The 72089-nt window shown below is 45.3% G+C and overlaps 1 protein-coding gene across 2 annotated transcripts; it reads right to left on the bottom strand.

The window, feature by feature from the left end:
- Positions 1 to 26929: 26929 nt before the first annotated feature.
- Positions 26930 to 55828, bottom strand: NAPG (NSF attachment protein gamma). 2 transcript variants are annotated; one of them, XM_019418492.2, is made up of 12 exons: positions 55686 to 55828; positions 46359 to 46426; positions 44271 to 44355; positions 43556 to 43573; positions 42887 to 42917; positions 39617 to 39726; positions 39436 to 39502; positions 39081 to 39151; positions 33077 to 33155; positions 30911 to 30987; positions 30232 to 30361; positions 26930 to 29211 (listed from the first exon to the last, which is right to left on the bottom strand). In XM_019418492.2, exons 1-12 carry the CDS (start codon positions 55739 to 55741, stop codon positions 29071 to 29073), a joined length of 933 nt encoding a protein of 310 aa, XP_019274037.1. In that variant the 5' UTR covers positions 55742 to 55828; the 3' UTR covers positions 26930 to 29070. The 2 variants fall into 2 exon arrangements, with proteins under 2 accessions (XP_019274037.1, XP_019274036.1); XM_019418491.2 differs by having other exon boundaries at positions 30911 to 30990; positions 55686 to 55826.
- Positions 55829 to 72089: the final 16261 nt, after the last annotated feature.

Here is a 72089-nt window from a genome sequence, read left to right on the forward strand (position 1 = left end):
CTGAGGCACAGAACCGTCACCTCTGGGTCTCACCACGGGTGCTCGCCCTGTCCCAGCCCTTCTACATCTGCTTTCCCTAGAAGCCCGCAGCCGAGTTCCTCGCTTCCTTTGCCACAGGGGCTGTAAACAAATCCTGGCACTTAGCGCCCTGGTGGCCATCAGATGAGGCCTTGTGTTAAGACAATGTGAAGGGGGGAGGGAGACAAGGGCTTTCCCCCGCCTTCTTGGCACAGCAGGAGCACTTCTCAGCTCAGTGGTCGTGAGCATTACTTTGCCTCGGTTTCCTCATCTGTCAAAAGAGCAATAACACTTCTTATTTTGCAAATGGTGTTACAGGAGGCAATGTCGTACAGTGATGATCACTTTTCTTTTTCCCTCTTCCTCCCCTTTGCCCCTTCCTGAGGTAAAAAGAGGTGAAAAAGTACGCTGACAGTAGCTGATGTGACTACAGAGGAGGGTATGTGGGAATGTGCCTGCACCAAGTAGCTGTTCACGGGGACGTTTCCTCTCATAGGCTCACCCAGGAATCAAAGACCCGGTGCTGGTCACTGAGCTCCTACAGGGAACCTCCTGTGCATGCCTGCTGACCACATGCCCACCCCCTCTAGGGGGCCTTCCGTGTGTGGTCCCCTATGCCCTGAGTGCACCCCAGTTCCTGTAGCTGCTTTCCACCTGTCCCTGCTCCAGAGTGCCGTTCCAGGAAGAGGCTTAGCTCTATGTCCCCCTATTTCAGCCTTGGCAGCCATGGGCTGGCCAGTCCCTATCCATGGAGACATCCTGGTCCCCAGGGAAGACCCTCCCAGGGATGGCCGCAGGTGTTATTTTATGAATGCAATGTCATGCTCTGCCAGCTCATAAAGGAAAATGAAAAGACTCATCTTTGGGTTGAGAGATAGACCCAGTAGGAAACTTCTGTATCTAGAGGTCTCTGGCCCACCCTCCAAAACAAGTTTGGGAAGATAAGCCTGGAGACGTCTGCCATTTGCAACGTTTGTGGGGAGGGGCCTTCTCGTAGCTGGGTCTGCATTCTCACACTGGCTGACTTCCCTGGAGAAAAGGCCCCAGTCGAGTTCACCATTGCCATCGGCCTTCCTGGGCCACTGCTCTCCAGTGGGCAATAGAACTGGAGAATCAGGACAAAACAGGACAGGGAGGCATGTGGAGGGATTCACGGAAAATCCATGGATTCCTATATGGTCTCCAAACATTGGTGGTTTCCCTCCTCTGGGGCCTGAGGATGCAGTGCGGGATTGAAACGGTGTTCCTGGAGCCAGGGCAGAGAGCAGAGTCCATGCCTCTGGCTCACTCCTGGCCAAGTTCTGGCAAAGCTCTTCTTTGTGCTCATGGGGCAGAGATACTCAGGTAAGCATGTGTTGATCCTGGAGGGCTGAAGGGATAATAATCCTTCCACAAGCTGCCCTTCTGCTCATATCTAGCTGCCCCCAGTTCACTTCTGCACAGCAGGTATCAGAATGAAAGCTGTAAGGAGTGGTCTGGCTGTCCCTTTCCCTAGAGGGGAAGGTGAGAGGCGGGCCTCAAGTTAGCTTTCCTCACTGCCTCCTTACCTCACCCAGCAGTAGCCACATGCTCTTCTGCAAGCTGGCCTTGCCATTTCTCCATCTGAGGGTAGAATCTAACTCCTCCACCACCACCACCCCCACTCCCCCATTCAGGGTGGGCCAGCCTTAGCAATTTGCTTGACCAATAGAATGAGAAGGAAATGGCATGTGGAGACTTCGGAGCTTAGGCCGTAACAAGCCTTATAGCCCCCACTTGGGTCCCTTGGCATGTTTGTTCTTGGGATGCCAGCTGCCATGTTGTAGACAGCCGTGATGGCACACAGCTGCCATGACGTAGACGGCCCAGCCACGCCAGAAGGCCACATGGAGGTGGTCCAGTTGATAACCGCAGCTGAGTTCCAAGCCAATAGCCAGCATCAACTGCCAGCTCCAGAAGGAGAGCGCCATATTTGATAATCAGCCTGCTCAGCCTTTCTCTGACTCCAACCCCCACCTCCTTCTAGCAGCAATCCAGGAGACCCCAGTTAAGACTGCCTTGTGGAATCTAGTCAATCCACACAACCAGGAGAGGTGACAATAAAACGCTGGCTTAAGCCTCTGAGTTTTAGGATGGCTTGCAATGTAGCCATGGATAATCAGAATATAAGTTCACCCCCCAACACTGCAGCCTCATTGAGCATGGCTGGTCCGGAAGGATCACGTTCACTGTGGATCTTTTCCTGCCACAGGGCCCCCTTTCTATTGACTTACAGGTAGGACACTCTTACTTCTTTTCCAATTCTGTTCTGAATTGGAAGTTGCTCAGCCAGCTTACCCTGCCCCGCAGCCAGAGGACCTGCTCAGGGGATAAACCACACCAGGAGTGAATCCCCCCAAGGTCATCTAGGATGACTGAAGCAGCCTTCTGCCGAGGTCACAGAGCTGATCTCTCCTGTAAGCCCTTCTCTGGGTTCCCTTTCTTTGGAAAAGGCCCCACCTGAAGAAGGAGGGGGTGAGGCCCCTAGGCCCCAGGTTCCTGGCAGGTCAGCCAATCCACCACAGCGACACTACTTCCTCTCAATGACATTTGTACGTACGGTACTTTGTGAAATTTTCTCACCCAAGTTCAAGGATGATGAGTCACATCCCCGGGACAGCTCTGGAAATATTGACCGCCAAGTAATACCGAGCCAATGGAATCAATAAATCACCCTCAGTGCTCAAGGATGTGGCTGGCGGCAGAGCTCAGAGAGCAGACGCTGGGCGTTCGCACACCTCGGAGCGTGTAAGAACGCCAGCTTCTCTCCTTCACCTACCACAGGCTTGTGCAGGGGCGCACGATAGGTCTTGCGAGGTGACACCAGCCTCCCCATGTAAGTTTTGAGTAATACTTGAACACGAGTAATGATCAGAAAGGATCGCACGTAGGGTCTATACCTAAATAATGTGAAGTAGGAAATTAATATAAGTGAAAGGCAGAGGACAGAGGTGTATCACAAGAGATGCCGCATAAGGAGGACGGTCCATGGTATTGTAACGGCATCGGATGGGGACCGACGGCAGTGACTCTCGTGGCAAGCCGAGCACAGTCACGATGTACGCCTAAAACGAATGGAACGCTGTGTGTCAACTACATTCGAATACATTTTAACAGAAAGAAACACTACACAATCATAAAAAAGAGAGAGATGCCACATAAGAAAGAGGCAGATTTAGAGAAATAGTTCTCCGTAGTCTTTTTATGAAACGTTTATTTATTTTGAGACACAGAGAGAGAAAGAGAGCACATGGGGAAAAGGCAGAGAGAGAGAGAGAGAGAGAGGATCTCAAGCAGGCAACACGTTGTCAGCACAGAGCGGGACACAGGGCTCCAGCTCACTAACGGTGAGATCACGACCTGAGCTGAAATCAAGAGTCCAACACTTAACCTCCTGACATGCCCAGGTGGCCCTCAGTTCTCCAGAGCCTTCAAGAAACCGTGCATACACATGGCGCGATGTGGAAAGGGGGAGGTATTGGGGTCCACGGCAATCTTCTCAAGGAAGAAAGAGAAGACACAACCAGAATTTTTTAAAGATGAAGATGGCGTTGGAAGCAAACATACCAACAATGGCGTGGTTTAGGACACAGTTGGAGACAAAGGAGGCAGGGGTCCACAAAGACAGTTCTCCAGGTGGTCGTGCAGAAGTTGGCACGAGTGGGCCTGAGGGAAGTCCAACAAGCTTACTTACAAGGGTGTTGCCACGGAAGAAGCAGAGCGAACGGAATGGAAAAGATTCGAAGTTGCAGAAGAGATAATGACTGATCCCAGGCGGCCCAAAGCACACTTCCGGCACTGCCAACCCCTCCCCCTCCCCGCCCACCTCCCTAAAGCGTAAGGAGGGGGAAGGAAGAAAGCAGGGTTCAAACCCCAACAAAGGAGAACCCTCAAGAGCTGGACTTGTGTGGGTTTCAAGCATGAACAGATTGGGCAGATTGCAAGGTAAGAAACAGAAGCACAGAGAAGGCTACACCTTAAGTGCCTGTCGACCCCCGGGGGGGTCTGGAGAGCTGGAGGTGCTGGCAATCAGAGAAGTGAGGTGAAGGGTGGAAACAGGCACATGGGGCCAAATCTGGCCAAGGAGCAGTGAGACCCCAGATCCCCGGGTCTGGTGCGAGGCAGGCAGGATGGCCTGTCTTGGAAGGCCAGGAGTGTCCACGGGCTGCTGCGAGACGGCCGGCCCCTTCTTCCACCTGCTCACGGAAGCTGGAGGTGCCTTCTCCGCAAAAACGGACAGATCTAGAGAAGAGACCTTCAGTTCCCGGCGATCTGGGGATCCTCCCAAGAAACTTCTGAACACCTGTGCACACCAGCCTGTGGCACAGCCCATTCGTCGTAAGGCCCGCCCACAAATAGCTCCTCCTACTGAGCGCTTAGCCCCTCCCCCTCAAACTGAGGGTCTCAGAGTATCACCAGACACGTGGGGAGCGCCTCTGACAGGAAAGGCAGAGGCCAAAACACACACACACACACACACACACACACACACACACACAAATGGAACTGAGGGGCTGAATTTCAAAAGCACAGTAACATCCTCCAAAAGATAATACGGTATACGGTATTGCATTCAAGAAATAACAGTTCATGTTAGGAGGGAGAAGAAGAACAATTGGAAAGCAAGGTAAGAGAAGGGGGCTCGGTGGAAATTAAAAATATGAGAGTTTAAATGAAAAATGCATGCAAAATATTTGAAAGATAAAATTGAGGAAATTCTCCATTATGTAACAATAAGATGAAAACAGGAGAGAAAGGATAATAAAAATCAGAGAACTAAATCAGGATGTGCAACACCCCACTACTAGAGAAAGATCGAAAAGAGAAAATCTAAAAAGGGAAAAACTGAAGAGTGGAAATTATTTTGAAAAATAAAAGAAATGAAGATCTTGGCATTCCCCGTGTAATCTATGCAAAGAATCCCCCAAGGCACATCATCGTGATATTTTAGAATACCAGCTAAAGAGAACATCCCAAATAATTCCAGAGAGAGAGAGAGAGATACAGAGGAAAAGCTGCCGTCATGGCAATGGACTTCTCAAAAGCAACGTGGGATCTAGAAGATAATGGGGCAATGTCTTCAAATGTCTAAGGGTTTCCAACCTGGAATGTTAGTTTCAGCCCGATCACAAATCTTAGAACGAAACAGTTCATTCATACATGCACTAGCTCAAAGCAGTACACAGAGGCATTTTTCAGGGAATTGCTGGAAGATGTGCTCCACTATAATGAAGGAGGAAACCAAGAAGAGGAAGACGGAGAATCAGGAGGCAGGGACCCGGAAGGAGCGCCCTATGTGCGGACGGGGGGTCCCCGGCAGACAGCTATAGCAGTCTGGACACCAGGGAGGCTGGGGGGTAGGGGAGAGATCCCCGGGTCTAGCATCACAACATCAAGAAACAGTGTTCGGGGGTAGGCATGGAGGTTACAATTTCTTTTGGAAATTCTGGAAAGGATTGATTATAATTCCAAACATATAAGGAAGTAAAATGGGAGGCAATGATTAATTCTAGGCAATTATTCATTCAGGGGAAAAAATTAAAAATGCACGAAATAGGATATATAATCACAGTGCTTAATTTTCTCAGCATTTATTTACTTAACAAGGATTTAATGAGGAGCAATTTCATGACAGACTTGGTTCTTAGCCCTGGGGTAAAGCAGGAACAACACAGATTAATCCTTGCATTCTTGAGGGGAGGAAGGACAAGAGAGGGTTATGGAAAAGAAACCTCAGGGTAAGGAACATGAGGACAGCTCTCGGATGTTCAAGGAAAATTTCTGTTAGTCATGGCAACATCAGATAGGCAATAAACATTATTTATACACTTAAAATAATGAAATCATAAGGCATTAATCAATCAAACTATGTTAGCTGAGAAAAGGAGGAAAGAGTAGGAGGAAAAAATCTCAACTTCCACCAAAGGAAGTTATTAAATAACTTCTAAAATCTAAAAAATCAAGAAACAGCATTATAAGTGTGTTATTTAGGGGCGCCTGGGTGGCTCAGTCGGTTAAGCATCCGACTTCGGCTCAGGTCATGTGCAGTCCGTGAGTTCGAGCCCTGCGTCAGGCTCTGGGCTGATGGCTCAGAGCCTGGAGCCTGCTTCCGATTCTGTGTCTCCCTCTCTCTCTGCCCCTCCCCCATTCATGCTCTGTCTCTCTCTGTCCCAAAAATAAAATAAACGTTAAAAAAAAATTAAAAAAAAAATAAGTGTGTATATAAAAAGGTGCATATAAAAAGAAAGGTGCATATAAAAAGAAACAGAAAATTTGAATTCGGTCGGCTCTGGAAAACAGGATTAGGGCTTGGGGAAGTGTGGGGCAGCGTGTCTTTGACTCGTTAAGTTTTGTGTGTATATTACCTTGATGAAAATAATAAATTCATTTAGTAGAATTAAATATTCCTGAGATAATGACATAGTTAACTCTACAGATTAAAAGAACACAACCTGGGGCGCCTGGGTGGCTCAGTGGGTTAAGCGTCCGACTTTGGCTCGGGTCATGATCTCAGGGTTCTCTGCCGTCAGCACAGAGCCCACTTCAAATCCTCTGACTCCCTGTCTCTGCTTTTTCCGCCTCCCTCAAAAATAAATAAACATTTAAATAAATACATGCATACATAAGAGTAGAAAACTGAGGATATTGTCATTAAAGAATCAATGTAGGGGTGCCTGGGTGGCCGAGTTGAAGGGGTAAGTGTGGGACTCTTGATTTCCACTAAGGTCATGATCTCATGACCTAGGGCTCTGTGCTGAGACCTCGGAGCCTGCTTAGGATTCTTTGTCTCTCCCTCTCTCTCTCTCTCTCTCTGCCCCTCCCCCCTTGCACACATTCTTTCCCTCTCTCTCTCTCAAAATAAATATAGATAAACATTTAAAAAAGAACACAATGGAAATATTCTAAACCTTCAAAATGGAAAGTTAATCCTATACATTTAAAAAATCAGGGCATATTTAAAAAAAAAAAAAAAAACAAAACGGTGTGAGGCCCCCAGGAATGCTAATGATCTCATTTCCAAGCAAGAAATCAACAGAAAATGTTTGCAGTTGAGTTAGGCATAAAAGCATAAACAATCTGATCCATTTTAAATGGGGGAGGAATCTTGTAGAAATAAATCTCTCCTGTGAAGAAACATTTATCTGAATTTCTTCCCTTTCACTAAGTTCCATGAAGCTTAAGTATTAACAATTTTATTTCAAAATAGTAAATAAGGTCCTATCCTGTAAAATAATTTATATATTTTTGTATTTTCACCAGTTGTGCAGAGGACTGGCATGATCATCACAAAAGAAACATCAATTTCTGAATAAGATTTGCAAGAATTTGTTTTTGCCTTTTCCATGTACTTTTTTTAAACAGTTTTTTGCTTAGTTATTTTTGAGAGACAGAGAGAGAGCAAGTGGGGAGGGGCAGAGAGAGAGGGAGACACAGAATCCGAAGCAGGCTCCAGGCTCTGAGCTGTCAGCACACAGCCTGATGCGGGGCTCGAACTCATGAACCGCGAGATCATGACCTGAGCCGAAGTCGGAGGCTTAACCGACTGAGCCAAGGCGCCCTTACCTTGTACTTTTATGGTTGTTTGCTGTACTTCTTCTTCTTCTTCCTTTTTTTTTTTAAACAAATAAAAAGTTATCTCATGTCCATAAAACAAAACCTAAAAGGAAATATTTATTGACTGGTACTTATTTTGTGTCTGAGCCCTGGCCACATGTAAGCAGTGTGGAAAATACAAAAGGTTCCTGGGGTCTTTCTGTGCAGTTTAGCTAGAGACAGAGGTGGTGGTGGTGATGGTGATGAGATTAGTATATAGAGATAAATAGATGAGAAATAATACAGACGCACGATGTACATATACATCACTAGTAAGCCCAATAGATTAAGAAATACCTAATAGCACAGCAATGCATAGCCCAAACATCTTACTTTTGCATTTGAGTTTACTTATCATAGATTTGCTCAGTAAGGAAAATAAAAAAGCAAGACGAATTTCTGGATGTTACCATATTGTCTAGCTCAGGGAGAGAGAAACCCCCCTACCTGGGTGCTATGATTTGTTAAGATATTTCTCTAGTTCCTTCATTCATAATCCCACGTTCTATTTGAAAAAAAAAAAATGTTGTGCTAATATTCAAACTGGATATACTGGATGGTTTTGATAAAGATTCTTAAGAGTGTAAGATCTGCAAATTGCAGGGGAAATGGCTATTATTCTTTTTAGCTAAGTTACACATGCGTAAAGGAAGCCTAGTTTTTCAGACAGAGGGGCCTTTACAACCTATCACTACCATTCACCTGTGAAAGAAAGATAGAACCAGGGTTAAAGGGCTGCGAGCAGGTGCTGAGGAGGCAGCCCTTGCTGAGGCCCCAGGCATACACCCAGCTGCTCTAGCAAGTTCCCTCCGCTGTGATGGGCTCCAGAGGCCAAAGAAGTAAAATCGGCATTTGTCTTTTTACACTTGGCATCTTCTGTGTTCATCTTTATCCCTTGAATTCTGAGTTGTTCAAGATAAAGGGTCTTCTCTCTCTCGTGGGAGTCCAGGACCTCATGCTCATTGTATTCCAAAGTCAGAGCTTTAAGCAATAAAGGTCTGGTGCACGTATTTGCCTCTCTGAGGGAGTGGAAGGCCGACGCCTTTAAAGTGCCTTCGTGGGGAGTGTGTTATTAAAGCCTCTTGCACACTGGCCATGTTGTATCACATTACGGACACAAGAAATCACATTAATCTAGACACAGAGCAGTAAATGTTACCCAGTCAGCATGGAATATTGAAGTGGATGAATTATTGAGATGCCAACATACAGGTTCTTCTTTCAGGAATGCTAGTTTGAAAGCCCATGTGTCTTCCCTTTCCAAAGGTGGTAACCCCCATCAATATTTTTATGTGGAAGTTGGGGAAAGACAAAGTGCTTTCCCAGGAGGGCACAGCCACGTGTTTGTGGGGGGGACTTCTCAACAACTCCTAGAGATTTAGGTCAGATTTCTGCCCTTCTCAATAATCCCTAAAGACTTAGATCCACCCTAACACCCCAGAAGAAAGCCCCTTCCTCCTGTCCCACCCCAGGGCCATTGCACTTTCCACGGTACAGGAAAGCGTTCGTGCAGCAGGGCGGCCCAGGTGAGCCGAGAACGCAGTGCGAAGGTGGGTGTCCTTAAGGTAGGCAGGCAGCTTAAGAAGCAGGCAGCTCCTTGGCAGGTCTAATGGTGTGAAGTTTTATTTGGGACCTAGGGAAGAAGGAGAGGCTGAACTGCAGGAAAGATGAGGCCAAACAAGTTCCGTGGTGCCTTAAACAAACTGGTTAGTTTGATTTCTCTGTGTAACAGGGAAGTCTGGGCATAGTGAGAATGGGTTTAAACGGTGGCTTCACAATATCGCGGAGGGTTCAGGCTCCCTCTGCCTATCTGCTCTCACATTCTTCACTTGTTGCCGTGTTGCAGGTCTGAAGCCTGGGTGGGGGTGAAGGATCCGCTTCCAAGGCGGCTCACTCACGTGACTGGAAGGCTCGGGCAGGCTGTGGGCAGAGGCATCCTTTTGATGAGGGAGCCTGAGATGGGTGAGGACAGAATGCACACCACACTCCACCCCACCCCCGCCCCAGGTGGGATATGTGTGATATTCTTCGGGCATTCCTGGCTGTCCAAGAACAAAGGAAAGAAAACAAATGGTTCACCGATAGAGATCACAGGCATACGGGACAGGAGTCTCCATCAATTTGCAAATACCTTAGAAAATTACAAGAAACAGACCTTCTTATCAATAGCCTAATCTCCAGAAACCTATAAACTCGGTTTCCTGGAGCCCTGACATCACCCCTCCATAGTGATAGGAGGAACAAAGGCAAGAAGGAAATGGTGGGTCAAATTAAAGTTCCTCATAACCTGCAGCCCATTGACAAATACTTGAGGCAAATACAGAGTATCCCATTTCTCCAGGAACCCCCTGCCATCAGAATGTTAGTGCCTTACCAGAGGGCAAACAACCTTAGCCTGACAATAGCTAGGCCCCAGGTATCTTAGGAGTCCTCTTTAGCATATCAAAGTCCCTCTGGAGGCCTCTCTTTTGACTTTACCTCCCCAACTGCATAATATATAAGGAGCCACTCTTTTCATCCCCAGCACAGTTCTTCCTCCCCTGGGGTCCTGTCCCCTTGCTTTAATAAAATCACCTTTTGCACCAAAGACATCTTCTAGAATTCCTTCTCGGCCATTGGCTCCAGACCCCAAGAACCCCCCCATCACCCCAACACATGTGGGCCTCCCCACAAAGCCGCCTGAGTGGCCTCTGACCCACTGGGGGAAGCCTCAGTGTCTTTTAAGACCTTGCCTCTAAAGGCAGACAGCATGGCTCCAGGTCAGCCCAGCTTCACTGTGGGAGGACCTTGCCAGGGCGGGAGTACCCACGGGCAAGGGACCCCCCCCTCCCCAACTGACTGAGCCACCCAGGCGCCCCCTGACAAGGACTATTATCGAGCCAGAAGAGAAATGGGCCTGGAGTAGGGCAGGAGGGGAAGGCACATTGCCCCAAAGCTCATACCCGGGGGACAGCACTGACCGGAACAAGAGTGGGGAGCCTCCAGGGACCGCCTCACCGTCACCCGTGCTCTTCCAGCCACCGTGAAAATCGGAGCCCAACGCTACTTCACGTCCACTTCCAGGCCCCTTACACTTGCTGCTGACTTTGACAACCCAGACAGTGAGGAGACAGGAACAAGGCTGCTGCCATGGTGCACGCCATGAGCCATGGTGCCCACGTCTAGTGACGCAGACATGTGAGGCCTGACGCCTCCCTGTTTCGGCTGTGTCACTGCACAACCAGCCTGTGAGTGGGAGGCAGCCACTTGGAGATCACCTGAGACCAGAGAGGACCTGTCAGGGGCGGGGTCCTGCAATACTCCCAGCAAGAAGGGAAATCGGCGTCAAAGCGAGTCTCTGTACCTCCGACTCAGGACAAGAAAGCTCAAGATTATATTTACCTAATCGAGTAGAGCTTGAGGGGGCCCAGGGGGCATCAAGCTCTGTGCTTGGCCCATTGTTTCTTTTCCAAGTCCCCACGCATCTGGAGCTGCACGGGTGGCTTAAAATGCGCAGCCAGCAACACACATCCTGGTCCGCCCCAATGGAAGGACCTCCGCATCCACACCTGCAATCCATTCCCGGCTACAGATGGGGTCACTGGATAATGGCGCTGCCCCTTTGAGGAGCAGGGACTGGTTTGTTGCAGGGACTAATTCTGAGTCTCCCAGAGGCAGGTCAGTGGCTTGGCAAGAGCATGGCCAGCGAGGGCTGAAGAGAGAATTGTGGCACCTCCCTGACCCTGCAGAAGTTTCCCTCCATCCTCAGCTCTGGCTTCTAGGAAACCTGGGTGGAGGGCTGTGTGCTCCCAGGAGTGCTGGGGGGCTCTCTTGCCCCTATTGAGACTCATGTTCTCCCGGATGTGGAGACACGCACTGCTCTTGGGTTCCCACTGCCAGTGTCAACAAAGAGTTTCTATTATACCTTGTTCTCCAAAGGAATCCCTTGGGACCCAAGGAGGCTGAATTCTTAAGCTCATAGGTGAGATGGACCCAGATTTTCCTGGTGATCACATGATATGCTGGGAATACACATTATTCTGGCCTTTTCCCAGCTGGAGGGGATCACAGGTCTGGTTTTTCTTTCCCTGGTGAAGTGATGGGAACAAAATGGCCCCCACATGAGCCAGAGGTCCAGTGTCTGCTGGGAGGTGTGACCCTGCAGACACGCAGCTGCCGTTCTGTGGTGCCTCCGGGGCCTCCATCTTGATGGATATGATCGCAATTTTTCCAAGGAAGTCTTTCGAGAAAAGCTATCCCTTCCCCCTGCTCTTCAGCCACACACCTGCGACCCAAATGCAGCCAAGCCCAGAAGTCAAGTAGTACCTCACCCTCCCAGAGTGGGCTGGGCAGAGTCCTGGAGGGGACAGACCTTGGGGGACCTCGGGGCCATTCCTACAGCTCTGCTCTGGGCCAGAGCCCCAGGTGCTCACGGGCCACCTCACCGGCACGGGCCTCTGTGCTGTAGTGTTCCGGGAGTCCTGAGTTCCCATGGCATAAACATTCACCTCCTGGCCCTTGCTTGCAAGCTGGACAGCCTCCTGGTCCCAACAGCCGGGGCAGATCCAGCCTTTGTGGAACCTGAAGCGCGTACAGTTTAAAGAGACTTCCTTAAGAAAAATTGGAAAACAAAATTAGGTTAGAAGTGCATGTTTATTTAGAAGGAGAAAGAAACCACAGCACTCTAAAAATGTTGAAAGCTGGCAAATACCATAAACATTCCAAAACCCAGGGAAAAAAAAATTGTTAATTACCTTACCCTCTGTCGTAATAATACTTAATTTTCCTAATATTCTGGGATTTCATATTCTCTCATCTTTTATTATATGACAACGGTTTTATATTGTCCTTTTTCTATGAAGAAGCTAATTCCGCTTTCCTCTAATGTGATCGAACAAATGTTGTTTTCTATCGTTGACAATTTAGGGAAGTTTCTTTTGCATTAGCGGCTCACTATTAATATTTCCGTGGGTTGAATTTTTGTCAAATTTGAGGAAACCTCTGTCATGTTTCTTCTACATGTTAACCGTAAGATTTCGGGATAATTCAAATTTCACAAATACATTTTAAAATAACCACGTTCATTAATGTAATTGACGTTCTCACCGTAATGGTGCGTTACAGATTCCATGGATGATGTCAGCGTTTTGACAAGTCAGCAAGAAACCCACATCTTTCTCCAGTGTGTTAACACTCTCCACTCCTCTTCGTGCGCGGCTGCCTCTCTGTTAATTTCTCTCCCCAGCTTCCCTCGTGCCCGGGAAGGTGTTGTTAAGAGCCTCCCCAGCCAAACTCATACACGCAAATCCCCATCCCGGAGTTGGTTTCTGGAGAGCCAACCTATACCGAGTTGAACATGTCCCTCCAGATTCATGTCCGCCAGGAGCCTCAGATGGACCTTATTTGGAAACAGGGTCTTCACAGCTGTGATTAGTTAAGATCAGGCCATGCTGGATCAGGGTGGGTCCCAAATCTGATGACGGACGTCCTTATGAGAAGAGGGGAGGAGGGAGGTTCAGGCGCGGAGAGATGAAGCCCACGTGGGGATGGAGGCAGAAACTGGTGAAGCAGCCACAAGCCCAAGAACACCAAAGATTTCCAGGAGCCACAGAAGTGGGAAGGAGCAATGGCGAAATCTCTTCTAGAATCTTCAGGAAGGGGCGGCCCTGCTGGCACCTGGATCTTGCACTTCTAGCCTCTTGAACTGACAGAATAGATTCCCATGGTTTGTAGCCACCCAGTTGATAGTACCTCATCACAGCAGCCTGCACAAACTAGGAAACAGTCCCCTTATCCGGACTCCATCATTGTTCTGGCCACTCACTCCTCACGTGGGAAGGGGAAGAGAGGCTGGGATTGAAAGACACTGCCCAACACAGCTGTACTTAAAGTATCTTTTTTAAAAGTTTATTTCTTTATTTTGAGAGAGAGAGAGAGAGAGTGAGCGGGAGAGAAGCAGAGAGAGAAAATGTCAGCGCAGAGCCCAATGCGGGGCTCGAACTCATGAACCACAAGATCATGACCTGAGCCGAAATCAAAAGTCAGATGCTTAACTGACTAAGCCACCCAGGCGCCCCTGTATTTGCCCTTCTTTGACTCCTCTAAACCTTCCTCTAAAGGTTCTATCTAAAGGTTTAGATATTTAAAATATCTTACAAAAATTTACATAAGCTCATTGGTTGGCCCCTTTCCCAGTCCTGAGAGACCCCGAGACATAAGCTGCTTCCAGAACCAACCAGTTCCCTCGCCCCGGGAACCCAGCGCCCTTCTCTCAGGAGCATCCAGGTTCACATCACAGGTCAGGCATTGGGGTTGTCAGGACTCACATGACATCCTTCAAATGTAAAATCCTCCACAAACACAGATGCTCAGAGCAAGCGAAGGAATGAGTGAATGAAAAGACAGTTTGCCCGGAAAGCATAGTCCCTGTCCTTAAGTGGCTGGTAGAGGCTTTCGGAGCTCAAGGAAGGACAGGGCAGATGTGGAAAGTAGATGCTGGATGCTTCATGGAAAAAGTGGCAGAAGTCCAGGACCTTAAAAGATCGTAAAGTTTTAACCGAAGGTGTTGAGACCTTTCCTCCAGCCTGACCCAGAACCGAGTGTTTCCACCACTCGGAAGCCCGGTCATACCGCGGGAGCCTGGAGCTTTCCAGGCAGCGAACTTAACAGCAGGCTTCCCATAGCCATCAATGATGAGAAGTTTGGCATGACACCCAATGTCAACCTTACTTGCCCTTCGCAGGGCTTACAGGTGTGGTAAGTGTGTGAGACCTAAGAAATGGAATTTTTATACCTGTGACGAAGAGGAAAATAAATTAAGGCCAACCTGGAGGAAAGAGGGCATTAGGTCATTTTGTCATAAAGCCCGAGTCTTCAACATTTAGGGACCTTGAGTGCACCTGGGCCCAGCCCCTCTTTTCACAGCAGAGGAAATGAAAGCCAGGGGTGTGGTGGCCTGGCCACTGTCACAGCTGGAGTGCGGTGCATTGCCCAAGGCCGTTGCCTTCCTGCCACACCAGGCTGCCCTAAGACACCGAATCATTGCTTGATTAACCAGGAGAGAAATAGTACATTTGGATCCTAATTTACTCTGTACGAAATAGCATGTTTTTCAGTTTATTTATTTATTTTGAGAAAGAGAGAGAGAGTGTGTGAGGGAGGGGCAGAGAGAGAGAAGGAGAGAGAGAATCTCAAGCAGGCTCCACACTGTCAGTGGAGAGCCCAAGGTGGGGCTCGAACTCACGAAAGGTGAGATCATGACCTGGGCCCAAAACAAGAGTTGGATGCTTAACCGACTGAGCCACCCAGGTGCCCCCGAAATAGCTTTAAAGGTGACATCGGAAGCTAGGTCTTCACAATTAAGCAATACGGCAACTGAATCCGCACAAGAACCTTCAAGAGAAAAATAAAATCAATTACACAAAATTAAAGACCACCAGTGTATTTGGACTATCCTCATTTAAAACAATTATTCTGGCACCATGAAAACACAGTTTGAATCCCTTATTCATTTCACTGATTGAGCTGAAGTCTAAGCATTTTCCCTGGGCTGTGCACTTATTTGACTAAACTAATTGGCTTTGTTTTTGATGGCAAGACTGTTCGGCTTCCCTGTCGGGAAGGACAAGGGGGTGTAGGGGTGGGGATGTGGTAATACCTAAAACCGCACCAGCAGGAGGCCAAAACAACTAATTAAGATGGAGAAAATCAGAGGCGCCCGCGTGGCTTAGTTGGTTCAGCATCCCACTTCGGCTCAGGTCATGAACTCGCGGTTCATGGGTTCGAGTCCCATGTCAGGCTCTGTGCTGACAGCTCAGAGCCTGGAGCCTGCTTCGAATTCTGTGTCTCCCTCTCTCTCTGCCCCTCCCCTGCTCACACTCTGTCTCTGTCTCTGTCTCTGTCTCTGTCTCTCTCTCAAAAATAAAGATAAAAAAATAGAGAAAATTAGAAAGTGATGGTCTCTATGCAGTGAGTCTTTGACTGTATTCTTTGTCTAGTGAGACTGGCTGCTCTAGCTTTATGCGCCCATCACTGGCATAGAACTTGCCTTTGTCTTAAGCAAGTGATGCCTGGAGAAGAGAGTGATGGAGAGGAAATATGGAGCCATTGGTGATAAGGGGACAGGACGTCATCTTTAATCTAGATTTTAGTGGCTCACTTTTCCTGGCTCCCTTTGAGCAAACTTAAAAAAGCTCTACTTCTACGGGCATTCGTGTTCAAATGCCCCCTCTCCGTAAAGAGAGATTTCATGCTATTCTTACTTTCTGATCTTATATCCTAATAAACTTTTGTCTGCTGCTCATTAAAAAAAAAAAAAAAAAAAAAAAAAAAAAAAAAGGCTGTACTTCCAGAAGAACAACTAATTGAACTCTTTTCCTATAGGCTTTCATGCATGTGATCAGATGTAAAGTGGAAAAATTTACTCTTAAAACTTCCCTGAGGGGCACTTGGGTAGCTTAGTCAGTTAAGCATCTGACTCTTGATTTCAGCTCGGGTCATGATCTCGAGGCTCGTGAGTTCAAGCCCTGGTCTCTCTCTCTCAAAAATAAATAAACATTAAAAACAACTTCCTTGAAAGGTGAGAATTGCACCTTCTTCTTGGGATAGCCAAATTATAAAGCTTTAAGTCAGAAGACTTAAAAGAAATCCTCCCAGATAAGCTATACCCCTCTATTTGGTGAGATCCACCTTCTTACCAAGAGGCAGACCAGACATTGAAAAAAAACAGACTTTGAAGAAAAAAAAAAGTCACATATTAAAGGGCAATCATGTCAAGAGGCTTAAAAATAATTAAGAAGAGATCTTTTTAAAAAATGCGTTGCATCTAAAATACAAAGCAGCTACATTAATACAGCTACATTAATCCATTAATACAGCAAAGGCCAGGAAAATTTTGTATAAAATAGGAAATCCATTTTTAACACAGTCTCATTCTTGAGCTCATTGCAGGGTCCCAAGTGAAGAGTCCGAGGGGCACATTCTCCGGATTATAAGCCTCACTGGTGTCGATTTCTCACTGCTTTGCATCTGTTACTGTCAGAAGCCTTATGCCGAGAGTCGGGACAGCAAATGCTCTATTTGCCTGGGACCCTTGGGGTTCTAGAACAGACAGTCCCAGGTCCCAGGTAACCTCTAGACCTGAGCAAATCGACTTGCTTGGTCACCCTAACGCTTCAGATAATTTCAGTATTATTTGTTGTTCCCTACTTTTATTTTCTTTTGTCAGGGTGATGGCTAAACTGCTTCCCAGGGATCTATACGAGTAAATGTGTAAATCCAAGAGAAAGCACTGAGAACAGTCGTCAATTACTCCATCCGCTGAATCAAAGTACAGTTTGCTTCCTGGTGGAAATTACAGTGGTAATGAAACTCTGCCACAAACCGCATGGTATCTTCACCCAGGAAAATCAATGAGGTCTTCTTGAACCATATCCTAGGGAAGCTCTTAGCTTGCATTATTTACACATGCAAAGTGGTCCTTTTTACATTTTGGAGGAAGTAGAGGGCGCCTCAAGGTGAGTCAGGTTTTTTTCTAAAACAATAACCAAGCAGTAAGCGATGAATTGGGTAACAGAAACGGTACTGTGAGTCGGTGTCCCCATCAGAAGCTGTGATAGTATCTACTTCATACAGTTGTTCGGAGAGTTAATCGGGGCCATGTTTGTAAACAACTTAGAACAGTGCCCGGCACAGAGCAGGGGCTATATGAGTGTTTGGAAAGTAAATTAATTAATTAAAGCTGCCCTGGTTAAGGGACGCTCAGTCCGTTGAGCGTCCGACTCTTGGTTTCGGCTCAGGTCACGATCTCGTGGTTCGTGAGTTCGAGCCCCACGTCGGGCTCTCTACTGTCAGCGCAGAATCTGCTTCAGATCCTCTGTCCCCCTCTTTCTCTGTCCTTCTCCCACACTCTGTCTGTCTCTCTCTCTCTCAAAAATAAATAAATAGACATTAAAAATAACTGCCCTGGTTAAATTTTGGTACTGTTGCCTTTCAGATACATGCAGATGGGTGTAAATACAGATATATACATAGGTATGTCCGTATATATGCACAGGCACAGGCAGACTCATGTGAGAAAACGTTGACTCGTGTGTGAAAACTTGCGTAAGGGATGAATATAAGAAGATTTGAGCAGATGTCTGGACATCTCTGACCGTGTTTCCCATCCGTGCCTTGGGCACCCCTGTGGGGACGGGTGTCAGCAGAGGTCTCCCTGGACACCAACCGAGCCAGCACCCCCGGGAAGAGGGGAGCCAGAAGCAAGGCTGCCCTTGTGAAAATACGTGAAAGAAGATGCCAGCCAGTGCCAGCCCGACCCCCTCCAGGACCGCCCCCGGGACAGGATAAATCCCCCTACCTGGAAGCGGGAGGCGAGAGAACCTGGACCCCACCTGTAGGTGTCTTACCCCCCCCCCCCCTCCAAGCTACATGGAAGGAGAGGGTTTCCCAAACCGGATGAAGGATGCAAGAGCCCAGGGGAGTCTGGAGTCTGGCCTCGCGTGGCCCGTCCGGACCCCTGGCCTTTGCTGCTTTGCCACAAAGGAATGATCACAGCAAGTGCCTGGTAACAGTCTCCAGTCTGCTGGGAGTGTGAGAATAGGGCCTTGGAGCTGGGAAACCGGCTGTCCTGAAGAAGGGCTAGCCATCAGCCACCCAGAGTGACCTGTGAGCCTGTCTCCAGGGATGGCACCCTAGAGGGCTCCCTGGATGCCACAGGACAGAGGCAAATGCCCCAAGTCCGAGCCAGGGTAACCGTGCACCTTGGGAGGGTGGAAGCGAACCAGGGCACAGAAGAGGGCCAGTGGGAACAAGTCATATCTGGAGCAGCACGAACTGGGCCAAAGAAAACGTTTTACTGGAGTTAATTGCACCTGTTTCCTTTTACTCTTTCACATATATGACTATTAGAACGTTGAAAATTACATACGTGACCCGGATTATATTTTTACCGGACAGCGCCGGCCCAGATTATTTTCCTCATCAGACTTAACAAGGCAGCAAAGTCAGAAAGGAAAATTCTACAAAATATAGAAAGTGTCAGTGCTGCACCCTGGGAATGAGGCCTATAAAATTCAGTCTCACAACACAGGCATTCGTTATTCAGCCCTCCTGGCAAAGCCTTCCCAGATGGACTTGACTCATCCGAGTCCAAATGCACTTGACTTCTGCAAGCAATTGGCACAGAATGAGGTGGGACACATGGACAACCCTCGTAAAGCATCTTAAGAGCCTGCGTTTTCTTCCAAGTGCAGGGAGTGGTTATCAAAAGGCTTTAAGGAAGAGCAAAGCATGGGTCCACTTGTATTTCCAGAGCCCCGTTTTTGCCGCCGGGTAGAAAATGGACGGGAGCGGGGAGCCAGGAGGCCACTGCATTTGCACAGGTAAAAGCTGGTGCCCCCCTCCCCCCCCGGGGTGTGCTGGCACAGTGGTTGACATCAACTCTTTGGAGAAAAGAAAGAGTCGAGAGAGCGGAAAGAGCCCTGATTCTTAGGGCTTTTTGTCAATTTCCATGGTGGCGCTACTCCCACGATGGCTGGTTCCAAGCTACCGAGGTCAAGTTATCGATGACGAAGTTGGGGAGAATTAGCTACGGCTTATGCACCACCACCGCCTGGACCAGAAGATTCTGTGTCTCCCTCTCTCTTGCCCCTCCCCTGCTTGCAGGCGCTCCCTCAAAAATAAATATTTTAAAAAACAAAACTAAAAACAACGAAACCTTTTGTTACTGTAAAATGTGCTATCATTGCTGCTGCTGTCATGCTCATCGGTGACAAGAAGATGTCTTTTTATCACCAGGGCTGTGAGGCTCTAAAATGGCTATTTCTCACTCTGGTGGAATTTGCTTCTGGGGGCAGCGCTCAGGCAGGCTGGCACTCAGCATGGTCCCCCAGAAGGGGAAGCCTGAGCTCAGATGGACATCTGAGTTGCCTTTGTGGGCTGGGGCCGAGCCTGACCACCTGCAGAGAACCTTCCACCTCACAGCTGTGTCTTTGAGGGACCACGTCTGCTGGCTGTGGATGGGGTTTGACAGGAGAAGGTCTTCAGGGTCAAATGCATCAGGAAAACGCGGAGATATACCATTTGTAACTATTTCCTTGCCCAGAACTTCTCTGAATCTTTTTTTTTTTTTTTTTTAACATTTACTTATTTTTGAGAGACAGAGACAGAGCTTGAGATGGGGCGGGGCGGAGAGAGAGGGAGACACAGAACCCGAAGCAGGCTCCAGGCTCTGAGCTGTCAGCACAGAGCCCGACGCGGGGCTCGAACCCATGGACCGTGAGATCGTGACCTGAGCCGGTCAGGCACTCAACCAACCGAGGCACCCAGGAGCCCCAGAACTTCTCCGAATCTTTAATATGCTATAGTGCCTTCCAGAAAATACTATGTAGACTTTCTTAAACATTGAGCTGTTTTCTTAGAACTGTTTTCTCAAGGAGCATCTCACGAGAACATGGTCTGAGACATACCCTGGGAGATGCTACCTGCTGGAAGGGTTTCAGAATCCGCTAGTTGAGATGGAAAAGTGTCGGACGGGCTCATTGCTTCTCCAGGATGCCGCTTAGAGTGTCTCTTCCTCTCTGGGGTGAGGAGATGTTTATTTTACTTAAAGTATGTCTCTCTCTGCTAACAGTTCTTACTTGTTGAGCCAACTTAGAAGCCCACCTAACACGGAGCTGAAGCCCACGCTCACAGGACCTCCCTGGGGAGGGTCCATGCTCCCTGCTCCCAAGCCGCCACCGCCTGGTGCCTGCTGTGGAACTGAGCCCCTGTGTCCTCTGTTGGGGAAGAGGGAATTTCTGTCAGAAACCTTTAAATGTCTCCGGGTTGCTAGCCTGGGAAACCTTCCTCTACTTCAGTCATCCAGTCTGAAAGGAGAAAGAGGAGGGGCCAAGGACTTGGCATTTAGGCAACTTTGTGACTCTGGGGAGAAGGAATAAACCCAGTGGGGTCAGACCGAAAACATTTACTTGGGGGCCTGGATACCAGGTCCCCTGCATCAGGCGTATGTGAAACTCAAGGGGGGTCGGACAGGAGGAGCCAAATACATCCTCTGTTGTGCACACCCGGTCTGGTAGCCACTGGACCCGTGGGGCTATCGAGCATTTGGGGTGTGACTAGCGCGGCCAAAGAGAGGAATTTTACTTGGATCTCCTTTTGATTTCTTTCCATTTGAGCAGCTCCATGTGGGGATTATGTAGGGCAACACCGTCTAGAGCCGTGTTGCTGATGCTCTGACGGTAGGTCTATTTAGAAGGTAGGGCAGAGAGATACTGTATTCTCAAAACGATCTTGGTTCACAACAAGGGACGTTAACCCAACCCTGGGCGGGGCACGTGCACATGTAGGAGGACATTACTGGTTGGTCCCAATGCGTGGGGGACACAGCCAGCATTTAGCGGGCGAGAGTCAAGGAAAGCTAAGTGACCTGCAGTGAGGGGAACAGGTCCATGCAAAGAATTGCCCTGGCCAAAGTTAACGCCTCCTTACTCTCCACCCCCCCCCCCCCCCAACCCTTCCCCTCACCACCACCGGAAGAACTGAAAGTAGCCCAGGACAGAGCCTTCAGGAAGGCCCAGTCCTGTTCACGTCGACTACATAATTTTATGCTAAAAGAGTAACGACATGTAAATAAATATAACCAAGGGTTTGCTTACAGACTGCACGATTCAGAGAGACACAGAGCTGCAAGTTTTCATCTGAGTGGTAACTTTGAATCCTAATCAGCCATCCTATAGTTTGTTCACAGTCTCTGTGAGCAGTAACTTTGGAGTTGGTCTGTGCGAAGCACGGCCCGCCCTGGGCCACAGACCCAGGCGCCCCCCACCGGCAGGCTCCCTTCAGGCCCGCTCTACGCTTGCTCTGCAGCGCCACCTGGTGGCTGGAAACTTCTAACCCTGGAGCCCTGGAACTGTCCTGATAAACCTAAATTATTATGCCCCCCAAAGGGAGGAGAGAAATGAGCAATAAAGGTTCCATTCCAGAAATGTTTTCTGGCGGAAAATGGCATGAGGCGTGTGTCTTCAGAGCTCTGTTCCCAGGTGAAATCTGGGGACGGTTTGAGAGGAGCGTCTTCATGAGAGCACGAACCCTGCAGCAGGCCTTCCCCAGGAGGACGTCCTCACCTCCAACACACCGCCCCCCACCCCCCATCCCCAGGGTCCGGGGAAAAACCGTGGCTCGGTCTGACTTGGGTCTACCGGCTTCTTGCCTCTCACGTGGGTAGGTGGCTTCCCTCAGCCCTGGTTGGAGGTCTTCTTCACTCTCTGCCTCTCCATCCATTTTCCAAGGCTCCTTCCAGATGGACTGGCCATGTGCTGTCCCTGCCCTGCTTCCCCCACTGCATCTCTAAAGTGGGAGGCCTCCGGCTCCTGTGTCAGTTATCAGACAATCGGCGTGCACAGACTGGGTCTGAGGACATTTCTTTTTTTATTTTTTAAAAATGTTTATTTTTGAGAGATACGGAGACAGAATGCGAGCGGGGAAGGGGCAGAGAGAGAGAGGGAGACGCAGAATCCGAAGCAGGCTCCGGGCTGTCAGCACAGAGCCCGATGCGGGGCTCAAACTCACGAACTGTGAGATCACGACCTGAGCCGAAGTCGGACGCTCAACCGACTGAGCCACCCAGGCACTCCGGTCTGAGGACATTTCTAGAGGGCACCCGGAGAGGCCGACGTGTGCCCCGCACTTGAGGAGGCGGAAGAGAAATCACAATGGGAAAACCATGGACACAGGCAAGCCAGAATCACAGCCGGCAGAGAAGCCCCCGAGGGTCTGTTGCTAAAGTACGAGAATCCTGTCCCCAGCAGCCCTTCCCTGGCATTCCCATTGGGTCTAGGGCTTGGCTACGGCAGACTGATAAAGTCTGGGTCCCCTTAGACCTCCCCACTTTTCCCTCACCCCCAGGGGTGTCTCTTAGCTTAATAATTCAAGGAAGATGGATCATGAGAAGGGGTCGGTATTAGCATGAGAAGTGCTATTTGTGTTTATTTACTCTGCACTAGAGAGCCTGGAAGGCCTTGGCCCCCTCCTGCTAATGACAGTGACAACATCTGCACTCCTATGGGTCCATCGTCAGCCCCCTTCTGGAATGAAGATCCGCAGGGCCCCTGAGGAACTCCTCCAGGATGGAATAACATCTGGGATGCCAAGAGCGAGAAATGCGTACCTGACCTGAAGCCCTTGCTTCCCAGCTGCCACGGGTCTGGGCTGGGCTCTGGCACTTTTGGCCTTTGGCAGGCGACCTGTGCGATTGCACAGGGTCCACGCGCAAAGGGCCCCACGCCTGGGGTCATCTTGAATTTCTCAATAATCTTGTCTTTGGAGGTGTCTTTTGTAAGCCAATCTGATGGGATAGTGGGGGATGTGCCAGGGCCTTGGAGCCTTGGCTCATGCGGGGTCCGCCTCCCCATCGTCATGGGAAGGCTTCTCAGCAGCCGGCTCCCTGCCCCTGCCCACCGACCTGGGGCCGCCTCTGCTGGGAGGGCGGCCTGGGTGTGGGAAGGGTCGGCGTCAGGCATGCACCCCTGTGCAGAGGTGCACGGCAGGGCCAAGGCCCCATGAGGGTCTGCTCCGGAAGCACCCACATTGAATAGCAAACGCAAACACTATGATAGGCAGAGAGAGACACACACACACACACGCAAAGAAACAGAACTTTTTTTTTTCCGTTTTTGAACAAAGGGGACTGTTGTTTCATGTGGCACTGGGCCCAGAAAAATCATCCAATTGACCCTGGCTAGAGAAGGCCTCCAAACTCCAGACTCACTGGAGCTGGGTATGGGTCGCCAGCAGCTGTGGGGCAACTCGTGGCAGCCTTGAAGTTCTAGGTCATTTGGGGATCCTTGCATTTCCTCCCTTGTGCCCACAGGCACACCACTGATGCAGGGGGATGCAGGAAAGGGGGGCCAGGGCCACCGCTCACCATCCTGGGTAGCCACACGGTAACGTGCCAACCCATACATCCCGGTTGAGTAAGCACCAGCGGTGGGAGAAGTCGCCAGCGTCACAATGGCAGTCGGGTCCTGATAAATCTTAATGCTTCCATCCCATTCATCTTTCTTCTCGTGCCTTCTGCACCCTTCTTGGATAACACAGCTACAGAAACCCACTGCTTTTGCCAAGAGAATTGGTTAGGATTATTGCATTGCAACGTTTAAGCCAACGTTCAGCTCTGAAGATACAAGTCCGGACATGCCTCTCATACGTCTGCCAGGTGACAGGACGGTCCAGCTTCCGGTGGGGTGTTCATCTGTCTATATGCCCACAGAAGCCACGGGTATGGCCCCGGAGCTAAGCGGCTTCTGTAGAGGTGTGGATGAGACAGCGGAGGATACGAAGAGGAAAACATTCAGAGACCGAGGAAGCCGTGGAAGATGCTGGAAAAATGCAAGACAGCTACAAAGCGACTTCCAAAATACGGGAAGAGATCAAAACGTGTTGCTCATTCTACAACGCTCTACGCATCACAGTTCAATTTTGTGAGTGAGTTCACGTAGCATGCTTGACGTCAGCCCCGAAGTTAGAAATATTCATCTGCACGGTTCTGGGAGGTATCACTCTGCCCCAGACATTTTATAAAGCCTCCCTAATCAAAATCATATTCAATCAAATCTCAAGAAACATTTGCTAACATCACAGTTAAAAGGAGCTATTGGCCAAAGGACTAAACCTAAACACACCAAAAAGGTGAAACACTGGTTTCATTTTGAACAGAAATCTTCTGCAGGGGGACTTCTGCAAGCCGCCCATGCAATAAGCTATCGGAATGTCGCCTGTTCTCACCATCAAGGTCGTAGGTGCAAAGAAGGCAGGATGTTCCGCTCTCTTGAACTGGGAAGCCCAGGTTCTAGAAAGAGCTTCAGAGAGGCTTGAAGAGGAAAGGCAAGGTTTCTGTGTACGAGTTCTAAGATTTGAACAGCACAGCTCGAACCAATTTTGTTTTCAGATTCTCCAATCTCCGCCCCTCTGATGGATCACCCCTGTGAAATCAAAGCCAGACTGGACCTCAGCTTCGAGCAATAAAACAACTTCAGGGTCTGGCTCTGATATCTGGAGAACTTGCAGCCTGAGACTCACCCAACATGGCCTCGCTGGGCTCTGGAAGGCAAATAACCGAACGCATCTCTGTGTGCTCAGGTATTTCTCAGAGCCTCCCTGAGGAGGCTTGTGTCCTACGAGTGCCTTGGCCTAAGATCTAGCAGGGAATGTTCAGTCCCTCTAAATGAGGCATGGAGGGACAGGGAAAACAGAGAAGCTCCTAAGTTAACATTTCATGACCTTAGAAATGCTACGTCTACTGGGTTTGAAAGCACTGGATAAATATTGGCTAATACAAATTAAGAGTGACAAAGAACAGGACCAGAGACTAGCCAATTTTTTTTTTTTAATTTTTTTTAATGTTTATTTATTTTTGAGAGAGACAGAGCATGAGCAGGGGAGGAGCAGACAGAGAGGGAGACACAGAATTAGAAGCAGGCTCCAGGCTCTAAGCTGTCAGCACAGTGCCCGACGCGGGGCGCGAACTCACAGACCGTGAGATCATGACCTGAGCCGAAGCCGGACGCTCAACCGACTGAGACACCCAGGCGCCCTGAGACCAGCCGATTTCAGTAAGAGCAAATGGAATAACATTTGCTGAGTGCTTTTGTTCCCGTATCTATTAATATTTATTCAGTGCCCACTATGTGCCAGAAACTGTTCTGAAAGACTCACAGGTGAGGGAGAGAATGAAGGCCCTGCTCTCATGGCGGCCGTATTTTAACCTAATGGAGTTCACATTTTCTTCACAATTCGTACACAAAAAACATGCACACATGCCGTAATTTCAAGTACTGAGAAGCACTAGGAAGCAAAATAACACAGGATGAAGAAAGGGCAATCTGGATAGTGAGAACAAATCCCACATTCTCTGGGAGGGAACGAACCCTAATTTGCTCAGCTGGAGTCAGAAGCCAAGTCTGGGACCAAACCACTGTGGCCAGGAGGGTGGGGACAGTGTCTGAACCTGACTGCTGAGGGCCCACCACACAGCCTGCAGAGGGAGGAGGGAGATGTGGGGCTGTCCCCCCACTCCGCCCCCAGGTTCAGAGCCACTGGTCCTGGTCTGAAGGCAGGCAGAGGTCAGCCTCCAAGAGATCACGGGGCAGTAGAGGCCGCAAACGGAACTGTGGGAGAGGCCGGCAGGCAGCATCCTGGGTACGCAAAGCCCGAGGGCTGAGGCCCATCAGTCTAACCGGGAGGTGCCAACAGGCACAGAGACACAAGTCTCTAGCAGAGACGTGGCCTCAGTTGTCATCCGGCCACAATGAGAATAAAATGAAGTCTTAGATCAAATGACTTACGCCGGAGTCTGAAATGCAGAAGTTCACAAGGAAGTTTGGCTGTCAAAATCGGAACGACTAACTGACCTTTTCTCTCCCAGAGTTCATGATCTCATTCATCCCTAAGCACCCGCTATTTGTCAATTACTCTGTGAGGTGCTTTGCGTTTGTGAACTCACTTAATCCCCCAAGCCCCTTTAAGTAGACACCATGAGGCTCCTGTGGTTAAGTGAGGAAGCCAGCTTGCCCAAGATCCACAGCAAGTCAGCTGGGAGCACCGCGGGCCGGCTTGTCCAGGAGCCTGGCTCACCAGCGCCGCACAAAAAACACAATATAGCTTCCATCAACTCTTAACAGTAAAGTCATACACGCTTTTCGAAGACCAACTAAAACACTTTACAACAAAACGTGCCTTACTCCAGGTTTATATTCTTACAGAAGTAATAACATTTTTCAAGAAAAATTTCTTGATTAGTCAACTTCTGCACAAATCCTGGGACAGTCTTTACGTACTAAGACGCACTGGAAACCAAGTTCATTCTTGCTTTGTGTGCATCACAGGTCAGCTGAGGGCTCTGCTTACGGCTTCCGCTCTCAGGGCGGGACACGGGAGCATTCCGGATCTGAGTGGCAGGGGAAAGGGAACTCGTGAGTGTCCCTCCAGCCGTAAGTGGTCTGGCCTGGAAATGATGCACTTGACTTCCACCGCCTCCCTTCGTGAAAGAATTACTCTCTTGGAAGAGGTATTAAAGTCTTCCACCTCAACAAGCAGCAGATAGAACAGTATTATACTAACTGGAGGATCAGTATCTTAAAAACTCAAATAGTTTAACTCCTAAAGGTTCTTAACTGACTCCCAAAGAGCAGAATACAGGACCTAACAAAATACTGTTCTTGTATATGTATGGCTGGAAATCACATAAATGAGACTATGTTCTTGGAAGAAAGGAAATAAGTGAAGCGAAATGAGTAACAATAGTCATACTTTCATATCATATATATATATATCATAGTTACAGATTTTATTTTCATAATATCTTCCCACTGAAGCAATAATCTACATTTCCGTAACAACACATTTAATATTTTCTCATCAAAGAACTGGAAAAAATAGGAAGGAAGCACAGATTCCATACACAAATACCATACATACTCTATGTACAAAGAAATTCAATATATTAAATATATTTGTAGATCGACTTCACTTACAATATAATAGAACACTGAGTATTCAATTCTGAGCATACTCATGCAGACTTCCACTTTGGTAAAAGTGATGGTGTGAGCTCTGCAAAAGGTTTTCCTGTTGTTGTAAACACGTTTCCCACTTCGGACCACACTCAGGATACAGACTTCCGTGCGTGGAACACTAAACTGCATGAGGATGGAACGAGGGCTCTTTCCTGGACACCACAGCGTGCGTCCTGCACGTCAGTCCCTGAGCACGGGCAGGGAGGGGGAAGGAGGCTGCACTTGGAAGAAACAGAGCCTTTTACGTTGCTAAGGGTCAGCTGCCCTGCGGATGCAGAATGCACTGAATCACTCCTCGTTTTTAGAATGTAAAAGTTACCGATTTTTCCAAGGCTGCAATGGGTAATATGGTCTTTAAACAAACGGTCTAAAGTATCTTTTAAGTGCTGCCAAATCTGTTTAGACAGATGGTGGCTTAGCTCACAGGAGCGTTAATATGAGGCTCCCGAAGTTTCCGACTAGATCTAAAGGGCACAGCAGCAATGGCGGGATCTTGGCAGCATTCTAGTATGTCCTTCAGTACAAATGTCTAAGTGCAGCTTTACTGAGATTGTTCAAAGTTAATCTCCATAGAGTCAGTGAAAATGGGCTGCTACCAGAACTAGGAGTGCAACTTGGGGAATCCAAACATTGTATTTGTTAGTATTTTAAATAGGGTCTTCAATAAATCTGTCTACCCTCCCACCCACCCCCACCCAAGAGCACCTGCCACATGAAGATAACGTCCTGGCTAAGCCCTCCTCTCCCTTGGCTAAAACCATGGCTAAACACCACACATTGTGATGGATCGGCCCTGGGGTCTTCAGAGAGCAGCGAACAGACACACGCTGCACTCGCATAAGGCCGGGCTCTGTGAAGACAGGACACGCGGACAGGAAACCACCCTGCCCGCAGAAGGCACCCTGCTGCTGACCGGTGCCTCTTTCCGCTTAGCAGACTGGGAGACAGAGGTGAAAAAGGAATGCTTCAAAAATAATCTCTTAGGAATACCCACCAGGACTAAAATGCTGGCAGTCAGTCCTTTAAACAGAAGTGCTTCAGAAACCATTCTTCCCTCTAAGCTAAATGTCTATGGTATACGGCATTCCCACGTCTAGTTACTGTCCGGTTACAGCTCTAAATGAATCAAAAATTATTTTGGAGGGAAGAAATGTTCTAGACTGCTGGGAATTAGAATGCATAAAAACAGTCCTCATTAATTCCCATTTAGTCAAAACCAAGTGGATTTGGGGAGAGCCGCTGTGTTTTTTTAGGTGGAAAAAATGTATTTCAAAGAGGAGCTAAATATGCCTTCAAAGGATTCAATTTACGTGTAAGACTTTAAATGTACCTTTCATTGGGCTAAACAATATTGTAAAGCTCAAAATAGCATCCTGTCCCAGTCTTGCCTCTGAAAAGACTTAGATTTAATAATTTAAATGTATCTGATATCACTAGGGATAAATCTCCTTTTCAAAACAAAAGTTTAAAATACTACTTTGTTTAACCAGTAAACTTTACTTTTAGCAGCAATGATTAAATAAAATGCAAAGAAAATTCTCTAACAATAAATTAAAAAAACCCAAGAGAAAAGAATCTCTATGTCTACTGTCCCTTTTGTTTAGAATATCATTTGTGGCTTGCAAATTTCAAAATCAACTGTATTAAAATGTGACAATACATTTGCCTGTTCATTCTTGCTGGGTGTCTTAGAAAGGCTCTTATGGAAAGAAAAAAAAAGTTCTCAGGTAGTGGGTACAATGGGTGACTTCGCGAAATGATGACTAAAGATGAGTCTTTATTAGCATTTTCAAAACCATGACTGCAGTGAAGTCTGGATCCCCTTAGACAAGGTCCAAGTCCATGAACGGCACGTCAGAAATTTTCTCTTCCTTTCCGCAGAGCCAAGACCCTAGCACAGGCCTCCGGCGTACTCGTCCTCGTCTTCCTCGGTGGCAGGGGCAGTGGCGCCTTCAGACTTAGCCTGCGGTGCGGCAGATTTCTTCTTGATTCCCCCTCCTGGAACCACCAAACTCAGGCCCAGCTTAGCATACTGTCAACGACAAAACATGTTCTCAGGAGCTGGATGACCAGAATCTCAGTGTGCCACGTGTCAACAGTAGTTATCTATACGAGACAGATCTTAGTTCTCTACCAATACTACCATTTAGATGGAAGAACACCCACAGCACAACCCACACTGCTCTGCCAACAGATGGCTCATGACCGTGACGTGACAGGTACGCAACCAGTAAAAACATCAGTTCTCTGCCACACCTAGGAATCTGAGATCATTGGGACCCGCTAAGTAATACTGGCAGGTACCTACAAAATAAAGATCTGTGCAGTAAATGAGAAGTTAAGCTAGAGACAAATTCTTAAAAAATCATCAAACTTACAAAAACCTACAGAAGAATTTATCAAGAAAAAAACCTATATACATCATTACAAAAAACCGAAGGTCTTAAGCTGCTCTAATATCAAATCAAATGAACAGGGGCTCATCAATCTACTGAACAGACACGGCTCGCACTCTGTATACGGCACTGTGCGAGGCTGTTTCCCACATGCAAATCTATTCTTCGAGACAGGTGGGCAAGACAGGGACCTGCTGCTCCATTCTTACAGATGAGTTAAGTGAGGCTTCCAGAGTTCAGGAGTTCAGTAATACCCCGTGTGACACAACCATCTGTCATGGAAGTGGGCCTCCGACAAGGTCCCTGAATTACAAAGGCCACTACCTGAGGAGCCTCTTTCGGTGAAGCCTAAAAGAAAACTCAAACTAAGCGACCTACAGAGGTCTACGGGAGGAAGGCAAAGCTGAGAACTGGAACCGAATTAAAAACTACAGATATGGTCAACAGTTAGAAGGCTCGATAAATGGCTGTGAACCCACATGGCTGACATCTCAACAGTCTAAGACTATGGTGAAATTCAGGGCAAGTGCCGCATTCCTTGTCGGGCAGTAGCCAGAGGTGAAAAATAGAGGGGGAACATCTCACACGCCCACAGGAGAAAAATGTCATCACTAGAAGCCTCCACCTTTGAAGGGGAAAGAAAAGAGGCCACTTACATCATTGTCCATGTACTTGAAAAGGGGCGAGTTGCAGACCTCCGACACTTGGTCTTGGTCTTGCTGGTCATAGCCTTCAAGGAGCTGCTCCAGGGCGGCGCAGTCCTCGCTCCCGCTGAACCCTGGAATGCTGCGGCAAGCACGAGTCACACGTCTCCACCTGCCCCCCGGCCATCCTGCCCCCCCCAGCAAACGTTTGGCAATATCTGGAGACATTTTTGTTAACAAGTGGGTAGCGGCCTGGGATGCCCCAGACGCCCCACAAGGCACAGGACAGGCCAGACAGCGAGGAACTATGTATACGCCCCAAAATGTCAGCAGTGCCCAGGCTGAGACCACTCATTTGAACTACCTTCAGTAAGACATGATCCTCCTGTAACATATAATCTGAGAACATTTCTTTACTCCTTTTTTTGTTGTTCTTTTTTTCTTAGAAGGCAAACAGAACAAAATCATTGAAGTCATTCACTCCCACGAAATCCCCAGGAGAAAAACACAGGGAAGATCCGAACTTGTCAAAATCCTGCTGAAGTGGTTAGGGAAGTCCCCCCACCACTATGAAATGTATTAAAAACCAAAAATGGCTTCAGGACCAATAGCAGCTGTCTAAGCAGTGGTCTGCCACTGAGAACTACAGACGTTAACACCGCACATCCGGGCAGCGCTGCCTCCGTCTTACCTGTAGCTCTCTCTGACGCACCTCTCCGCGGCCACGTAGTCACTCCTGTGCAGGTGAACTAAGACTTGAGCGATTGTCTTCTAAAACAGAACAGGTGATTACGGCCCAAATTTACATCTGTTTAGCAAAGTCAATCCCCTGACATCTGCAGTCATACGGAGACTTATAAATTCTTAGTAGCTTCCACAGGACGCATGAAAGAAAACACACAACGGCACAGGTCAAACTGTACCGTGCCCATGAGCCACGCAGGGTCTTGCTAAATGAAGGCTGATCTAGGGGGTCCGAGGCAAGCCTGCAATCCCGCTTGCTCCCAGGTGTCCCAACACTGCCAGTCTGAGGACCACACTGAATAACACAACTTAGAACACAACTACCGCACGCTGTAAGAAAGTATCTACATAGGCTCAATCTTGAAAAAGGAATGAAAAAGAGGGGAGACCTGTGACGCCACAATAATACTCTGGAATTCTTAGACAGTAGGAAAAAGACAAATGAATGAATAAAAACTTTAGATAATAGGAACAATACTATCTATAAGCCCACAAAAGCATCATTAAGACCAAAGATATGACTGATAAGATCTTATTGGCAGAACAGCTCTTCAAAATGGGTTTTTCAATCTTTTCCGTTCTTCAGACAACTTTTACTGATCCATCTTTAAGTTCACTGTATCTTTTATCATCTCCATTATCAGATTAAGTTCATCCAATATTTACTGCAGACATTGCCTTTTCAGTTCCAAAATTCTCATTTAGCTCATCTTTAGTTTTTATTTAGAAAGAAAGAAAGAAAGAAGGAAAGAAAGAAAGAAAGAAAGAAAGAAAGAAAGAAAGAGAAGAGAAGAGGAAACAACAGTCCTTTTGTCTATTCATCTGTTTGCCTTTCCACCTCATGGGCCAGTTGCAACAGCTGCTTCAAAGTTGTGAAGTTGTGGGGCGCCTGGGTGGCTCAGTCGGTTGGGCGTCTGACTTCGGCGCAGGTCATGGCCTCATGGTTTTTGAGTTCGAGCCCTGCGTTGGGCTCTGTGCTGACAGCTCAGAGGCTGGAGCCTGTCCTCGGATTCTGTGTCTCCCTCTCTCTCTCTCTCTCTCTGTCCCTCCCCTGCTTGCACTGTCTCTCTCAAAAAAAAAAAAAAAAAAAAAAAAAAAAGGCTGGGAAGTTGTGACCTGGTAATTCCAACATCTGGGGCACCTCTGGGTGGGCGTCCACTGTCTTCTCTTGAAAACTGGCTGACTTCCTGGCTCCTTCTGTGTGGAGCGCTTTGGGGCTGTATCCTGGACACTGTGGATGTTATGCTGCATAGACTCTCCTAGAATTCTCAGGAGAGCATGGATGCTTTCAGCAGGCAATACCGCAGGCACGCTCAGACTGCAGGTTCCATCTGCAGCTGGCGGGCAGCGGCTCTGGTCTTCAGCGCCTCTGCCCTGCCGCTGTGGCTCGGCCCCAAGCAAGAGTCCTGCCAGGGTGCTGTGGGCCCTGGACAGTGGTCAAATCTTACTTCAGCTCCCAAAGCCTATGCCCTGCTGCTCTGGGTCTGTCCGGCACACGCGGAGCTGGAGAGTAAACCCAGCACCTGTGTGGGCGCCTGCTCACACCCACACTCGGGATTCCCTTCTCCTCCTTCCTGGGCGTTCTACCTTACTCTTAGCTCATCGCCCCAGCTCCTCTGGCCAAAGAGACTGATAAGCCTCTTGCGGTGTTTCATCTGCCTGCACCATCGTCACAGCCGTTGCCATGACTAGGACTCACCCTCAGAACAAAGCCATGGGAGAAAAACGGGATAGATGAGTCCCTCTAGTTAGAAACATGGGGTAGATGGGTTTTAGCTGCTGGAGCCTCTGCTGCTGAGCTCCAGGACTGGGGGCCTCTCTCAAGCAATGCCACAAGAAAAATAGGGAAAACTCTGGAAACCATCTCCTGTACTGGCTGCCTGTCCAAGTGCTTACTCACCCTCTGCTTTTATTTTTCAGAGTCCAGGAATTTTTATATTTTGTCCAGAAGTTTTAGCTGTAATCAGCAGGAGAGACAGACTATAGGGGGCTTACTCCATCTTGCCCAAAATTATTTTTAAAAATATCCATGGAATCCAGTCCTAGGTACCCAGTTACACCAATATGAAAAATTAACAAATATAAAGCCAAAATAAGCACTTTCAAAGCATACCTTATAACAAGTTGGATAATTCTCAATCTCCTTATAAATATTTTTTTCTTTCTGAATAGAAAGTGCTGCCTCATCAAACCTAAAGACAAAACAAAGAAATGTCAAACAAGGCAGCTCTAAGTGACCTAAAGGGAAGATCGCCTTTGTATTTGATAGCACAGACTTTAGTGAAAATAACACATAAAGCACTTTTAGCTCAGTAACCCAGTTTCCATGAGCTCTGTACATCTGGCTTATGTTTTTGTTTGTTTTTAAATGTTTATTTATTTTTGAGAGACAGAGACAGAGCACAAGCAGGCTCCAAGCTCTGAGCTGTCAGCATAGAGCCCGATGCGGGGCTCGAACTCATGAACCACGAGATCATGACCTGAGCCGAAGTCGGATGCTTAACCAACTGAGCCACCCAGGCACCCCATGGCTTATCTTTGAAACACTCCACTCACCCGTTCAGGCATCAAGCAGACAGACAAAAAGCAGCACGTAAGGATAAGTTACTTCAAACAGAGAAGTTTAAGTCTGGTAAAGATCACCCATTAATGAGCCATCTATCCAATTCAACAAACTGCTCTGTGAATTTCCGTGAAAAGCATTAGACAAGCCCTGATTTAATCACCCCAGAGTTCTTCCCTTCCACTAAGGCCATTCAGACACCCCAAGGGCAGTGCCTCACAGCTGGAGAGTTCTTTTCCCAACTCTGTCCTCACCACCACACGCTCCACTGCTGCTCAGTGAGCCAGAAAAAATGTCCCTTTCGTCCTCACCATTCACCGGTTTCTTTTTTTTTTTTTAATTTTTTTTTTCAACGTTTTTTATTTATTTTTGGGACAGAGAGAGACAGAGCATGAACGGGGGAGGGGCAGAGAGAGAGGGAGACACAGAATCGGAAACAGGCTCCAGGCTCCGAGCCATCAGCCCAGAGCCTGACGCGGGGCTCGAACTCACGGACCGCGAGATCGTGACCTGGCTGAAGTCGGACGCTTAACCGACTGCGCCACCCAGGCGCCCCTTTTTTTTTTTTTTTTTTTTTAATTTTTTTTTTCAACGTTTTTTATTTATTTTTGGGACAGAGAGAGACAGAGCATGAACGGGGGAGGGGCAGAGAGAGAGGGAGACACAGAATCGGAAACAGGCTCCAGGCTCCGAGCCATCAGCCCAGAGCCCATTCACCGGTTTCAATGAACTCTCACCCATTTTCCTTTTCTTCCATCCCACTCAGACGGCAGGATGAAGAGGAAAGGCACTGCTAACACTGTTCCCCCAAATCCTCCAAGGCCCTCGCCCTTCCCATTCCGCAGCCTCAACCCCAGCACACCGTACACAGCTCCTCATCTCTTTCTACAGGCGTACCATGGCCCCGTCCTGGGACTCCTTTCCTGGCACCTAACCTGTGCCTCAAGAAAGTGTGCAGGCCTCACCCCAAAAGCCAAAAGGGCAAGCAGTCTGCACTGTTCAGATGCAGAGGCAAAGGGCTGTTTTGTAACCCAAATTAACATATAAAAATGTTAACAATTATCTTTTAAAAAAGATAATTTTAAAATTATGCCTGAATAGTTGAGTCGCATATGCGTGCACACACCACACACACAGTATTGGCTTGGTTTACTTCTTATGAATTAAATTGAATTTCTGTGGGCCTTACCCTGGCAACTTAATACTTCATATAATACGAGCACTTGTTGGGATGAGCAGTGGGTGTTGTATGTAAGCGATGAACCTCAGGAATCTACCCCCAAAAACCAAGAGCACACTTTACACACTGTATGTTAGCCAATCTGACAATAAATTATATTAAAAAAAAAATAAGGCTCACTGGAGAAATACACTCTGAATTTAAGCCCACTTTGATAAATCTGGGGAACAAAGCCAGTTTACAAATTGCACATGGTAGCAGAATTCTAAGACTGTTCCCCAAGATTCTTGCTCCTTATATATATATCCTTATATAGTCTTCCCTTGAATGTGGGCATGACCTCTGAATATGATAGAACTCACTCCTATGAGGAGTGACTCAGTGACTAATCAACTGACTTTGAGTGAAGCAGAGAGACTGTCTGGATGGGCCTGACCTAATCAGAAGAGCTCTTAAAAGGTCAGAGATTGAAGTCAAGAGACATGCTCTCACCAACCTTGAAGAAGCCACAGAACTACTATCTTGTAAACCGTCCAGAGGGCACATGCCAAGGAACTATGGGTACCTCTAGAGCTGAGGACTGCCCCCAGGCCAACGACTAATAAGAAAATATGGGTGTGCGTCCTACAGCCACAAGGAAAGGAATCCTGCCGACAGCCAATGAGCCCAGAATGACTTCACAGCCATACTGGACACCTCATTCCAGCCTAATGAGACTCTGAGCACAGGACCCAGCTATACCGGAGCTGGGCTTCTAACCTGCAGAACTGTGAGACAATGAATGAGTGACTGTTGTTTTAAGCTGCTAGGTTTGTGGTTACTTGTCATACAGAAAAGGAAATTAATACGCTGGGTAACATACATTTGTATCATTTGTAATTATGACATGAGCTTATCCCAGATCCTGTTTTATAAAACGTATTACATCAGGACATTCGGTGAACATCCAGATTATACCACTCTAGTAGGAATCTTAACATTTTAAGTTTTTCATATATTTAACGATAAAGGCTGTATTCTTCACACGTGACTCACTTATCTCCTTGGCATAAAAACAGCATTTCCATGTGCTAACAGCTAGTTAGCAAAACAGCCATCTAAGAGAAATACTGTTTGTTTATGTGTGATTTAAAAAAATGATCAACTTGGCTAAAAGTCCATGAAACTGACATATAAAGCCAACTGTTTTCAAATGTATCCAGGAAATTATTCATAAATTATAATGGAACATGGAGATAATTCTTAATACTCCTAACAAAATAAAATGCGTCTGGTTTTGCTGAAAAGAGAATAAACTGTTTTTGATCTTCCTACAATTCAAAAATAAAATAAAATGTAAGCCCCACAAAAATTATGTGCATACAACAGGAAATTGTCACAGGACTTCACTCAACCCAGTTTTCAATGGACATCTCCCTCACAATAACTCAAAACTCCTCCACGGCCTCCTGAAATCCAGAACGTATTTTTAACTACCTACAAAACTTTCAGCCAATTCATCACATTGCCAACTAAGCTTAATATCACCCTAATAAACCTTGGCATCACAACGGACAGGACAGGACAAGGACAGGAAACTAGTTATGTTCAACTAGTACCTACCCCACATACACACACCCAGTTCTCCCTGTGTTTACAATCTAGTGACTGTCTCAGCCACCAGGGGAGAGTCTGAGAGAGAGCCTTAGAAGTGGGGAGTCAGGTAGTGGTGGGGGTGGTTAATTGATACAGAAGTCGGATTCTCCTCCTCACTGAGAATTATGATAAAGCTCTGGAAAGCACTCTGACTTGGTTCACTGCGCACCAACCACTCAGTGTTACCAACCAGCTCAGCTGCCTCAGAACTTCTCTGGAAGGCACAGGAATGGTCTGTTAAGTCAAACCAACTGGAAGGGCCTGTTCAGGGAGGGGACACGGGCACTGGTGTGGACTGATTTAAGGCCTCACAGACTGAACCTAAATGAACTCTGACTCACTTCTGAATTATGGCTCTCCAGAAATGTGGGAAGAGCATGAGACTAATACCAATATATTAAACAGGATATTTAATGTCACTATACTTAGAAGCTACTGTTAAGTTATGACTAAATATTACAGAATCACATTAATGTAAAAATATATTATTCTAAATGTAACAAACATAAAATTTAAAATTGCAAGCTACACTCTATTAGATGCTCTTTCTATAATTATATAAAATTACTATTTTAGTTCTTTTGGACAACTGACAGCCCCAATTGAGATTAGAATCAAAGTATATATTCAAAATACTCAAATATCATATAAATTCTCACAGCTATCTTTTTTTAACATATATCCTCCAGGTTTTTCTCATCCCGTACTAGTGAAATTCCTGACGGCAGTACTGTGACAGCTGACTTGTAACTCTTTCATACTATCCATACCCAGGGATAGTTTTCAAAACATCAAATTCCTTACCATTCCTGAATAAATTCAAATCAATCTTTATGTTCTTATAAAACTTAAAGAAAGTATTTCCATAAAATTTTTGTTCAAGATACTACATAAAATACTATTTTTCAATGCACTTTTACTAAAAAGGAAGAAAAAAAGCAATTAAAACATTCATGAAGTAAATAAAAGACATACTGGCTGCCCTAGACATATAAATGTCCCCCTTCCAGCATCTCCATACCACTTTATTGGACTGTGAAGAAAACTCCGTATTTGTTCTAGAATAATGGTTCTCATCACACACGCTACAGCTGACTAGTAACTTCTGGGAATGGTGGTGGCTACTGCTCGGCAGGGGACCATGTACATGTAGCTAGAAAAGGCTGCTCAGCTGCCCTCCTGGGGAGCTCCTCCTGGCCCCCTCCTTCCCTTTGCTCCACCCCCTAGAAACCAGCTTTAGATAATCTCAGTCTGGACAACAGGTGAGCAGGTGTGAAAGCAGAAATACTCTGGGGAGACTGAAGCAGCGCGCGCTCGTGCCCAGAGCAGGCCTGACTTTCTGTCTCTAGCTCCAACTTCGCTTCGGATGCCTTCAGTGGTTAAGGGACCTCGGTCGGGCCTTAAGAAGGCTCTGGAGGTCTGCGGGGAGGACCGTCAGGGAGTGGATGAGAAGAGGACAAAGTATGCCAGGGCATGCCTGTCTGCCCTGGGATGAGAAGAGTCCAGGGCACCGTTGCGACAAGTGCGAGGCTCTGCTCAGAGAATCAGAATCCTGGTACACTTCAGCTATGCTGCACCACCTGGGACCATCACCACAGGCAGCTCTGTTTCTATAAGAAACCCTTTCAGGCACTGACCTGAACTTACTATATCACCGTTTATAAGTTGGGAATCGTTGGAGTTAGCATTCCAGTGGTTTGGATTTCTAGGAAGCTTAGATAAGTAAAATGAATAAACGTAATGACCCGAGGCTTATGTATATGTTAAGTTTTGCCTCATGGTTTAATACAAAACTCTTAATTTAAAAACACAACAAAAATACTATGCCGTTTAGCCCAACAAAAAAATCCTAATCAATGAAAGAAGGTCCTATAAAGTAGTATATCTAAATGAAAACACACCAAAGTTATCAATTCTATATTAATTTATTCCGATGCTACTTTAAACCTGTTTGAATTATATTTTACAATCTATTGTCTTCATGAAGAAAACATTTAATTCAGTCTCAGAAAAAGGTCAACTGATTCTTTAGTCATTTGTTTTTTGACTCCTTCACAAAACAGATCTTGGGTGTTTTCTGTCATGAGGGAAGTAGGGGCAAATTTTAATGAGGTTATGTACCTTCAGATTTACAGTTTTCTAAGTGTGTTCATCTTAAATAGTACTAAACAGTGTCTTGGCAAACAATTTTATTAATGACAGAGAGTGCCTACTAAGCTTAAATTAAAGTAAATGAATAAAAATAAAGGAAAATCCAGTAGCATTCTAGGTTCCTGGGGTCCAGCTATTTATGCATTAAGTCATATGTTTAAAGGATAAAAAAGCAAATACCCTATTTAATGACAATATTTAACTGTCAAGAACCGGACAATTTCCCTGGGTGAACACTGGGGGATCTTGTTATTTATGCCTGTACAGCAATTTCTCCTCAAGAGAAACATGTTATAACCCAACCAAATAACGTATCAAGACAACTGCTCTCCCACACTGCTGAGCCAGGTTTTAACCAATAAAACCACAATGCATGATACATTTTGGCATCAGATTTACAAAAACAGATCTTTTCATATTTAATTCCATGTTCCATCTTGTAGACATTACTCTTTCTACTCGGTGGCCTGGTGTGCCTGTGGCTCACACCAAATAGATTAACAAGCCATTCCCCACGTTACTTAACGGTTCCAAATGTGGACTGAAGGTTTACATGGACACACAGCAACACAGTTTTGGAAATCTTACCTGCGTCCTCGGACCAGCAGTCTGGAGGCTTTTCCTAGTAATTCAACTGCCTGTCGTAAGCGTTCCTCATTCTGAAGGAATCAGAAAGAAGAGACAGTTGGCTGCTTTAATCTAGGAATCTTCTTTTCCTCCCAATAATTATTTGATAAAAAAGTAACAGCACTCAATCAAAGTGGGCAGGGGGAAAATGCCAAAGCTGTTAATCCATTTTATTAACTGTCTAATAAAAAACTACAGTTCAACTGTGAGCACAGAAAACTTTAAAAGCAGTCACTGCATTTCTCTATTTTCCTACAGAAAATGAGCCTAAACATTCTAAGTATACTTAAAGGAAAAAAGTAAAATTCAGACTTACTTCGAACACATTTGCTGTCTGTTGATATAACTGTACAGCCTTTTCTGGATCTACATTTTCTATAAGCCTATGAGACAAGAAAATTGGACTCTTATGAGAGATAGAAAACTTGTTTTTCCAAGGACTTTATTGAGACAAAAAGCCAGTGGCTCCTATGCAGACTTGTGTTCCACGCACTCACTTGCCAGCGCGTTCCAAGGCCATGGCTGCCGTGTCAGGGGTGCCGTTTTCCAGATACATCATGCTGGCTTTCTCAATCAGCTGAACGGCCTCTGGTAGTTTCTGCATCTCCTTTAGGCGAAGGATAAATGCATCAGCTTAAGCACAGAATTAACAATCAGAAATTCATTTTATTCCTTATTCATGAAAGTAGAATTTATTAATTTTAACGTTTGAATACGTTATACAACAGATAGATTTAAGATGAAATGCCTTCACATGGTTACTCTCCCCCATCAAGTTCATTTTGCCAAACTAAAAACGTTATCAGTCGAGTTCTGCAGAGTTCATCACCACTTTAGAGGTTCAGAAAAGCTCTACCAACGGTAGAAACCAAAACCCTTGCTCTTGACTGTTTTGTAGGATTTATAATTCTCTGAACACTTACTGAGTCCCTACCAGGTGCGAAGCCTATGCCAAAGGCTGCAAACCAGCAGCTCAAGGGCTGTACCTCATTTCCAAGTGCATCTTGCTTGAACCATTCAGTAGTTCTAAATCAGAAACTTTCACAAAGGTTCTGTCTTACAGCTTCCTATTTTAAAAAAGGCTCACAAGCTCTGGTGTCAGCAGGTTTTCATTCCCACATGGCAGGAGTGGGTTGAGGCTGAGCGGATGTCCCGGGAGGCGTGGTGTCTCCTGCAGTGGCCTCCTCTCTCCGCACTCTCCTCCACACTCCCTGCTGTCCTATACTCCCAGGCCTGCCTCAGTCCCCACTGCCCTGGGCGCATCAGAGTCTGCAGCCCTTTGCCACAATGAGTGCCACCAGCACGTTAACTCCATGCCTCACTAGGAGATCATAGGTCTCAGCATCCTGTGGTCCTTACATCTATTATCTCCAAATCTAAACTCTTTTAGAAACAGAACAATAATCATTTACAAGCCAGATATAAGGTTTACGTGGCATTGTCCTACTTAGGGTTGACATCCTTAGATCTTCAAGTAGGCTCCATGCAGACGTTTCATGGGTTGTTTTCAAATCTGCCTGTTCAGTCACTCATTAAGTTGGCAAATTCTTTAGGATACAAAACCTGTTGGTCTCATTCTTACTGATGTCCAAATATAACTTTTTCATTCTTTAGCTAAGGAATAAGCTAGGATAGGCTGCCATCTGAAAAGTTATACTATTTTATACTCTTCCCCATGTTCTTGTAGCATGGCAAAATCAAGAGGAAAATAAAAACATGCTTATTTTCAGCGGTTTTGTGCCTGAGTCACCCTACTGCTTCTGTGGAGCAACCAGGATATGAAATCTAACAGTCGTACAATGACAGAACCAGGGGCGGCTCCAGTAAGTGGTGTCTTCCACTCGGCCTCCTTCCACATATTGTCACTTCCTAAGCCTTGCTGGCAGATGATTACGAAGGTCTGTATGACAAACTGATGGAAATTTTAACCCACGGAATTAACACTGAGCCAAGTAGCTCAGGACCCCTAATGCTGCTAAGGACTGTCCAAAGGCATTTAATTTAAATACAAGAGCATGGCAGAAAGCGTCTTCTCTTGTCTCTTCCCCTACCTACTAGGTTTATTTTTCCTTCATTCAAAGCAGTGCCTTCAAATCCTCAAATTAAACCAATACTATCACAGCGGAAATGATGTCAAAATAGTATCTTTTTATGAAGACTCAAGTCAGCCCAGCTGTTAGAATATAAACTGAAGCTGTGAGGATTATAAATTATAGTGGTCTAGCATTTCTGTATTAAGAGAGTGGATCCTAATAATAGCCACAAATGAGATGACACGAGCCACCTGGGAGCTTCCTATTTCTCAGGGGGACCTGGGACAGCAGAAGGTCAGGGCAGACACCCAGCTCCTTCGGCTACAAGAGATATTTTAGTTGCTAAGAAACTGCTGATAACCTGACCTGCATCACCAAATCTGGTTGCAGGTTTTATCCAGAAAAGCTTTACTACAATGGCAACGTAACAGTTTATCACAAGGAAGCACCATAATTTATTTAAATATCTCCTTATTATTAAAACTTTAGATAACTGCCATTTTTCTTAAGCAATATATAATAAACATTTTTACACATAAATCTTTGCTATCTGTCTCTTTACAACAGAGTCACAGAATTGGAATTCCTAGGTCAAAGGATACGGAAATTCTTAAAGCCCGTGATATATATTTTGAAAGTAATTTTTTAAATGGCATGAAAAAGAAAATCTGCATGAAAAAGTTAAATGTAAACAGTAAGATATGTATGTACATAGAAAAATGACTAAAAGAAAAAAACTCATTACTAACATTTTTTGGTCCTTCCAGTTTCTAAATGTTCTACAATGAGCATGTATTCTTTAAAAAATCAGTAAGATTATAAAAGTCATTAAAATTAAAAAAAATAGTTTTACTAAAGCATGAGTTCTTAAAGCTTCATAATAATTCAAACAGCTTTCACCGTATTAGGAAACATAAAAATGGAAAGGAAATGTTCTATGTCAACTGCTACTTGGCATGCTTTGTAAGTGTCATAAAGTAACATGTTTTTTCTCACCACAACAGTGTATTACTTCCCAACCTGCTTTAATGAGGCAGAAATATGAAAAGCGGCACAAGCACATTAGCCAACTATTCCATTCAACAAGAATCAGAATTAAACATCAATTGCTTAAGTCTAAGGTTCTTTTCAATGCCAGCTTTTATGAAACAAGCAAAACTCTTCTTTCTAAAACCCAAGAGTGGGGTGCCTGGATGTCTCAGTCCGTTAAGTGTCTGACTTTCGCTGTTCATGAGTTCAAGTCCCATGTCGGACTCTGTGCTGACAGAGCAGAGCCTGCTTCCGATTCTGTATCTCCCTCTCTCTCTCTGCTCCTCCCCCACTTGTGCTCTGTCTCAGTCTCTCTCAAAAATAAATATTTTTAAAAAAATTAAAAAATAAAAATAAAAAAATAAAACCCAAGAGTAACAAAAAACATGTATTTGTAAATTTTTACTGCATTAAAATGTCCTGAAGCTCTCAGCAGTAGGGAAATCTCCCAAAGAGCTCTCTGTTTATCAACAAGCTCCTGGTTACAAAGCATAGAAATGTGTTCCTGGTTTCCTCCATTAAGTTTTCTCTTAAATTTCACCTTTAAAACTCCCTATCTTAAGACACACAGAATATACTTTGGAAATGAAATCTTAGCACCTCTCACCTTACAGTAAGGAGACTTTTCAATCTCAACACAAATTTACTTTAACACCTTTTAGTTAATTCATTTTACCTACAGAACAGTTGTGACACATTACTGACCTTCAACATCATGCCAGCTTGCTCATAAGCTCTGCAAAGAGAATACAAGTTCTCAGATGAGATCTTAATGAAATAAGGAGGAGAAACTTTCTACCATAGATAGGAGAAGTTAGATCAATTAAAACTGGCTCAGGCACTATATGTTGCTTTAGGCCTTGAGTAACAGTTTTTTCTTCTTTTTATTTTTGAGGGCAATAATGCCTTGGAAACAATTGACATCTGAGTTAAAGGGATTTTACTTTGCAGATGCAAAATTAAGTAAAACTCAGACAGGTTAAAGGACTTTCTATGTGACAAAACTAAATCCAAGTTTTGCAACATGTACTCTCCATGAAAGCAGGAGAAAGCCTGCTTCTATCCACAAGTACTATTAACTATCAAGGAAGAGGGGGGAAAACATACTTGTTTTTTCATAGGTCATTGAAGAAAATGGCCCTAAAAATATTTGGTGAATTGAACTTAACCGCTGTATATCTTAGGAGTGACTTAGTTTCTAAGGGTCAGGTAAAGACTGAAACAAATGGAAATGATGATTTTATCTAAATCAATACAAAATAATTCACTATTTATGGATTTATAACGTAGGAAAAATTTACCGACCTATGGAAAAACAGCAACATTTAAAACATAAACTGCAAATACATGAAAACATGGGAAATATTTACTTACTTGGCAGCATGAAAAAGACTGAATGGATGTAACAAAGTTAAAATTAAGGAAAAAAACCAAATCAACAGTTTCTACAGATCTACCACTTAAAAAACAACGTCAACTGCCCCAGTTGGTTCCAAAAGACAAATCCTACAAACAGATGAAGCAGTAATTTTATGCCTGTTGATGTCACTTAAAACTACATAATGCACAAAAACACTGAAAAAATAAAAATACCACATAGATTTTTAAGTTCTTTCCACTGCCCATTTATCTGTAAAGTTTCACTAAAATGCAAGGTTATTACAACCGCAATTTCAAAGTAGATAAAAAAGACACTTTTTACAGAGTAAATTTTCAAATACCTCAGAAAAATTTATTTAAACTACTCATCTTTTTTCAAATACTTAAGAAAGACTGTATTTTAAAAATTTCCACTACCTGCCTCACTCTTCAGCACCTGTGTATTTCCCTCACTTCAGCCCAAGTAAAACCACCATGGAGCAAATCCAGAAACAACAGAAATAAACTCTCAACTACAGTTCTGCAAAACAGTGTAAACATTATGAGAAGTCTCTGTAAATGCTCCCTCAGTTAAAAATGCAGAACTTTTCTGATCATTTTCTAACTTAATAGCATTGTTCTCTCCACACGTAGCCAACTTATAACAAAACGAGTTTCAGTCTGTATCATTCTAATTCCCCAACTCCTTTGTAAAGGTTGAAAAAGATACGCCCTGTTATTCTCATGAGCAACAGCTTCTCTCAGGCAGGCATCTTTTGCTTGCTCGAACTGTTTGGCGTTTTTAAAAGCAACAGCTGAAACGGAACAACAACAAAGGCAGACGTTCTAATCCATCATGACAAAACTTCAAACGAATCATTACTAAAATCTGTATCACGTGGGAAGTATTAGAAAATATACTTATTTTAATCAAACACCTAAGAAGTTTTATAAAACAGCACTTTTTAAAAAGCAATTTTCTTGTAACTTTTTTGATTACCAGTAACTTAGAAGTACTTTCAAAAGTTTGTTTTTGTTTTTGCTTTTTTTTTAATTGTAGACTACTGGCGATAAGTCAGCGCTACTTTCACTCAAAGCCAAGTCTTTTTAACACCCACGCTTTGAGAAACTACAACCGCATCAGTCAAATCAAGACTCCCCAAGTAGCGGGTACTGTCATAAAAGACAGTACCTTACTTCACCAGTTTTACAGTTAGTAATAAAAACAGTGTTGTAGTTATAGCTAAGTCCATCTTTCAAGTTATTTAGAAACTGAAGACCAATAAACACATTCAATATTTGTGTAATAAACCCTCCTTTTGTCACAATCTTTAAATAAATGTCCAAAACATTAACGATGCATGGTCTTTTAAAGCTTTTACACTGTTCAGTAGGTTTCTGTGAAAATGACATTTCTATTGTCCAAAGAGCTAAAATATATTGCTCACTGTTATAAAGTGTCATCAGAGTAAAACAATTAGGAATGGTCCTAAAATAGGATCTTACAGATTTTGGAAAACTTGCCAAGGGTTGCTTACAAATAAGTAAAAAAGGATACTGCTTAAAAAAAAAAAGTACTTGTTAAAATCAAACTCTTAAAATTCTCGTCAGTAAAATGTTGAAAATCAACTACCGAACTATTTTCATCCCTGGACTTCCACATTTTGCTTTTTAAAAAAGTTATTCTAATGATTAAGTGTATTTTGCATAACCCCTTAAAGAAAAGAAAGGATGATTGAATGGCAAGACAGGACCTGAAATACGTTATCTGTGAAAGCAACTCATGGTCTCCGAGGCATATAAAACAAATCTGTGTTAAATTTCCCTCAGGAGATTTGCAAAACGTTGTGCCCTCCACTTACAAAAGCATTCTTGTACAAGGTATCCACAGAATCCACACGAGGTTTGATTTTAATAATTTTCCTTTTAAGTATAACATAAATAACCGGCGTAAGTCAACAGAGAGAATTTACTCAGGATTTAAATGAAAGTGTTAAAGACTCATTAGTTCCTACTTACTGGATTTCTGCATTCTTTGGTGATATACTAAAACTAAAGTCTATCAAAAGCACATTACACAGGTGGTCTCTACATTCGGCTAACAAACGTGATCCAAGCTGTGGCTGAAACACAACTGCAAATGTATTCAGAGCACTTCAAAAACTGCATTAGGCTTTATATCTGAAATAACTGTGATATGCCGAAAGCTATCATTGCATAATTGAATGCTAAATTTTTGATAAAGTCCCTCTCTGTTGCATATTGCAGATCATTTTTATCTAATGTACAGATAAATTTATTCAAAGATTTATACAACTTAATATTTCATGAACACTTATCAGTGTATCTCAAAAGCGCGGCTCTTTAAAAAACATGTGCCAAACAAACACAAGATTGGCAGATCTATTCAGATTAAGGCTAAATTTTGAAAAATTAAGAAAAATTTTTATTCAATTATAGGAAGCACAAGAGAGAGATACAGAAAAACTCCTGGAAGTAGCAAACAACTGACTGAAATTCAAGCATGTAAGAACAATGCAAAAACCCTGCAGCTATGTGCCACCAACCCTACCCATCTCTGCCGTCAGGACAGACAGCTGCAGGGAACTGGACCTCTCACTCAGTCCTCAACACATCCGAAAATAACAAGTGAGAACAAAGCAACGGTTTGGGCAGGTTTATTATTTTTTTTTTGTTTTTTAGTTTTTTTAACTATTAAAATCTTACAGAGAGCATCGAGTGTTAAGTACTTTGCCGAGAAGTTACCAGCCTATGTTAAGATTACATGTTGGAGTTACAAGGCTACGGTCACACATACCTGCTTTTCCATATTCAGAAGCGGCACTGTCATAATCTGGCTTCCATTTTAAAAAACCAGTTTTCAGGCTAAAATGAAATGAAGACACAAGTTACCAACTACATGTGTAAGTCAGAACCCTGCTTTAATAACTTTATAGGTGATTTTAAAAAACCAACAACAGGGTGCCTGGGTGGCTCAATCGGTTAAGTGTCCAACTTGATCAGGTCATGATCTCACAGTTCGTGGGTTCGAGCCCCATGTCAGGCCTGTGCTGACAGCTCAGAGCCTGGAGCATGCTTTGGATTCTGTCTCCCTCTCTCTCTGGCCCTCCTCTGCTCATGCTCTCTCCCTCTCTCAAAAATAAACAAACATTAAAAAAAAACAAACAAACCGGCATTTATCTTCTTACCCAGCTGCCTTCTTGGGCTGCTCCAAGGAACAAATCCAAACACACCTGGTGGAGGGTCCAAATTATTACTACCAGTAGGGTAATAAGATAACCAAGGACACGAAAATAGAGATCAAGTAACAATCTCCAGAAAAACACCTCCTGAAGGGCCAGGCTCTGCACAGTGTACGACCCTCCTTTAACATAGCAGTGCTCACAGTGCAGAGCACACAACAAGCTTTTAAAACACATAAGGGACAGAAAACTAGCCAAAATGGCGAAACAGAAGAATTCTCCTCAAAAGAAATTCCAGGAAATAGCGACAGCTAACGAATTGATCAAAACTGATTTAAGCAATATAACAGAACAAGAATTTAGAGTAATAGTCATAAAATTAATCCCTGGGCTTGAAAAAAGCATAGACGACAGCAGAGAATCTATTGCTACAGAGATCGAGGGACTAAAAACTAATCATGATGAATTAAAAAATGCAATAAATGAAGTGCAAAATAAAATGGAGGCGGCCACAGTGCGGACTAAAGAGGCAGAGGAGAGAATAGGTGAATTAGAAGATAAAATTATGGAAAAAGAGGAAGCTTAGAAAAGAAGAAATATAAAAAAATCCAGGAGTACGAGGGGGAGAATTAGAGAACTAAGTGATGCAATCAAACGGAACAATATCCATATCACAGGAATTCCAGAAGAGAGAGAGAAAGGGGCTGAAGGTGTACTAGAACAAATCATAGCTGAGAACTGCCCTGATCTGGGGAAGGAAACAGGCACTGAAACCCAAGAGGCACAGAGAACTCCCTTCAGACATAACCTGAATCGATCTTCTGCAGGACATATCATAGTGAAACTGGCAAAATACAAGGATAAAGAGAGAATTCTGAAAGCAGCTAGGGATAAATGGGCCTTAACATACAAAGATAGACACGTAAGAGTAGTAACAGACCTATCTACTGAAACCTGGCAGGCCAGAAAGGAATGGCAGGAAATTTTCAATGTGATGAACAGAAAAAACATGCAGCCAAGAATCCTTTACCCAGCAAGTCTGTCATTCAGAATAGAAGGAGAGATAAAGGTTTTCCCAAACATACAAAAACTGAAGGAATTCATCACCACTAAACCAGCCCTACAAAAGATCCTAAAGGGGACTCTGTGAGTAAAAGGTTGCAAGGACCACAAAGTACCAGACACCAGTACAAGCATGAAACTTACAGATATCACAATGACTCTAAACCCATATCTTTCAATAATAATATTGAATGTAATGGACCAAATGCTCCAACCAAAAGACACAGGGTATCAGAATGGGTAAAAAAAACAAGACCCATCTATTTGCTGTTTACAAGAGACTCATTTTAGACCTGAGGACACCTTCAGATTGAAAGTGGGGGGATGGAGAACTATCTATCATGCTACTGGAAGTCAAAAGAAAGCTGGAATAGTCATACTTGTATCAGACAAACTAGACTTTAAATGAAAGGCTGTAACAAGAGATGAAGAAGGGCGTTATATAATAATTACAGGGTCTATCCATCAGGAAGAGCTAACAATCATAAATGTCTATGCACCGAATTCAGAAGCCCCCAAATATATAAAACAATTAATCACAAACATAAGCAACCTTATTGATAAGAATGTGGTTAATTGCAAGAGACTTTAATACTCCACTTACAACAATGGATAGAACATCTAGACAGAGAATAAATAAAGAAACAAGGGCCCTGAATGATATATTGGATCAGATGAACTTGACAGATATATTTAGAACTCTGCATCCCAAAGCAACAGAATACACTTTCTTCTTGAGTGCACATGGAACATTCTCCAAGACAGATCACATACTGTGTCATAAAACAGCCCTTCATAAGTATAAAAGAATTGAGATCATACCATGCATACTTTCAGACCACAATGCTATGAAACTTGAAATCCACCAAAGGAAAAAGTCTGGAAAACCTCCAAAAGCATGGAGGTTAAAGAACATCCTACTAAAGAATGAATGGGTCAACCAGGCAATTAGAGAAGAAATTAAAAAATATATGGAAACAAATGAAAATTAAAATACATCAATCCAAACACTTTGGGATGCAGCGAAGTCAGTCCTGAGAGGAAAATACATTGCAATCCAGGCCTATCTCAAGAAACAAGAAAAATCCCAAATACAAAATCTAACAGCACACCTAAAGGAAATAGAAGCAGAACAGCAAAGACAGCCTAACTCCAGCAGAAGAAGAGAAATCATAAAGATCAGAGCAGAAATAAACAATATAGAATCTAAAAAAACAGTAGAGCAGATCAATGAAACCAAGAGTTGGTTTTTTTGAAAAATAAACAAAATTGATAAACCTCTAGCCAGGCTACTTGAAAAGAAAAGAGAGAGGATACAAATACATAAAATCACGAATTAAAATGGAATTATTACAACCAATCCCTCAGAAATACAAGCAATTATCAGGGAATACTATGAAAAACTATATGCTAACAAACTGGGCAACCTGGAAGAAACAGACAAATTCCTAAACACCCACATACTTCCAAAACTCAAACAGGAAGAAATAGAAAATTTGAACAGACCCAAAACCAGTGAAGAAATTGAATCAGTTATCAAAAATCTCCCTTGGGGCACCTGGGTGGCTCAGTCAGTTGAGCGTCTGACTTTGGCTCAGGTCATGATCTCGCGGTCCATGAGTTAGAGAGCCCTGCGTCGGGCTCTGTGCTGACAGCTTGGAGCCTGCTTCCAATTCTGTGTCTCCCTCTCTCTCTCTGCCCCTCCCCCGCTCATGCTCTGTCTCTCTGTCTCTCTCTCTCTGTCAAAAATAAATAAACATTAAAAGAAAAAAAATCTCCCAACAAATAAGAATCCAGGACCAGATGGCTTCCCTGGGGAATTCTACCAGACATTTAAAGCAGAGGTAATACCTATCCTTCTCAAGCTGTTCCAAAAAATAGAAAGGGAAGGAAAACTTCCAGACTCATTCTATGAAGCCAGCATTATTTTGATTCCCAAACCAGACAGAGACCCAGCAAAAAAAGAGAACCACAGGCCAATATCCCTGATGAATATGGATGCAAAAATTCTCAACAAGATACTAGCAAATCGAATTCAACAGCATATAAAAAGAATTATTCACCACGATCAAGTGGGACTCACTCCTGGGCTGCAGGGCTGGTTCAACATTCGCAAATCAATGTTGATACATCACATTAATAAAAGAAAAGATAAGAACCATATGATCCTGTCAATTGATGCAGAAAAAGTATTTGACAAAATTCAGCATCCTTTCTTAATAAAAACCCTCCAGAAAGTCGGGATAGAAGGAACATACTTAAACATCATAAAAGTCATTTATGAAAAGCTAATATCATCCTCAATGGGGAAAAACTGAGAGCTTTCCCCCTGAGATCAGGAACACGACAGGGATGTCCACTCTCACCGCTGTTGTTTAACATAGTGTTGGAAGTTCTGGCATCAGCAATAAGATAACAAAAGGAAATCAAAGGCATCAAAATTGGCAAAGATGAAGTCAAGCTTTCCCTTTTTGCAGATGACATGATATTATACATGGAAAACCCGAGAGACTCCACCAAAAGTCTCCTAGAACTGACACATGAATTCAGCAGTCGCAGGATACAAAATTAACGTACAGAAATCAGTTGCATTCTCATACACTAATAATGAAGCAACAGAAAGACAAATAAAGGAACTGATCCCATTCACAATTGCACCAAGAAGCATAAAATACCTAGGAATAAACCTAACCAAAGATGTAAAAGATCTGTATGCTGAAAACTAAAGAAAGCTTATGAAGGAAACTGAAGAAGACACAAAGAAATGGAAAAACATTCCATGCTCATGGATTGGAAGAATAAATATTGTTAAAATGTCAACACTACCCAAAGCAATCTACACATTCAATGCAATCCCAATCAAAATTGCACCAGCATTCTTGAAGCTAGAACAAGCAATCTTAAAGTCTGTATGGAACCACAAAAGACCCTGAATAGCCAAAGTGATATTGAAGAAGACCAAAGCAGGAGGCATCACAATCCCAGACTTTAGCCTCTACTACAAAGCTGTCATCATCAAGACAGCATGGTATTGGCACAAAAACAGACACATAGACCAACGGAATAGAATACAGACTCCAGAACTGGACCCACAAAAGTATGGCCAACTAACCTTTGACAAAGCAGGAAAGAATATCCAATGGAAAAAAGGCAGTCTCTAACAAATGGTGCTGGAAGATCTGGACAGCAACATGCAGAAGAATGAAACTAGACCACTTTCTCACACCATTCACAAAAATAAACTCAAAATGGATGAAAGACCTGAATGTGAGACAGGAGAAACCATCAAAACGCTAGAGGAGAAAGCAGGAAAAAATCTCTCTGACCTCAGCCACAACAATTTCTTGACATTTCTCCAAAGGCAAGGGAATTAAAAGCAAAAATGAACTATTGGGACCTCATCAAGATAAAAAGCTTCTGCAGTGCAAAGGAAACAATCAACAAAACTAAAAGGCAACTGACGGAATGGGAAAAGATATTTGCAAATGACATATCAGATAAAGGGCTAGTATCCAAAATCTATAAAGAGCTCACCAAACTCCACACCCAAAAAACATAATCCAGTGAAGAAATGGGTAGAAAACATGAATAGACACTTCTCTAAAGAAGACATCCAGATGGCCAGCAGGCACATGAAAAGATGCTCAATGTCACTCCTCATCAGGGAAATACAAATCAGAACCACACTCAGATATCACCTCACGCCAGTCAGAGTGGTCAAAATGAACAAATCAGGAGACTATAGATGCTGGAGAGGATGTGGAGAAATGGGAACCCTCCTGCACTGTTGGTGGGAATGCAAATTGGTGCAGCCACTCTGGAAAACAGTGTGGAGGTTCCTCAAAAAATTAAAAAGAGACCTACCCTATGACCCGGCAATAGCACTGCTAGGAATTTACCCAAGGGATACAGGAGTGCTGATGCATCAGGGCACTTGTACCCCAATGTTTACAGCAGCACTTTCAACAATAGCCAAATTATGGAAAGAGCCTAAATGTCCAACACCTGATGAATGGATAAAGAAATTGAGGTATATATACACAATGGAATACTACGTGGCAATGAGAAAGAATGAAATCTGGCCTTTTGTAGCAACGTGGATGGTACTGGAGAGTGTGATGCTAAGCGAAATAAGTCATACAGAGAAAGACAGATACCATATGTGTTCACTCATATGTGGATCCTGAGAAACTCGACAGAAGACCAGCAGGGAGGAGAAGGGGGGAAAAAAAAAGTTACAGAGAGGGAAGGAGGCAAACCATAAGAGACTCTTAAATACTGAGAATAAAGTGAGGGTTGATGGGGGGGTAGGGTGGAGGGGAAAGTGGGTGATGGGCATTGAGGAGGGCACCTGTTGGGATGAGCACTAGGTGTTGTATGGAAACCAATCTGACAATGAATTTCATATTAAAAACAAAACAAAACACCAACAACAACATGGGGAAGCCACCAGGTACAAAGTCCCCATCTTGCCCACCTCTACCCGAATTTATTCACAATGAACTACAACCTCGCCATTTTCCCTTTCACTATCATAGATGTGGATTTCCTTCTTTTGAAATGTTGGTATAACATCCACATACAGCAGAAATTCTCAGTGTGGGGTCCCCAGATCAGCACTGCCAGAAAGCATGCTAGAAATACTAACTCATCCTGCCCCACACCTACAGAACCAGAAACCCCAGGCTGGCAGCAGCAATCACAGTATAACAAACCGTGAGGTGCATTAACGCTTGAGACCCTCTGCAGCACAGCATCAAGTAAGCAGTTGGATTCATGAGGCTGAAGCTCAGGAGGGGCTAGAGGTATTAACCAAGGAGCCACTGGCTTATGTCACACCAGGGGCCTAGGTAAGATCCCCTAGGGATATCTTAGAGAATGAGCAGAAAGACTACAGAATGCAAACATTCAGAGGAACAACACAGGGAGTCAGCAACACGGGTTGAGAACTCACACCAGTGAACAGGGAGGATAACAAGAAAGATGAGGATGTTATGAAAACAACAGAAGCTATTCGAGGATGACCACTGGTTCTTTAGATACCAAAGCAAAGGACCATCAATTTTGAGTCCTTACCTTACTTGCCCTTTCTTCAATATTTTATTCCTTTTTTATTTTAAAATAAGCTCAGACTTACACTTTGCAGTAACTTTAAAGTAACACTTTAAAGTCACTAAAGTAAAGTGACTGTCAAACTTGGGTGTGCATAAGAACTGCTAAATAAATGTCATTTTAGTTTCTAAATTTCAATTCAATAAGGAAAGTCTACTTACACAGAACACTGTAAGGTGCTTCAAAGGAGCACCTTAACTGAAAGACGGGGGAATCCCCAAGAGCCCTCAGAAATACATGTTTATTTTGTCAGCCCTAACTTTTAAGCAATATTTTTTGCCAAATAAGCGTGTTTAACATTTGTGTTTGCGTATTTAGTGCTATAAGATCCAAATGTGTGAGCAATTTTTTAAGCTCACCAAGAATATTATTGCTCAGAAAAATAAAATGTTTAAATTGCAGTCTAATCCACAACACTAGAGAAGTACTCTATTAAGGCAAAATTCTAATCCTTCACCCTACCCTAAAGGGTTCGTTATATTCTGTATACTCACGTAATTTCTTAAATCCCGACCCAAACACAATATGAATGTATTGTCTCATGTGCTACACATGGAAAGAACTAGAGATTTAAAAATACAGCAAATCATCCCCAGTCAACTAAATACCTCTAATAAGAAAGAGAGAAGGCACAATGGTTAATTTAATGGCTCTACCTATTAGTGTTTTTGATATTTTGGTCCAAAGAGTCAATAAAGAAAGGTGCCTGGGTGGCCCAGTCAGTTAAGCATCTGATTCTTGACCTTGGCTCAGGTGATGATTTCTTGGTCCCTGAGACTGAGCCCTCATTGGGCTCCATGCTGTGACTGCAGAATCCTTTCAGGATTCTCTCTCTCTCTCTCTCTCTCTCTCTCTCTCTCAATAAATAAATAAATTAATTTAAAAAAATCGTTTTAATTTAAAATTTTTTTTTAATTAAAAAAAAGAGAAGAGTCAATAGCTGAAGATCTCTCTTCCACTTCATCTCTCCAAACTCTCTGACACCTTGACTCTTGTCAAGCTTTTCACTCCAGTCAAGTCATTAAAGATTGCCAATTCTGTCTAACAGATGTTGCCCAATCCTGCCCCCTGCACAGTTACTTTAGTTTGGACCCTGGTCAAGTCTACTAACCTGTCATGGGAAAGTCACCTTTCCTGCCTGCTCTCTTCTTCCATTTCCCCCACCCCGAGGATAGTAACTTTTCCTTACTTTGTATATCCACTGAAACCACTGCATACCTCTATTCTAGCATTTAATATCTGACTTATATGCCCACCTGTGAAGTCTAGGCTCCTGAGCAAAGGACCACTTTTCATTATCTCAATAACCCCAGTGGCTGGGACAGATACACAGGACAACTTTGCAGATGTTTGCTTACTGAATAGGCCAAAGTTCTCACTTTTCTCTCTCCCTGCCCATTCTCCATGTTGCTGCCACACCTCTTTTGCCAAAAATAAACCTAAACACGTCCCACTCCTTATATGATCCCTAGAAGAGCTAAGGTTCAGGACCATCAGAGGGGCAGCCCCTACAAAGTCCGACCCCAAATTCTCTGCTCTAGCTCATCCCCTGGCACTACAACTACTCTACATTAACTATTCTCCCAGCATATTTTCAGGGCTGTGCTCAGACTACATCCTGTGCATAAATTCTGTCTCACAGGATTTTCCCTCCGTCTAAAAACTTATTTTCTGGGCCCTGCTCAGAAATCACCTCTGGGAAATCTTCCTAAATTTCCCCAGGCAGAATAAACTTCTCTCCCTGTGCTACCAAAGCAAAGTTAACACAGCTTTATTCTGGTCCTTAGTACACACGCTTTTCTAATGATACTTTTGTTTGCTCTCAGTAGAAAGCAAGATTGTTGTGGTCATTTCCAGTACCTTACACACTGCCTGGAAGCAGTGATATGGTACAACAGAAAGATCTTGAATTTTCCCACTGTTCAAAAACTGGCGCTGCCACCTTTCAACCGTACAGCTTCGGGCAAGTCATCATAAAGCTTCTCCAAGCCTCGCCTCTTCTTCTGTAAAATGAGATTCTGCACGTCCAAAGTTGTAAAGATCTCAGATCAGGTATGTGAAGCATCTGCCACACGGCACCATGTAGACTTTTTCATGTTCTAGAACTGCTAGACAAAAATTCGTTGCAGTAATGACACGGAGGAGGAGGAGAGTGTTCAAGGACTGGACGAATCAGTTCAGTTCCGCAACTGTCTGTTGGGTGCCTACTTAGTACCATCTCAGAAGCTGGGCGAACACATAAAATGACTAAGGAAGCTCAACCCCCAAAAACCGTATATTGGGACACAAGAGACAACTGCGGAGTTTTCAGGGTACATCTGTAGCTCCTTTCTCAACTCTACTTTAGAGTGCTGGTTTTCAAGAAGGCGATTTTATCTCCCAGGGGGTCAGTTTCGTCGGCTCGAACAGGGAGGAGAGGTGCTGCAGGCATCTAGTAGCTAGAGGCCACGGACGCTGCTAAACTACAGTGCACAAGACGGTCTCCTAAACCAATCATCCAGTCCAGAGAGCCCAGAACAGAAGCAGCTGCACAGCCTCCAGCCCACCGACCCCAAAAGACATAGGAGACGACTTCCGGCAAGGGGGACCAAGTCCGCTTCCGGAGGAGAAGCAGGCCCCGCCCAGGCCGCAGCCCCTCCGGGAGGCCGCTGCCTTCCCCGCTCGCTCCCCCGCGCCCTCCCTCCAACTCCCAGGTGCCAGGACCGGGCGGGGGTAGGGGCACCGACCCACGGCCGGGACAGCCGCCCACGTCAGTGTCTCTCACTCACTATTTCTCTGCTTTGGCGAGGTGCTCCAGCCCCTCATTTATCTTCTGAGCCGCCATCTCGAAGGTCCGGGCCCTGACGTGGAGGGCGAGAGCCCGGCTGAGGAGGCGTGGGAACGCCGAGGGGAAAGCCGGGACGACGCGGCAGCCCGGCTGCTACAGGGGCCTGTAGGGCTCAAACCTAATGCGGCGAAGCAGGGTGGGGGCGGGGCGTTTAGAGGCAGCGTAGGCACACAACGCGCAGGCGCAGAGTGCCAGGGTTCGCGTGAGCCTTGCGCTTCTAGCGCAGGCGCCGTGGGCACTGACGGTGGTTTCGTTCCGGCGTTCGTTCGATGATTATTTATTGAACATCTAATATGTGCCAGGCACTGTTCCAAGCACCAGGAACTCAGCAGGGGGTACAACAGACAAAAACCCCCGCCTTCGCGGAGCCTTGCTTTTCTCTTCATGTGAAAATACGTTGGTGCTATAATTTACTACATTTGTCCCATAGCTGAAAGAGTATTCATTCACTCATCCTGCCTTTTGAGCGCCAACTATACGTCAGTCAGTAAGCAAAACAGACTGTCCGTCCTGGTTACTGTCAAATAATCACCCAGCCGCTACAAACTACCGTGAGTGCTCTGAATGAAACGGAGTTAGGATCGCTTGCAATGTTCAAACAGAAATAATAGCCAGTAACACCCTTGGCTCAATTGCTAATTCACGGTGATTCCAATATCCACAAAGACGATTCTTGCAATGCCTAGGCAGCCTCTCAGCTTCTAACCCTACCAACTCATCCACCCATGCCCAGGATCATACTCTTGACCTTACTAATTACTCGTAACTGCGTACTTAACCTCCATTTAACCTCCTCCTGCCATTCCACATCACCTTTCCTCGTGCCAGGAATTTTTCACCTTCAACAGAACGCTCACCTTTTCCTATCCTTCTATTCTTACTCATCTCCCCCTCTTTACCCAGCATAGATTCTGTGTTCCATCATTTTAGCTACTCTTTGGTAGCTAAACCTCAACCTCCGTGGGCGTCCCTTTCTCCTCTCTCCTTGTCCAGAAAACCCCCAACTCTCTACCTACTCTGGAACTGCTCTGGAGCAAGGAAATGTGGCTGGAGAAAAAAAACAAACCAGCATGCCAACATTACTCATTCTAATGATCATAAACATCAAGGAGATCTTTGGTGCTGCTAAGCAATTGTTCTTTATTTTCCTGTCAAATTACTCACCCACTCACTTGGATGGCTGTTGACACCCTCTTTCTCCTCAAAATTCCAACACAATCGTCCTGCCTGCCTGCCTGCCAACTCTTAACTTCTTGTATAATAGGAAATAGCAATTGAAGAGAGATCTTGCATTTGGCCTCATCAGCCCATCTACCAATTATCTGTATCAGTTCCCGAATAGTCCGCCTTTTCTCCAGTGAACCCCTCTCATCTATCCTCACTTCCTTACTTAGCTTCTTGGGTATAAGTACCACCCACACATGGGGCTTCCCGCCATCATCCCATTATCTAGCCTGGGCTTCCCTATATGAAGGCACAGCATTCCAAGGGGGGCGGAAGTGGAAATCTAGGCCTTCTGGGACCAACTCAAAATCACCTGCGCAGCTTTCATTGGTTAAAGCAAGTCACAAGGCAAGTCCAGATTCAAAAGGTGGGGAAATAAAGGAGTTGCAAAATATTGTGACCTTGACTTCCAGTTCACCACAGCTCCGGAATGACTGGTTCAGTATAAGAGAACTGGGGCCTTTATCAGAAAACAGGAAAGTCTTACATTTTTAAGGGAAATTAGACCTAACATCCACCCAGCATTATCAACCTCTAAAACCATTTGACTGTCCCAGAAGTTTTTCTGCACCAAAAGGCTTCTCCTCGTTCTCCCTTGTTCACACATTCATTTATTAAACATTTTCTGAGCACCCACTCTGCACAAGGCACCGTGCCCACACCCACAGGATACAACTGTAAGCAAGGGAACATAGGGGAGAAAGAAATACCTTCCTCTACCCAACTTAGAGTCTCCAACTGGGGCACTGTAAATTAGACTGGAAAGACAGATCAACAGGAGGAAAGCATACAGATTTGCTTAATGGAAGTTTCACAGGACACAAGAGCCTTCCCAAGGAAATGAAGACGTGCAAAAGTGGGTAAACCCGAATGTGATGCTAGATTTGATGAAGGAAAGGAAAGTTGTGGGAAAACATAATAGGACAAAGGGTATGAGTGAAGGGTAGTAAACAGAGGGAAGCTTAGCAAGGACTAATCATTCAGGGTCCCCTCAGCATCCCTGCATCTTCTGAGATAAGGAAGGTCCTCTTTTCCAGGTATAAGGAGGGCACATCTCATAGGAGGGCTGATGGGTTCAGGACATGATCCTCAAAATATGTCACCTTGGCATATTGAATGTTTTAAGCTGAGGAAGTTTGAGAAAACAGTACAAGCAGGAAGATCACTCTGAATTCCTCTGCCCACCGCCCTTCTGCTCTGAAAACAGGTCATAAAACCCTCACGTGAGAGCTGCCTCCCTACACCTGGAGGAAAACAACATCCTTATCTCCAAAGACGGAGGAGAAGAAGCTGAACAAACAGGCTTTGCTAAGCGTCCGCCACTTTAATACCCTTACTTTCTGCTCCTTAACCTGTCATATTCCACTCTTCACTGAACCTAGGATAAAAGTACACAGGTCTGGATCTTGGGGTCTTTGTTTCCTTATGAGGGCTCCCATGCCATGTAAAACTTACATGAAATATACCTGTAGGCTTTTCTCCTGTTAATCTTTGTCTGTTTAATTTGCAGACCCAGCCAGAGATTCCAAGAGAGTTGAGAAAAACTTTTCCCTCTCCTGCAGGGTCTTATGACCTGCTCCGGCAGAGAAGGGCGAGGTCAGAGAGACATCCTGCACCTGCTGTTTCTCGAATTTCTTCATCTTAAAGTTTTCACTAAGCCAAGGTGCCATATTTAGGGGCAGCCTGTTCTAAACCCTATCAAGACATAATGCCTGCCCACGTGGAACTTGTGGTCTATGAGAGGACACAAATATTAAACCTACTTTTGTTAAGTAGCGACAAAGACAGAATGGAAAAAAGAAAGGAGGCTAGGACATCCTCATGGCATCTGAGGGTTCTATGTTCCCAAAGACCTTTGACTAGGGAAGGTGTGTAAGTACATGCTAACTCTCCTTCACAGGAAAGGGAGCAAGAGGAGGGAGAACAGGGACAGTAAATGGGGGTACACAAATATTCTACCTTCTTCTTCCCTCCCCGCCTCCACCAATCCTTTCCTACATTAGGGTTGAAATAGGGCTTGAGGGAGGGATATTAGGGAAGCCAGCTTGGGTGAGCCAAAAAATGAAAAGACTGGACCAACTGAGGAAAGGCGAAAGAGTGTAGTCTCTCAAGCTAAATCTGGTGGTATACCCCAAGAAAATAATTCTTGATATCACAGCAGCTGCTTCCAGCACCCAAGCAAAGGTTGCCATCGTGGCCTTTGCCTTCGACTCACCTGCTGCCTCGCCTCCTTCCGGGGCATCTCTCACCTCCTCTCCTGGACCCCTTCATATGCTCAATGTCCCTTGGTGGTGCCTGGGTGGCTCAGTCAGTTAAGCGGCCGACTTCGGCTCAGGTCATGATCTCGCGGTCCGTGAGTTAAAGCCCCGCATCAGGCTCTGTGCTGACAGCTCAGAGCCTGGAGCCTGTTTTGGATTCTGTGTCTCCCTCTCTCTCTGACCCTCCCCTGTTCATGCTCTGTCTCTCCCTGTCTCAAAAATAAATAAAACATTAAAAAAAAAATTTCAAATGCTCAATGTCCCACTCATTCCCCAGGCTGGCTGCTGGTTCAAGCAACCCCATCAAACTCATCCTTTCCTCTTATTCTAAAAATTCCTTCTTTATCTTGCCTCCACAAAAATTTACCTTCCCACATGCTGTCCTGGTTTTGGATCTGACTACAGTGATTTCCATCAAAGGGTGAACAAGGCTGAGGTAGAGCTTGTTACCCCCAGCTTTCTAATGGCAGGCTGTGGTCTTGGGCTGTGGTCTTGGGAGAGTTCTTCATGCCCATGCCCGGATCCCCGGGCTCCTCATGTGCACAAACCTCCCTCCCCTTGTCTCCTCTGCTGCCAGAAAGGAAGATTCTTGGACCCACCTTCCTCAGCTGAATGTTCAGGGAAATGAAGGGTCTTTGTCACTGCTTGGGAGAGAGGTTGGTTGATGAACTCTGACTATTTTGACTCAAAAACCCACACTTTTGGGGCACCTGGGTGGCTCAGTCGGTTGAGCGACCGACTTCAGCTCAGCTGATCTCACGGTTTGTGAGTTCAAGCCCCTCATCGGGCTCTGTGCTGACAGCTCAGAGCCTGGAGCCTGCTTCAGATTCTGTGTCTCCCTCTCTCTCTGCCCCTCCCCCACTCATGCTCTGTGTCTCTCTGCCTCGGAAATAAATAAACATTAAAAAAAATTTTTAAAAAGAAAAATAAGAAACCCACACTTTTAGTCCTCAGCATTGCCCTACTTTCCCCCCAGAGCATCTGTTGTCTCCCTACCTGATGTCATTTTCTTGTTTTATGAAGATTTTTGTTTATTGTTCATCTCTCCTGGTGGAAGTTAAGCCTTGTGTGGCTGGCTTTCTTTGTACTGCCTGTTTGCTGGTGTTCAGACCAATGCCTGACCCTTAAGAGGCACACAATGTGCACACCTGGGGTTAACTGGTGAATTGTTCCCTGTCCCTGTGGCTGCAGGGCCTCCATCTGGCATTGTCTGAGGGTTTGCAGTATCTGCCTTTGCCCTTCACCTGTGAGCTTTGGGGGACAGGGCCCCTGACTTCTGCAGGACCCAGTACAGGGCTGCACGGAGAACAGAGCTCACTCAGCGCTCTTCTGCAATTCTCTCGTTCCTGCAGAAGAAGAGAAAGACGAGTTAGGACGTTTAGACGCTGCTTCCTCCAGAGCCTTGGTGTGGCTCCTCCCCGGGGTGATTTCTAGATGGATTTATAGGTAGGAAACTGTTGCAAGCATCATTGTTAATGCCTTAATATCTTCAGAAGAATTCCAGAAACAGAACGAGAGGGCAAGGGTGTGAGAATGGAAACAGACACACCCTATGTGCTGTTCCTCTTACCTCGGCACAAGACGGCAGACCAGTGTGGCCTCAGCCGGAGCATAGCTTCCCATGTAGCCACGATGCCACAGTGGCCCCTGCCTCAGTGGGGAGGAGGTGGGTGTTGGCGGTGCCGACAGTGGATTCTGTCCGGATTGCCTGACCCTGCAGGCTCCGGATGGAGGCCAGCTGCTAAGACCCCCACCCTGGCAGTCCCTGGCAGCTGAGAGACAAACAGCTCAATAGGACAACTAAAATCTGCCCAAAACCCTACAAAGCATTTCATGTGCACCACCTCAGAAGCACGATAACGATCCCATTTCACATATGAGGAAACTGAGGCTCAGAGAAGCTAAGTAACTTGCCTAAGATCACACAATCAGTAAATGGGAAGGCAGAACTTGGACCCAGAACCATGAGACTCCAAAATCTATACCCGAGCCACTCTAGTGGACTTAAAAATGGAACCTGTTTTGTAGTCGTTTAATAACAACTCACACAATACACCCACTTAGGCGCATGGATCAATTATAGACGTTCAAATATTTCTGAAGGAAAAAAAATCGGAGCACGTTTTACTACATATCTGTTAGTGTTTGGAAATTTCACTAATCGTTGAAAAATTGGGGAGTTTATTAGATACGACTGACAGAAGTTGCCAAATGGCTGAGAAGGAAACATCCCTGCCAGATGCAGTAAGGGCACCTTACAGAGAGACTTTCCCAGTTCATTGCCTCCTTGAGGTGGTCTTGTACTTCTCCCTAGTAGACACACGGTGGCGCCACTCCCACAGGCGTTTAGAGCCGCGGGCCATCCAAACAGCAGTGATTTGCTACTTTTGGTACAGAGCCAGACGCCGGCAACATGCTGCCTTCATAACTGAACTTTCCACATAAAAGTGATACCTCTCATTATTTTGTACACAAAGTTAGGCAGTGTTTCCCAAGAGTTCAGAGCACAGTAAAGCTAGAAACATCTGCAGCATTAATGGGCTTAGTAACAGATTTTTAAAATCCCCTTTAACCAACACAATTGTTTTGATAAATAATACTTGTAAGAAGAGAAAAGATGTAGAACTTACTCTGATAGTTATCTTTGAATGAAAGTTGAAACCAATTTACCAAATCGGCTTAGTAGAGTCCTACTGTATATTTTATTAGCCTGCTTGCAGACAACCTAATTTCATCCTGAAAATGTTCTTTTTAAAACTACATCCCAAAGATATACCTCTAAAGATGACTTTAGCCTTCAATTGTAATAATTTAATACTGTTGCAAAAGAATACATTCGTGTGGCTACATTTTGTGCAAATATAAATTAGACAAATTTGAAGTAACACAACATTGACTTTATCAATAAAATTTTACAAATAGCATGCATCTTCCACACTAAAAATTCCTCAAGAATTGCACAATTTGAACCTGTCAGGAACAAAGAGCTGTAGACTGAGTTTATGCTATTGACTCTTTTGTTTAAATTTATTTTTGAGGGGGGCCTGAGTGGCTCAGTTGGTTAAGCGTCACACTTTGGCTCAGGTCACGATCTCACGGTTTAAGCCCGCATTCGTCTCTGTGCTGACAGCTCAGAGCCTGGAGCCTGCTTCAGATTCTATGTCTCCCTAGCTCTCTGCCCCTCCCCCGTTCACGCTCTGTCTCTTACAGTCCCTCAAAAATAAACAAACATTAAAACATTTTTCAAAGTTTATTTTTGAGAGAGAGTGAAAGCACATGCTTGAGTGGGGGAGGGGCAGAGAGCGAGGGAGAGAGAGAATCCCAAGCAGGTGCCACACTCAGTGCAGAGCCGGGCACAGGGGTCCACCTCACAAATCCTGAGATGGTGACCTGAGCTGAAATCAAGAGTTGGATGCTTAACAGACTGAGCCACCCAGGCGCCCCTATGCTGTTTACTCTTTAGGCATTCGTTCAAGAGATATTTGTGGACTGGCTTCTGTGTGCCAGGCACTGTTCCAGGCCCTGGGGGTACAGCTGTGGACACAACAGACAGCAGACTTGCCTGGTGCTCTCAGAGTGTATATGCTGGGGAGGGAAGGGTGCCGGTGGGGGCCTGGGCGACCAGCTGGAATGCTAGGTGGGATCTGTGCTTCTTGGAAAATAAAGCAGGAAGAGAGCTGGAGCAGTGCACGCACAAGGGTGGGAGCAGTCACCTGACCGGGCAGGTGACAGCTGAACGAAGACACGCAGGCACGATGGCTTGAGCCAGTGGGCTCTCCGGTCAAGGAGCGTGGCTAATAGAGAGATAAAGCAAAGCAGCACGTTGGTGTTGCAGGGTGTGTTCCTGGCCTATTCCAGGGAACACAAGGGGCCCGCAATGCCAAGGCCCCATCGGAGTGCCGAAGACCAACTGTTGAGTGAACGAGCCAACACACCCCTCCTCCGTCGAGTCCCATCTAAAGCCAGGCAAAGTTTGGATTTGGTTGAAAATCTTCAGGAATATGCCTCTTGATCACATACAGACAGCTTCCTTCTGCTTGTGTGATTGGAAATGAACAAATAGTAATAAAGAAGGCAAAAAAAAAAAAAGTGCCTATAGTCTATGATGGAAAGCTTACTCAAACATGAAAATTTCAAGCCCACAAAGTGCACTAGAGTTGCAAAAGCAGCCTTTTTCTCGAGATTCTCGTGTCGCTGTGAAGATAGAATAACACTATGGTGGGACACATTCTAGTAAAGAGACGTAAAATTTCCAGAGACGAATCAGGTTCACAGGGATCAGTAGGGCCCCTGCAATCCCGGCGAACCTACACAGCCCGCACCAAGCTCCCCTCTGCTCGCGGTTCCCGTTCTTCCCGCTGGGTGGAGCTCTAGGGCCACGGCCATTGCCAGAGGAAGGCGTGGACTCAGAAATAGACTCTGGTAAGGCTTTTTAGTCATGCCCACATTAGAAAGGAGACCTTCCAGATTTGGGGGGAAAGAAAAAAAGAAGAAGAAGAAGATAAAAAACAAAAACAAAACAAAACCTCATCTCCCAGCTCCCAACAAAATCAGAGGTTGAAAGAAGACGGTTTTAGCATGGCAAATAAGAAAAATAAACAAGTGCTTGAAATGGATAAGGTTTTCCTTTTAAATTTGTTTTTGCAAAGGGTTTTTTCTTCCCCGAAAAACAAAATACTAAAATAGCAAGTTATGTTTTCACTTATGAATCCTTCTCAAGAGGAAATCTAATAATAACAAGGGGTTCCCATTGGATTCCAGTGTATTTCATAATGTAAATATATTTCTATCCTCTGTGGAGAGAAACCTATCCCGCGCCAGGTAGTTCTCATTTCAATTGGTGATTTTGCTCATTGGTAATTTTTCCTCGTCTTTTACCTCGAACAGCCTCTCAAACTGAAGGAAACTTTGGATTCTACAGCTGTATGTTGGGACGGGGGGCCTACAGCTAGTGACAGAGGGTGAAAGGTGGCGGTGGCGAAGGGAGTTCTTATGCTTTCTTCTAGATTCGGTCGGAAAAGTTCATTGCTGCTCACCAAATGTTCACATGTTGAGAGAACAGGGCTGGTACTGGAAAAAGAAAAGGCTTCGAGGCAGTCCCACTGCCAGTCTCAGCTGTGTTCCCGTACGATGTAAATTATTTCGCTTCTTTGAACCTCAGTCTCTTCTTCTATGAAATAAGCATAATAATAGCGTGGTGGATTCAAAATGGCAGTCAAATCTCTGGCGCTCCTCCCATTGAGAGGTGGAGTCTGTGTCCCCTCCTCCCTTGAACCCAGGGTGGGGAGGTGTGCTTTGGCCGCTTTGGCCCGTAGGACGTGGAGGCGGCAGTGTTGTTCCAGGCAGCAACTACTTCCTGCCATTCTTGGAGCCCTGAACACAACCACCCCGAGGCCACCATGATGGGTAGACTCCCGAGTTTACCCGGAGATGGTCTGTGTGCGCGTGGAGGGGGAGATGCCCAGCCAGCCCCCAGCTCTGCCGGCGGCTCCCAGCCCTGTGGGCCACCCCAGCCGGGGTCCCCCACGTCGCGAGGCAGAGGTGAGGTCCTCCGACCGTACCTATCGAAATGCCTTTTTACACTATCATGAGACACATAAATAACAATCGTCGTTTGAAGCCACCGAGCTCCGGGATCGTTTGCAAAGCAGCAGCAGATAAGCACACTGAGGGCTTATCTTGCGAAGCTGTTGTCAGTTTTACCAAAAATACCTGCAAGCCACCTAGCCCAGAACGGACACAGGCTGAGCGCTTGGTAGACAGTGCCCTCATCATTACTGCTGTTTGTATTTTCTTTCCAAAGGACAGTTTTTAAGACTGTGGGCAGAAAATCCTCTCTGAGCGCACAGAGGACATGGAGAGCCCTCGCAGCTGACTCGTCTGGAAGTCCACGGGCTTCGGGACTGCAAATCCTCCGCGGTCTAAGCAAGTCAGGCGCAGGGAGAGCCACTGAGTCCAGCCTTTGCTGGCACTTCTGGTAAACATGAGCTCCGTCCGGGAGCAGGACATGCTGTCCCCACGTTCCAGGGACGCTAGGCATATGCAAGAGCAGCTCTGTGCCTGCCCTGTGCTTTTTCTCCTGTAAATCTCTTTGACCACCTAACTTCGGTAGGCAACCAAACACAACCGGGCTTAAAGAAGGTACGGTGGCCTGAGAGATTGTCTTGAAAGGCAGCTGCTCATGCCCAGGTCCGTGGAGGAGCTGAGAGCTTGCCAGCCAGGCTGAGAGTCTCTCAAGCACTCGCCCTCCCCATGGCCTCCAAGTGACCTTATCTTTTGGTCACAGGTATTTAGGGGATCCTCTGTGTCAGTGATGACACTAGACCTCCTGGGATAATCAAGGCGGTAGTAATGTTAGGATAGAAAGTATTCTTTTTTTTTTTTAATTAAAAAAAAATTTTTTTAATATTTATTCATTTTTGAGAGAGAGAAAGGCAGAGCGTGAGCAGGGGAGGGGCACAGAGAGAGGGAGACACAGAATCCGAAGCAGCCTCCGGGCTCTGAGCTGTCGGCACACAGCCAGATGCAGGGCTCAAACCCACAAGCCGTGAGATCGTGACCTGAGCGAAAGCCTGACACTTAACTCACTGAGCCACCCAGGCCCCCCTATAAAGTATTCTTAGTGCAGTGAACTTCTAGAACTCAGAATCCCAAAGAAGGGCGTGTGCTGATTCCTAATCTGTCCCACATGAGCCTACATTCCCATCCCTGCTGCCACTGGCCCTTTCTCTGGCCTGGACGACTGGCCAACCTGTTCTTACCGGCCAGTCCTCCTGCCATCGCTCTGACTTCTGTAGAAGCCATCACCCTCCCGGCAGCCTTCTCGACGCCCCAGTGTCACGGTGTGACAATACCACTCCCTGTTTCAACGACTTCAGTAGTTCCTCTTCACACAGAAGAAAATGTAGCAAGTCCAGGGCTGGGAGCCCAGCTTTCCTGGCGCAGGCCCTGCGTTTGCCCCACTTGCTCTGACCGATGGCTCAGGCCAGTGCTTTGCCCATCCCCGGACGGGAGGGGACGTGGGGAGGACTGGGGGCTGACGGTGGGGATGTCACAGCCCAAAGGTGGCAGAAGCAGATGACTCAGTGGGAGGTGAGGTGAGGATCTTTTGCTTAAGGACTTTGTACCTCACAATCCACCCCTGGATCCTCAACCTGGGAATCTCAAGGTTGGTTCAAATCGCCAAGATTGGAACAAATAACTGAGTGAGGCGCTGTCCCCATCGGTGCTTTGGAACCGCTCGGAAAAAGGCAGGATTCGCTAAAATCGACAAGTCAAAAAGCAAAAACTGAGACTTTCAGCGAAGGCGCTCGTGTTCCCCAGCGGACTAGGACCAGGCACCTCACTTCTCGTACTGATGCTTCCAAACGCCTCTGTTCCCCAAGGAATGCAACTCTGCCTTAGGGCCCTCACGCAGCCACTGTGACCTCCCCTGTCCCCATTTAGAAACCAAGCTTCTATTTCTCATGTTTCCGGTCTCTCTTGTCACACGAGCTCATGTTTTCAGTTCTTCCTTTGGAGCCATAGCACACATCTCCAGTATTCCCACAGGCTTGACCCCGATTTCTTCTGTTGACCTGGCACACTGCCCTGGCTCACTTCTGTTCTCCCCACTGGCCTCATTACCTTTGAAGGACACTCCCTGTGTGGCTTCTCTTTGCCTTTGTTTGGCTTTCTGCCACCCACCAAGTATCAGAGTGGGGACAGAAGGACAAGGGGGCTGGTGATTTCCACCTAGCGGGCTCCGGGTTTAACCCTGGGAGTCTGCACACCCGGACAGACCATTATAAGAATGCAGGGTGGTTGTGAGTGGTTCTAGGAAGCATTTTTACATTAGCTGTGATTTGCTCTAAGTCTCTCCATTTCTAGGGGCCAGTGCCGGTCCTGCAGAGGAACAGAGAAGATTCCCCTTCGGAGCAGGGGGAAGAGATAGCAGCAATCCACTTGAACAAATAGATCTTGTAGCCCTGCTAAAGCTTCATTTTCAGAGCCACCGTTTAGAAGCTGTCTCATTTATCATTGTAGAACTTTGATTTTATGGGTTTCACTTTTGAGTAAGCATCGACCAGCAGGCAACTTACAGTTTAAACTACAGAGTAAGTCTTTGATATTCAAAATCAGCTCTCAAATCAACCTTCTAACTGAATTATAATCTTTTTTTAAATTTTTTTAATGTTTTATTTATTTTTGAGAAAGAGAGAGAGAGAGAGAAACAGAGCATGGGTGGGGGATGGGCAGAGAGAGAGAGGGAGACACAGAATCTGAAACAGGCTCCAGGCTCCAAGCTGTCAGCACAGAGCCCGACACGGGGCTGAAACTCAGGAAGAATGAGATCATGACCTAGGCTGAAGTCGAACGCTCAACCAACTGAACCACCCGGGCACCCCTATACTCTTTTTTTAAATGTTTATTTATTTTTACAAAGAGAGTACTAGTGGGGGAGGAGCAGAAAGAGGGAGAGAGAGAATCCCAAGCAGGCTCGGCATCATCAGCACAGAGCCCGATCGATGTGGGACTCGAACCCACGAACTGTGAGATCATGACCCGAGCCAAGTCATGGGTCGGACGCTCAACCGACTGAGCCACCCAGCTGCTCCTGAATTATCATCTTCTATATCTTATTTATTAAAAATACAAATTTGGGGGCACCTGGGTGGCTCAGTCGGTTGAGCGTCTGACTTCGACTCAGGTCATGATCTCACAGCTTGTGAGTTCGAGCCCCATGTCAGGCTCTGTGCTGACAGCTCAGAGCCTGGAGACTGTTTCAGATTCTTTGTCTCCCTTCCCTTGTTCATGCTCTGTCTCTCCCTGTCTCAAAAAAAAAAAAAAAAAAAAGGTTAAAAAAAATTAAAAAAAAAAACAAATTTGTAAAAAGGGATAAATTTAGTAAGTTTTCCTTGTTGAATGTATCAAGACTTATCGGTTGTCATTGGAAGTCCTTACATTACAGGCAGTGCCCTGCCTTGGACTGGGTCCCGGTCAAGGTCAGCCAAGTTGGTGCTCTTGGCTCCCAGAGACCAGCTTCAGCTGCCTTGCTTGCCAGGCATTGAACAGAAAAGACATATTTTCACATGTTGCTGGGACTATCTCTGTGTAATTTTCCCAGACAAGATTCTTTTCTCTGCCTCTGGAATAAAGGTTCTCTTTCTGTCTTAGGCAAGCATTGGATGTCTTTGCATAGAGGAGCACTTATAATTAAGTTTGCTCTTGACAATAGTTTTAGATAGATAATTAGAATAACATTCATCTTAGGAAAAAAAAATCGGTATGTTTTATACAGAACTAAACATAGTGAATTGAATCAAAAGATCGTTTCTGAAGCTAAAGGTCTGCTAATTGTATTGCCAGAGCTATGATGAAGTTTGTTTATTTTCAAATTTTGTAGCATTCTGTGACCTTGAATTCTTTCTGGGGAAGTTTTTAATAAAGCGAGGCTTTATGGTTGGTGGGGAAACCAGACGGTACATTCAATGTTCACGTATTCATCTAGAACATGTTTGCAAAGTACTAAGGTCCGCTGATACGGAAACAGCATGGGCCAGTCAGGCACCATCCCTACCCTGGAGGAACTCACTCTGTAGCAAAAGTGTCAGATACTAAATAACATTTAACATTTTTTAAAAATGTTTATTTATTTTTGAGAGACAGAGACAGAGTATGGGGGGGGGGAGGGGCAGAGAGAGAGGGAGACACAGAATCCGAAGCAAGTTCCAGGCTCTGAGCTGACAGTCCAGAGTCCAACGTGGGGCTCGAACTCGCGGACCGTGAGATCATGACCTGAGCCGAAGTCAGACGCTTAACCAACTGTGCCACCCAGGTGCCCCCTAAATAACATATTTTTAAAATTACAAGTAGCTGTGGAGGAGATAGAGCCTGCCAGGGGGCGGGTGTGGGAGAGGAGAGAGGGATGAGCATGGGCGTAATCTCAAACAGCTCAGGGAAAAGTTAAGGAGACAAGATTCTAGGGAAGAGAGCACCCTGCAGCTCACAGAGACAGGCCCTGGTGCCCATGAGCCCCAGCTAAACTTTGGGTGGGGATATGGACCTCTGAGCAGCCAGGCACTGAGTACCTATCGACCGAATACATGATGCTTCATCGGCATGTCACAGGTTACTTCTCAAATACTGCAAAGTTGGCAGAAAAGGTTGAGAAATAATAATATAAGAATTCAAGGGAAAGACACATTCCGGTTAACTCTGGTATTTTTCCCATTTGAAGGTTATTCTTTAGAATGACTGGCTTTTAAATGATCAATTACTTATATGTGGATATTACAATTATATGAAGATGAACAGAGGAAACTCTTTTTTTTTTTAGTATTTATTTTTGGGAGAGCGCAAGTGGGGGAGGGGCAGAGAGAGGGGGACAGAGGATTCGAAGCGGGCTCTGCGCTGACAGGCTGGTAGCAGAGAGCCCAATGTGGGGCTTGAACTCATGAACTGTGAAATCATGACCCGAGCAGAAGTCAGACGTTTAACTGACTGAGCCACCCAGGTGCCCCCCAGCAGAGGAGACGCTCTTACGGGTAGAAGGGAATGGAAGAAGGAAAGAGTCTAATTTGGGTTACTCTTAGATCGGAAGAAATTCCAGGGAAGGGTTGGACGCTACAGTTAAAAAAAAATAGTGCTCAGGGGCGCCCGGGCGGCTCAGCTGGTTAAGTGTCTGACTCTTGATTTCGGCTCAGGTTATGATCTCATGGTTCGTGCATTTGAGCCCGGTGTCAGGATCCCGTGTTGGGATTCTCTCTCTCTCTCCCTCTCTCTCTGCCTCTCCCCCACTCACACACACACTCTCTCTCTCTCTCTCTTTCTCTCTCCCTCAAAATAAAAGCTTATCTTGTGGTGCAATGCTTGCTTCTGGTGATGAAACCTGCCCCAGTTCATGCCAGTGAAGACGGTGAGGAGGATATGAAGGAGGCTCTTTTTAACTGGTTTTGAACTCACTTAGAGACCACTCCTTCTCCTGCTGTTTGGGGGCAGCTGTGACCCAGCCAAGAAAGCATCTCTGATTAAAGCCTAGGACACTGTTTTATAAGACAAAGGAAAAGCTTTGTGATGCAAAACACAGACACACAGACACACACATACAGATTCACACACCCATAGATGCATACACAGAGAGAGAAAGAGAGAAAGAGAGAGAAACACAGAAACACACACATATAGACACACACACACACACACACACACACACACACACATCCCTGTCTTAGCGATAGCAGGGTTTTCTTTGAGAAGAGATTGGCCTGGATTGAGGACTTAAAAAATAACCCTCTGTAAGAAGATAAAGGAGAACTGAAGAAAGCAAGATAAGAGAGGGTGGACAGTGGGCATCTGAGGAACTCAGCTCTGGAAGGCCCATCACCTACGGGTAAGACAAGAGAATGGTTGTGATCAAGTGAAAGAAAAATTCCATCCTTAGTGTTTTGGATGCCATGCCATGGCTCTGAGATCCAGCTGACTCTTCATAAAGAGATACCACCAAGGTCTGATGCAATTGGTCTGGGGTAGACTATCTAGGCAGGAGGGATGGACAAAAGGACTCCGTCCTGCCAATCGTTCGGTGAGAAAACTGGGGTGAAGGAGGGCAAGGTTGATGCAATTAGGGCTGGTGGAGAGAGAAGGCCCACTGGCTGGCCTCACTGAGCCCCTCCAGCTGTGGGGACAGTAAGCAGAACTCTGTGTTGCCACTTAACTCCCACTCCACCCTCCCAAAGTTTTTCCAAGAACACCCTTGGATGTATAAAAACGCAAGGACCCTTCCACGTGGATGCCACACAATAAATGGTTTTGCTATAAACAAGTAGAGCCATTTAGGGTTTTAAAGTTGGATAAGCTTAACCAAGACTGTCATGTCAACTATTCAGCAGAAGGTACTCTGCATGCGGACTGCGTGTTTGGGCCTTCATTGACACCTGACAATAGAATGCCATAATTATGGGACCGCTCTGGGGACAGATAATTATGACCCTTTGATGGGAATGCAGCTTCGTGTTTATGACTGGGGTAACAAGAGGACAATCTGCCTTTCATTAGCACACAATAACATCTCACTTTTATGGGAAGTTCCTTCAGTTGATTTTCTTAATTAGATTTAACCGAAGGATGAAAGTCAACTTTTGCTACACAAAGCCCTGAAAAGGAAGACCACTGTGTTTAACACAGTGATTGAACATGAAAGCCACATACATCAAAGGTACACACAAATAAGAGAAGTATGTTTCCTAAAGATCCCTGCACCAGAGAAGGCTAATTTCAGATGGACCCAGGGCTTCAAATTTAAATGAAAGCTTCCATACTGGGACTAAATGGTGCGTAGACCTGGGGTATGCAACACAGACATCCTTACTTCACCTTCTAAAAAATACACAAAAAGGTAGCCAGCTCACTAGGTGCCAAGATGGTCTAGCTTTCAAATTCCTCAATGGAAATGACTAGACTGAGGAATAAACAAGCAGATTCTTCTTTATTGAGTAAGTTTTCCAAAGAAGAATCTCTGCTTTCAGAAATAGTTGTTGTTTTGTTCCTGAGCAATTAACTTGTTTAAGTCACTTGAGATTTTAAGTCATGTTGCCTCTTTGGCGTCTAGAAAGCCTGGCATTCAATATGGCTCCCCTCTAAGTGAGGAGCTGAGGTTTGCCAGCACCTCCTGAGAATACCCTGTCACGTCCGGATTGTTCTTGTTTTTGTAGCCCTACATTCTGTTTGCTCAGATGCACTCAGCTATTTTTACATTTCATTTGGTCTTGTTGAATTGTAGGTATTTCCGTAAGCTGCCTTGAATCATTTTGGGAATATAGTGGGATACGAATAAGTAAATGAAGAAACATTGATTGCACATTAAGGAACTCCAACAATTTAAC

Source organism: Panthera pardus, unplaced genomic scaffold (genome assembly GCF_024362965.1).
Source record: "Panthera pardus isolate Hobbes unplaced genomic scaffold, ASM2436296v1 HiC_scaffold_15, whole genome shotgun sequence".
Lineage (NCBI taxonomy): Eukaryota > Metazoa > Chordata > Mammalia > Carnivora > Felidae > Panthera > Panthera pardus.

Coding starts and splice junctions, on each gene's coding strand:
- NAPG (XM_019418491.2), bottom strand. CDS start 55,741: ATGGCGGCTCAGAAGATAAATGAGGGGCTGGAGCACCTCGCCAAAGCA. Junction 39,503..39,616: donor GCCTTGGAACGCGCTGGCAA/GTGAGTGCGTGG, acceptor CTTGTCTCATAG/GCTTATAGAAAATGTAGATC. Junction 33,156..39,080: donor CTGCTGGTCCGAGGACGCAG/GTAAGATTTCCA, acceptor TTTTGTCTTTAG/GTTTGATGAGGCAGCACTTT.